Raw genomic sequence first — 72,089 nt, 5'->3', positions numbered from 1 at the left:
CTGAAATCCGGCAGTGTGATACCCCCCGCTGTGTTCTTTTTGCTTAGAATTGACTTGGCTATGCGGGCTCTCTTTTGATCCATATGAAGTTCATGGTGGTTTTTTCCAGTTCTGTGAAGAAAGTCAATGGTAGCTTGATGGGGATAGCGTTGATTCTGTAAATTACTTTGGGCAGTATAGCCATTTTCACGATATTAATTCTTCCTAACCATGAACATGGAATGTTTCTCCATCTGTTTGTGTCCTCTCTGATTTCGTTGAGCAGTGGTTTGTAGTTCTCCTTGAAGAGGTCCCTTACGTTCCTTGTGAGTTGTATTCCAAGGTATTTTATTCTTTGTGTAGCAATTGCGAATGGCAGTTCGCTCTTGATTTGGTTTTCTTTAAGTCTGTTATTGGTGTATAGGAATGCTTGTGGTTTTTGCACATTGATTCTATATCCTGAGACTTTGCTGAAGTTGTTTATCAGTTTCAGGAGTTTTTGGGCTGAGGCGATGGGGTCTTCTAGGTATACTATCATGTCGTCTGCAAATAGAGACAATTTGGCTTCCACCTTTCCTATTTGAATACCCTTTATTTCTTTTTCTTGCCTGATTGCTCTGGCTAGAACTGCCAGTACTATATTGAATAGGAGTGGTGAAAGAGGGCATCCTTGTCTAGTGCCGGATTTCAAAGGGAATTCTTCCAGATTTTGCCCATTCAGTATTATATTGGCTGTTGGTTTGCCATAAATAGCTTTTATTACTTGGAGATATGTTCCATCGATACCGAGTTTATTGAGGGTTTTTAGCATAAAGGGCTGTTGAATTTTGTCAAATGCCTTCTCTGCGTCAATTGAGATAATCATGTGGTTTTGGTTTTTGGTTCTGTTTATGTGGTGAATTACGTTGATAGACTTGCGTATGTTGAACCAGCCTTGAATCCCCGGGATGAATCCTACTTGATCATGATGAATAAGTTTTTTGATTTGCTGTTGCAATTGGCTTGCCAATATTTTATTGAAGATTTTTGCATCTATGTTCATCATGGATATTGGTCTGACGTTTTCTTTTCTTGTTGGCTCTATGCCGGGTTTTGGTATCAGGATGATGTTGGTCTCATAAAATGATTTGGGAAGGATTCCTTCTTTTTGAATTATTTGGAATAGTTTTAGAAGGAATAGTACCAGCTCCTCTTTGTGTGTCTGGTAGAATTCGGCTGTGTACCCATCTGGACCTGGGCATTTTTTGTGTGGTAGGCTCTTAATTGCTGCCTCAACTTCTGACCTTGTTATTAGTCTATTCACAGTTTCAGCTTCCTCCTGGTTTAGGCTTGGGAGGACACAGGAGTCTAGGAATTTATCCATTTCTTCCAAGTTTACTAGTTTATGTGCATAGAGTTGTCTGTAATATTTTCTGATGATGGTCTGAATTTCTGTGGAATCTGTGGTGATTTCCCCTTTATCATTTTTTATTGCAACTATTTGGTTGTTCTTTCTTTTCTTTTTCATCAATCTGGCTAGTGGTCTGTCTTTTTTGTTGATCTTCACAAAAAACCAGCTCTTGGAGTTATTGATTTTTTTAAGGGTTTTTCATGTCTCAATCTCCTTCAGTTCAGCTCTGATCTTAGTTATTTCTTGTCTTCTGTTGGGTTTTGAGTTTTTTTTATCTTGCTCCTCTAGCTCTTTCAATTTTTATGATAGGGTGTCAATTTTGGATCTCTCCATTCTCCTCATATGGGCACTTGTTGCTATATATTTTCCTCTAGAGACTGCTTTAAATTTGTCCCAGAGATTCTGGCATGTTGTGTCTTAGTTCTCATTGGTTTCGAAGAACTTCTTTATTTCTGCCTTCATTTCGTTGTTTATCCAGTTAACATTCAAGAGCCAGTTGTTCAGTTTCCATGAAGTTGTGTGGTTCTGGGTTGGTTTCTGTATTCTGAGTTCTAACTTGATTGCACTATGGTCTGAGAGGCTGTTTGTTATGATTTCAATTGTTTTGAATTTGCTGAGCATTGCTTTAGTTCCAATTATATGGTCAATTTTAGAGTAGGTGTGATGTGGTGCTGAGAAGAATGTATATTCTGTGGATTTGGGGTCGAGAGTTTTGTAAATGTCTATCAGGTTTGCTTGCTCCAGGTCTGAGTTCAAGCCCTGGATATCCTTGTTGATTTTCTGTCTGGTTTATCTGTCTAATATTGACAGTGGGGTGTTAAAGTCTCCCACGATTATTGTGTGGGAGTCTAAGTCTCTCTGCAAGTCATTAAGAACTTGCCTTATGTATCTGGGTGCTCCTGTATTGGGTCCATATATGTTTAGGATCGTTAGCTCTTCTTGTTGTATTGATCCTTATAGCATTATGTAATGGCCTTCTTTGTCTCTTTTGATCTTTGTTGCTTTAAAGTCTATTTTATCAGAGATGAGAATTGCAACTCCTGCTTTTTTTTGCTCTCCATTTGCTTGGTAAATCTTCCTCTATCCCTTTATTTTGAGCCTTTGTGTATCCTTGCATGTGAGATGGGTTTCCTGGATACAGCACACTGATGGGTTTTGGCTTTTTATCCAATTTGCCAGTCTGTGTCTTTTGATTGGTGCATTTAGCCCATTTACATTTAGGGTTAATATTGTTATGTGTGAATTTGATACTGCCATTTTCATGCTAGCTGGCTGTTTTGCCCGTTAGTTGTTGTAGATTCTTCATTATGTTGATGCTCTTTAGCATTTAGTGTGATTTTGGAATGGCTGGTACTGGTTGTTCCTCTCCATGTGTAGTGCCTCTTTCAGAAGCTCTTGTAAAGCAGGCCTGGTGGTGACAAAATCTCTGAATACTTGCTTGTTCACAAAGGATTTTATTTTTCCTTCACTTATGAAGCTCAGTTTGGTTGGATATGAAATTCTGGGTTGAAAGTTCTTTTCTTTAAGAATGTTGAATATTGGCCCCCACTCTCTTCTGGCTTGTAGTGTTTCTGCCGAGAGATCTGCTGTGAGTCTGATGGGCTTTCCTTTTTGGGTGACCCAACCTTTCTCTCTGGCTGTCCTTAGTATTTTCTCCTTTATTTCAACCTTGTTGAATCTGACGATTATGTACCTTGGGGTTGCTCTTCTTGCGGAATATCTTTGTGGTGTTCTCTGTATTTCCTGCAGTTGAGTGTTGGCCTGTCTTGCTAGGTGGGGGAAATTTTTCTGGATAATGTCCTGAAGAGTATTTTTCAGCTAAGATTCATTCTCTTCGTCACATTCTGGTACACCTATCAAACGTAGGTTAGGTCTCTTCACATAGTCCCCCATTTCTTGGAGACTTTGTTCATTCCTTTTTGCGCTTTTTGTTTCTGATCCTGGTTTCTCATTTCATTTCATTGAGTTGATATTCGACTTCAGATATTCTTTCTTCTGCTTGGTCAATTCGGCCATTGAAACTTGTGCATGCTTCGCGAAGTTCTCATATTGTGTTTTTCAGCTCCTTTAATTCATTCATATTTCTCTCTAAGTCATCCATTCTTATCATTTTTTTTTTCTTTTTTTATATCTTTTTTCAAGGTTCTTAGTTTCTTTGCACTGATTTAAAACATGTTCTTTTAGCTCACAAAAGTTTCTCATTATCCACCTTCTGAAGTCTAATTCCGTCATTTCGTCACAGTCATTCTCCGTCCAGCTTTGTTCCCTTGCTGGTGAGGAGGTTTGGTTCTTTCTAGGAGGTGAGGTGTTCTGGTTTCGGGTGTTTTCCTCCTTTTTGCACTGGTTTCTTCCCATCTTTGTGGATTTATCCACCTGACATCTGTGCAGTTGCTGACTTTTCGATTGGGTCTCTGAGTGGACACCCAAATTGTTGATGAAGTATTTTTTTTACTTGGTTTTTCTTTTACCAGTCTAGCCCCTTCGCTGTACGACTGCTGAGGTCCACTCCAGGCCCTGCTTGTCTGGGGTGCACGTATAGCAGCTGCAGAACGGTGAGCGATGCCACCAGTTTCTTTTTCTGCTATCTTTGTCCCAGGATGATGCCTGCCAAATGTCAGTCTTTTGTATATAGAGGGGTTAGGGAGCTGCTTCAGGAGACATTCTGTACTTTATAGGAGCTCAAGTGCTGAGCTGTGAGCTCTGTTGTTCATTCAGGGCTGTTAGGCTGCTATGTTTAATTCTGCTGCCACAGAACTCATAAAAAAAAACCTTTTTTTCTCAGATGTTTTGTCTGGAAAGGTTGGGGCTTTATTTTTGAATGTCCATTGCACTGTCCTGCCCAGCTAGGAGGCAGTCTACTCACTATTCGCCTGCCGAGGCTTCGCCCTGCTGGTGTGAGGTTCGCCCTGTCGCTGCAGGCTCTGCCTTTCTGCTGCGGTCTCTGCCCTGCTGCCACGGGCTACACCCTGCGGAGGAGTCTCTCTGTTGTAACGGGTTGCCTTGGCAATGGCAGGCTGCGTCAGCAATGGGTGTGTATCTCAGTAGGGGCGGTTTGCCTCATTAATAGTGGACGCCCCTCCACCACGGAGCTGCACTTTCAGGGACCGTCTCCACCGGGAGCGTTTGGAATCGCTGTTTTGTTGGTCCCACTGTGCTACCCCAAATGCTGTGTCCCTGCAATCCCCTGGGCTGGCCCACTGTCCAAGTCTCATTCAGTCTCAAGTTCAGCCCTCTCAAGTCACAGGTTGCCAGTTCAACAGGGCTCCCAGACAAGCACGCCCTGTGCGGAGCGCTGTGTAGGGCCGGCCGCTGCCACCCCAGCTGCCGCCACCCTGGCTGCCGGCTGCACCAGCCAAAACCTCTGCCTGGCGTCCCGTGTCTCCTTTATACCTGGGAATTTTTCTGTTCTGTGGGCAACAAAGATCAGTCTGGAAATGCGGCCCTGACTCACCTCTTTGTGCATTCACCGAGAGATTCAATCCTGGGTTGTTCTCACAGCGCCATCTTGAGTCCTCCCCCCGATGTTTGTTTTAATGTTAAACAACTCTTACATTCTTAGGATAAACCCCGCTTGGTCATAGTGAATTGTTTTTTTAATATGCTGCTAAATTCTGTTTGATACTATTTGCCAATAATTTTTGCATTAATAGTTACAAAGGATATTAGCCTGTAGTTTTCATTTCTTGTGATGTCTTTCTCTGCCTTTGGTACCAGCATAATTCTGATCTCATAGAATGATTTAGAAAGAGTTTCGACATTATCTGATTATTGGAAGAGTTTGTAAACAGATTGGCATTCGTTCTTTAAATATTTTATAGAATTCACTGTTGAAATCATCTGGTTGTGAAATTTTCTTAGTAGGAAAGTTTTGTTTTGTTTTTAATTACACATTCAGTTTCTTTATTTGTTAAAAGTCTACTCAAATTTTCCATTTCTTTTTGTCAGTTTTGTAATGTGTGTTTCCAGGAATTTGTCCATTTCATCATGGATGTCTAGTTTGTGATACACAATTTTCATAGTTTTTTCTTATAACTGTTTCTGTTTGTTTAAGGTTGGACATAATGTCACTTTCATGTCTGAGTTTACTGATTGAGTCTCTTTCCAGTATCGCTTTTTTTTGCAATTTTATTGACTTTTTTCAAAGAACTCACTTTTGGTTTTATTAATTCTGTTTTTTTATTCTACTTTTAAAATTTGTATTGCAATCTTTATATTCAATTTTTCTTATTAAATATGTACATAAATTAGGATAAGGAGACAAATATCCCATGTATAAGAATTCCAAACAGCTTATGTATATATCCTTATCTCAATAGGAGAAAGAAAATATTCCACTCTTTAAGTATGGACTTTGATAGTACTCTCGTCCAAAGACTGCAGTATGAAAAGATAGAGGAGAGAGTAACTCTATATTGGAGAAACTTGGTGAATTCAACTTCAAATCAAGGTCATCAATAGTCTGGACCCTTGATATGTTTCAATGAAAATGACATAAACTATAGACGTTAGTTAATGTTAATGCACCATAGTCTTGTAAGACAGTAATAATAGGGGATTGGGTGAAAGGGTACATAGTACTTTTTGTACTACCATTTCGCCTTTTCCCTAACTTTTAAAGTGTTTTAAAAATAAAGTCTATTTTTATTTACTGTTTATTTTTGTATGTATTCATTTTATTTTATTTTTAACTTTTATTTTAAATTCAGGGGTACAGGTACAGCTTTGTTACAAAGGTATACTTGTGTCATAGAGGTTCATTTTATAGATTTTTTTATCATCCAGGTATTAAGCCTGGTACCTGTTAGTTATTCTTACTGATCCTCTCCCTCCTCCCACCTTTCATCCTCCAAAAGACCACAGTGTGTATTTTTCACTTCTGCGTGTTCATGTGTTCTCATCATTTAGTTCCCACTTATAAGTGAGAACATTCGGTATTTGGATTTTTGTTCCTGCATTAGTTTGCTAAGGATAATGTCCTCCAGCTCCATTTATGTCCCAGTAAAGGACAGATCTTGTTCTTTTTCATGACTGCATAGTATTCTATGGAGTATATGACCACAAATAACATTTGATCCCACAATCCTATTACTGAGTCTATACTCAAAGGAATAAAAATCATTCTAATATAAAGACACATGCACACATGTATTCATTGCAATACTACTCACAATAGAAAAGGTATGGAATCAAGCTAAAGTCTCTTATTTAAAAAGCTACTTGTTAGATGTGAAGAACACTTTCATAATTTGTGAATATATGTTATTATTAACAATATTTTTATGATTATTATCTAATAGTGCCCATCATAGATAATATCCCAGTTAGCCTCCAGTATGTCCAAATTATTGAGCAAGCATTGTTTCAAATATTTGCTATAAATATACTTAGTGTAAAGAAGTCTTCTCATATCACTGCTCATTAGAGAAATGCAAATCAAAAATACATTGAAATACCATCTCACGCCAGTTAGAATCGTTATCATTAAAAAATCTGGAGACAACAGATGCTGGAGAGAATGTGGAGAAATAGGAACGCTTTTACACTGTTGGGAGTATAAATTAGTTCAACCATTGTGAAAGACAGTGTGGCGATTCCTCAAGGACCTAGAAATAGAAATTCCATTTGACTCAACAATCCCATTACTGGGTATATATCCAAAGGATTATAAATCGTTCTACTATAAGGACACATGCACACGAATGTTCATTGCAGCACAGTTTACAATAGCAAAGACCTAGAATCAACCCAAATGCCCATCGATGATAGACTGGACAGGGAAAATGTGGCACATATACACCATGGAATATTATGCAGCCATAAATAACGATGGGTTTATGTCCTTTGTAGGGACATGGATGAACATGGAAACCATAATTCTCAGCAAACTGACACAAGAACAGAAAAATCAAACACCATATGTTCTCACTCATAGGTGGGTGTTGAACAATGAGAACACATGGACACAGGGAGGGGAGCATCACACACTGAGGTCTGTTGGGGGGAAAAAGGGAAGGGACAGCGGGTGAGTTGGTGAGAGATAGCATGGGGAGTTAGGGAGAGAGAGCATGGGGAGAAATGCCAGATACAGGTGAAGGGGAGGAAGGCAGCAAATCACACTGCCATGTGTGTACCTATGCAACAATCTTGCATGTTATTCACATGTACCCCAAAACCTGAAATGCAATAAAAAAATGTATGGAATCCACTACTGGCTTTTTCAGTGGATGTGAGTTAACTGACTCCTCAAAGTATGAATGTGTATCTTCGTTGGGGTTCAATGGATTTCTCATAACCATTACGAAGGTATGGAACCAATAGAAAAATCTGAAGAAGCAGAGCTCATTGTATAACATTTTTATCTTGACCTATGTATTGCTAAGCATTAAAAAGTTGCCCCTGAGTTATATTCTTCATATTCCAGATTTTCTTTCTGGTGCTAAACATGTGTGCATTTATTTTATTGTAGTTTATGTTGATCCAAAAGCTTCTTTTCTGTCAGTATCCAGTGAAAACACCTATTTATTTTTTTGGAAAAGGCTGGAAATTTTTTATGGCGGGATGCCTCACAGTTCTTGGTGGTATATAGAATTATCTTTAGCGATGTAATACCAGAAATAAACACAAAATCTCAACTTGTAACTACTTATACTGTAAGAGATTAAAAATTTAAAATAAAAGCATGAGAAAATGATCTTTGTTACTTGCTAATTTTCATGGTTTCTAAGAAAATGCTTTAGTAATAAGCTTATTTCAAGAATTGTACTTTATAATATTTGCATATGGAATGATTTATAAAATATAACAACTTTTAAAAACAGTTTCTTCCATTAAATAATTGTTTTCATAACTTTAATAAATATTTTGCTTTCATTTTATTTACAATATTTATAGAGCCATTCATAAAAACAAGCCAAATTTGGCAACTAATTTTATTCAGAATACAATGATATCTTGCTACCTATTATACATTAAAATAAATTAGATATCTAAACTCTCCCCTTTAGACACGATTAGATGATCCACTAGTCTTATTCCAGTTCCTTAAAAATGAAGATACGGTGATGTCCTCCTACTGATATACTGATTTTAAAGTAAAGAAGAGAGAGCAGTAGGAATAAAAGGAGGCAGATAGAAATATTCAAAACTTGTACTCTACCATCAGGCTTCCTTTCCTTTCTAGAACCTAGAAGTAAAACTGAGCTGGTTCTTAATAATAAGATAAAATACAATCATTTTACAAATTAAATGTTTTTAGGTCATCCTAAATTTCAGTGTTTTAAACAGGCAACCAAAATACACGAATCAGCCATTATCCCCTATATTCCTGAACATTCCCATCCTTCATATGTTTAATATTTTCTGTCACATTACCTGATTTTTTTCCTATTTCTGGACCAACTTCACAGCTCATTTGCTTGCAATACAGCGAAATTGTCTTTCCTCTTGACATGTTCTGAATACATGGTTTTATGTTAGAGATTAAAACAATGGAGAACATATTTCTGTCTGCCCAATAAGCTAAATTATGGCAGAAAATCCTTATTTCTAAGCTTTCATAGACAGGCCAAACAACTTATCTTTTGCTTTCATTGAATCTATTTTACATATTGGAAAAATCTGTTGTGGATAAAGTAAAATCTCCTTTTCCTGCCCACCTCCTGTGTGCCTTCCTTCAACAGTTATCTTTCTTTTTTTGTTTTTTTCCTTTGAAAGCCTGGGGATTCCCTTTTGAAACTGTTTGTTCCACCAACAGTATACAAGACTAAAAAGAAATGTTTTATTTAACCGTTAGCCCACACTCATTTTATTTTCCTTTCACTGCAAATGCCTGTGTTCAAAGTCATAGGCAGCAAATATCTCTGCCTTCTTATGCCCATTGGCCTCCACCTCCCAGGCTAAAAAGATCCTCCTATCTCAGCCTCCTGGGTAGCTGGGACTACAGGCATGTGCCAATTTTTTTATTTTTTGTAGAGATGGGGTTTTGACATGGTACCCAGGCTGGTCTCAAATTCCTGAGACCCAGCATTCTGCCTGCCTTGGATTCCCAAAGTGCTGGGATTACAAGAGTGAATCACCACACCCAGCCTCTAGTAGGTATTTATGAAGTACCACCTGTGAACAGTCTTTGCCCTAGTATGAGGCATGGTGAAGAATAATATCATGGTAGCTATATTGTTTAAATTTTCAATGAGCATGCCTACCTGTCATTTAGAATATCTACTTACATATATTTAGTATAAATTTTTCTATTATTTAAAAATGACACAATAATATAAATAACAATATAAAATATACCTCCTCATCATTTTTCATTGTTCTCATCATCGGAGTATATTTTGTTTTCTGTTCTATGTTATATTTTAAACACCATATTTTGTTCTGATCAAATTGGGCTTTCCTCAAATCTTCATGTCCCTATATGTAGCACAGTATTTTAATACAATGATAAACACTAAAAATTAGTTATCAATTACTATGCCTTTTCATTATTATAGATCAATAGGTGAATTTTTTTATTATATAACTTGGTATACATTATATGTATTACATAACTGTGATATATCATTATCTCTCCATATATGTACATATGTATGTGTGTAGAACATATCATACATGTACATATGCCCTAAATTAAATGTGTATGTACACATGTGAACATACTTGTATGTGTGTGTATGTACTTATGTGTGTGTGTATGTGAAAAATACATAGACAGTACCTAAGGTAGAGTTAGTAGAGCAAAATAGGGCAAAATAAATTATTTATGACTTCATACTTCGAGTTTCTTTGCAAAGTCAATTAATTTATAGTGTCACTAGGAACATATGAGTAAACTCTTCTGTTAGCAATATAATTTTTAATTAAAAATTATTTTCTCATCTCACAGCTTTCTTGCTATTATTTTATTATGTGTGTCTTTAAACAGTCTAATTTTTTAGTGGTTCCATCATTCACTCTAATTATCATGGGTATACTTAAACAGTGATTGTTTCATTTTCTGAAAAACTTCTAATTTTTTCAATGCCAAAATATCAGAGTTCAAATTCCAAAGTATGTCTTTTAAAGCTCTTCATTATCTAGTTCAAATATGCTTGTTGAAATTCATATCTTGCTGCGTTTCCTTCAAACTTCCAACCTAGAGAAGACATGGCTGGCTCTTATTCCTACAACAACAGGCACTGATTCAACCTTGTCTGTTCCTTTTTCCAGTTTTCTCTACCTCCATGCCACACATTTCTCTCAGCAGACTGTAAATACATTTGCCTTTCCTACTTCATCTTGTTGGAAGAAAGCTATAATTTATAAAATGTGTTTCTCTTTTATTAGGTTATACTCTCCTTGTTGACAGTGACTAGATTTAACTTTTTTTTTTTTTTTTGCTGCAACATAATGGGTAACACCTGGTTCAAGAAAGATGTTGAACAAATATCCACCTCTGCTGCCATTTTAATCACTAGAAATATTTCCCTTAACATTTTTTTTGTTTTCTGAATTACTATAAAATTAAGGTGACCAACTAAGCTTTAAGAAGGCTTAACAAATGGTTCACTTTTATAAGTATTGAATACCTATTATTTGTCTCTATGCATGCATCATTTTATTTTATTAGTTTTTTACTTCAACATTTGTTTTTTCTTTTTTGGGGGGTGGGGGATGGAGTTTCACTCCTGTTACCCAGGCTGGAGTGCAATGGCATGATCTCGGCTCACTGCAACCTCTTCCTCCTGGTTTCAGACAATTCTCCTGCCTCAGCCTCCCAAGTAGCTGGGATTACAGGCGTGCACCTCCATGCCCAGCTAATTTTTTGTATTTTTAGTAGAGACGTGGTTTCACCATGTTGACCAGGATGGTCTCAATCTCTTGACCTCGTGATCCACCCGCCTCAGCCTCCAAAAGTGCTGGGATTACAGGTTTGAGCCACCTCATCAGCCTCAACATTTGTTTTAAGTTCAGGGTCACATGTGGAGGATGTGCAGGTTTGCTATTTCGGGAAATGAGTGTCATGGTGGTTTGCAGCACAAATCGTTCAGTTACCTAGACATTAAGCCCAGCATCCATTAGCTATTTTTCCTGAGGCTCTCCATCCCCACAACCCGGTCTCCAAAAGGCCCCAATGTGTATTGTTCCCCTTCATTCTCATCATTCAGATCTCACGCATAAGTGAGAACATTTCGTCTCAGTTCTAACTCCCCAAGCTTCTGGGATTTCAAACACTCCAGAGCTGTCTGAAAGCCACTGGTAGCCTGGGCTCCCTGGGGATGCCGAGTGGGAATAGACCTCCACTCTGTCAGCCACCATGAAGGCCGAGTAGAAACCCACTCCAAACTGGCCGATGCTCTTGCTGCTGGCCCCAGCCCGGTTCTGCAGAGCATCCAGGAAGGCCTTTGACCCCCATCCAGCTATCATCGCCAGGTTGGATGCCAGCTCTTCTGGTGTCATCCCGATGCCAGTGTCCTGGATGGTGATGGTGCCTTTCTTGGCATTGGTCTGCAAGTGGATTTCCATTACTTGCAGTGCTTGGCCGTCAGACACCAGTTTATGACGCAGTTTTTCCAAGGCATCGCTGGCATTGGAGATCAGCCCATATAAACACCTCCTTTTCTGAGCACAAGGACTGGGCAACGATGTCCAAAAGCTTCTTTGTCTCAGCCTGGAACTCATGTTTGGAAGTAGAACCCTCCAGACTCACTGTGCTGCTGCTGATCGAGTACAGGGGTTCCTCCCTGTCCCTGGCAGTCTGCATGCTGAATGGCTGTCCTGCCCGGAAGCTCCAGGCCAAGTTTCGCCTGGGGCAGAATGTGGTCCTCCGTGGACACAGAATTGGTTTTCATCCTGGGGCCGCCGCCAGGGCTGGGGCCCACAGCAGAGGCCTCAGTCAGCAGCCAGACACAGCAGTGCCGGCAGCTCACCATCTTGTCCTCCCAGAGTGCAGTGCACAGCCACGTGATGGGATGGGGCAGGGCCGAGCAGGACCAGGCCGTCCTCCAGCGCAGGGAGGTGAAATCATGGCCATTGCTGGGTTACCCGGACCAATCCATTTTTCTACTTTTAATACACTTCCACTGCTAGCTAACTACCCCATTGCTATTATCCTGTAACACTACTACTACCATACCACACTGCTACTACCTAACTACGTCTTTATTACCGTTTTACTGTACTTCCACTGCTAACTTACTACACTACTACCTTACTGTACTACTAGGATAGCTACGGTACTACCTACTGTAACCACTGTGTTATGCAAAATGTGTATTAGTTTTCCAAAGCTGCCATAACAAAATGCCACAGATTGAGACTTAAACAATAGAAGTTTATTTCCTCACAGTTCTGGGGGCTGCAAGCCTGAGATCAAGGAATAAGCAGGTTTGGTTTCATCCCCTGTCCTCTTGGCTTGATGGTGGTTGTCTTCCCACTGTGTCCTCACTTAGTCAGGATCCTCCAGAGAAATAGAACCATTAGGATGATCATATATACATAAAGAGATTTATTTTAAGGAATTGGCTCATGCAGTTGTGGAGGCTTGGCAAGTCGAGAATCTAACAGTGAAGGCCAGTAGCCTGGAGACTCAGGAAGAGTTGTATTTCGAGTCCAAGGGCAGTCTGTTGATGAACCAAGAAGAGTTAATATTGTGGATGAAATCCAAAGGCAGTTAGCTGTCAGAATTTCTTCTTGCTTGGGAAAAGTCAGCTCTTCGTTCTTTTTTTTTTTTTTTTTTTGAGACCGAGTCTCACTTTCTTGCCCAGGCTAATGTGCAGAGGGTAATCTCAGCTCCCTAAAACCTCCACCTCCTGGGTTCAAGCAAGTTTTCTGCTTCCACCTCCCAAGTAGCTTGGATTACAGGCATGCACCACCTTTGGGCTAACCTTTGGATTTTTAGTAGAGACAGGTATTCACCATGTTGGCCAGGCTGGCCTCAAACTCCTGAAGTCAGGTAATCCACCTGCCTAGGCCTCCCAAAGTGGTGGGATTAAAGGTGTGAGACAATGCGCTCAGCCAGAATTTTGTTCTATTCAGCCCTTCAACTGATTAAATGAGACCCACCAATGTTATGGAGGATAATATGCTTAACTCAAAATTTAACCATTTCAATGTAAATCTCATCTAAAAACGTCACAGAAACACCCAGATGAATATTTCACCAAATATCTGGGCACGATGGCTCAGCCAAATTGACAGATAAAATTAGTCATCACACATGGTCTTGACTGTACAACACATTCATCCTGGTGTCTCTCTGTGAGCCCAAATTTTCTCTTTTTATAAGGACACTAGTCAGATTGGATTGGGGCGACACTTTAACTTAGTTACATTTAAAGGCCTTTTCTCCAAATATGATCACATAATGAGGTACTGGGCATTAGAGCTTCAACATATGAATTTGGGGAGGAAATAATGAATCCATACACTGATTTCTACTACACTTTACTAGCACTACCATCTTGCTACTACCACCATTGCACTACTACTACTGTTACTACTACTCATCCTCTTTCTATTGCTAATACTTCCATAAAGTCCCTTCAAGTTGCAATTTCCTGTGTTTCTACAAAATAGATTGTATACAGTGGGCACCATGAAAAAAAAATCCTGATTCACCAATTTGCCATGGCATCATATTTGGTCTCCATCATCTCTATGACTAGAGGAACAATTTCCCTTTAGTTATCAATATCAGGAAATAAATGAACTGTTTGGAGCATGTCTTTTCTTAATCTTACCTGTAATTGTGCAAAGAGTCTGCTATTTTCTGGAAGTTTCCAAGGAAAAAGGTATAATTTATTTGGGCTGGGATCTGGGAATTTTTCTCTTAACGTAGAGGTAATTATTAATTATATTTTACCATATTGGTCAAATATGGTATTTTTGGTGTCACAATCTAAATCATTATCCATAGCTAAGCCTCCAAGTGTATGTGTTACTATGTGTTTGTACAAGTACAGTAGACCTGCTCCTGGAAGTCTTTCATGTAAGAAAGAAAATTCAAAAAGATTATTTAACACAACTAAGACTCTTTTTTCCATGGCTATCATTGTTTTCAAAACTGAAATGTAGCTGGATTTCCTTTCTGTTGCTATTGCCTTTAATAAGAATCTTTATACCACAAAGAAAAAGAACCAGACTGGAATATTTCAGAGCTAGATAAAAGCAAAGGACTGACAGCTTACAATGGCAAAGCAGTGAGGATGTGAATTCAGAAATTAAAATGCATTGATATTGCTTATAAATGTGCTAAGTCAATTCCAGAACCTAAGGTCCTGAGATATATGACTCTTGGCTGATGAAGGATTATGTAAGCATTCCAGTCAGGGTGTTGACATAAAACAAATAGCACTTCACAGAGAGTATAATTGAGTAGAGTAAAATTAAAACACCTTTTAAAATGTGTATGAAAGTATGAAAGAAACCAAGAAGGAGCGATAAAGCAGATACCAGGAAGAAAGCCATTAGCCTTGTTGGAGAAGGCAAGGGAGGGGTCAGTTACAAGAACTAGATGGAGAATGGAAGCTGAGAAGGGATTACCCCATGGGAACTGTTGGCTTCAACACAGGAATAAAGAGACTGCGGACATGTGGTTCTGGAGAGAAGAAATCCAGAGAAATAAGAAATTTCCTTCCTTACTTTACTTCCTCCCTGAAAATATCCTGAGAGTATTTTCCATTGGCATATGCTGACTTTCAAGTCCCCCAGTAACTTGCTGATAGATTCTAAATAGCTAAAGACACACACACACACACACACACACACGTATATGCATGCACATATATATACATCAAAATGTGTGCATGATCTAGATCCATATGTAAAATGGTATCATATTTGCATACAACCTACACACATCCTCCTATATACTATAAGTATTCTCTAAATTTATAATACATAACACTATGTAAATAGTTGTTACACTGAATGTTTCTTATTTGTATTATATTTATTGTATTTTGATTTTTTTAAATTTTTTAAAATTTTTTATTGGATTTCAGGTTTTGGGGTACATGAGCAGAGCATGCAAGACAGTTGCATAGGTACGCACATGGCAGTGTGCTTTGCTTTCCTTTTCCCGTTCACCCACGTTTGGCATTTCTCCCCAGGCTAACCATCCCCACCTCCCCCTGTCACTGGCCCTCCCCTTTCCCCCTCTATAGACCCCAGTGTTTACTACTCCCCTTTCTGTGTCCATGTGTTCTCATTTTTCATCACCCGCCTATGAGTGAGAATATGCAGTGTTTCAATTTCTGTTCTTGTGTCAGTTTGCTGAGGATGATGTTCTCCAGATTCATCCATGTCCCTACAAACGACACAAACTCATTTTTCTGATTGCTGCATAATATTCTATGGTGTATATGTGCCAAATTTTTCCAATCCAGTCTATTATCAATGGGCAGTTGGGTTGATTCCAGGTCTTTGTTATTGTAAACAGTGCTGCAATGAACATTCGTGTACACGTGTCCTTATAGTAGAACGATTTATACTCCTTTGGATATATACCCAGTAATGAGATTGCTGAGTCAAATGGAATTTCTATTTCTAAGGCCTTGAGGAATCACCAAACTGTCTTCCACAATGGTTGAACTAATTTACACTCCCACCAACAGTGTAAAAGTGTTCCTTTTTCTCCACATCCTCTCCAGCATCTGTTGTCTCCAGATTTTTTTTAAATTTTTTATTGGATTTTAGGTTTTGGGGTACATGAGCAGAGCATGCAAGACAGTTGCGTAGGTACGCACATGGCAGTGTGCTTTGCTTTGCTTCTCCCCTTCACCCACATTTGGCATTTCTCCCCAGGCTATCCCTTCCCACCTCCCCCTCCCACTGGCCCTCCCCTTTTCCCCACAATAGACCCCAGTGTTTAGTACTCCCCTTTCTGTGTCCATGTGTTCTCATTTTTCATCACCCACCTATGAGTGAGAATATGCGGTGTTTCATTTTCTGTTCTTGTGTCAGTTTGCAGAGGATGATGTTCTCCAGATTCATTCATGTCCCTACAAACGACACAAACTCATCATTTCTGATTGCTGCATAATATTCCATGGTGTATATGTCCCACAATATTCCAATCCAGTCTATTATCAGTGGGCATTTGGGTTGATTCCAGGTCTTTGCTATTGTAAACAGTGCTGCAATGAACATTCGTGTACTTGTGTCCTTACAGTAGAACAATTTATAGTCTTTTGGATACATACCCAGTAATGAGATTGCTGGGTCCAATGAAATTTCTATTTCTAAGGCCTTGAGGAATCGCCACACTGTCTCCAGATTTTTTAATGATCGCCATTCTAACTGGCGTGAGATGGTATCTCAATGTGGTTTTGATTTGCATCTCTCTGATGACCAGTGACGATGAGAATTTTTTCATATGATTGTTGCCTCATATATGTCTTCTTTCGTAAAGTGTCTGTTCATATCCTTTGCCCACTTTTGAATGGGCTTGTTTGTTTTCTTCCTGTAAATCTGTTTGAGTTCTTTGTAAATTCTGGATATCAGCCCTTTGTCAGATGGGTAAACTGCAAAAATTTTTTCCCATTCTGTTGGTTGCCAATTCACTCTATTGACTGTTTCTTTTGCCGTGCAGAAGCTGTGGAGTTTAATTAGGTCCCATTTGTCTATTTTGGCTTTTGTTGCCAATGCTTTTGGTGTTTTGTTCATGAAGTTCTTGCCTACTCCTATGTCCTGGATAGTTTTGCCTAGATTTCCTTCTAGGGTTTTTATGGTGCCAGGTCTTATGTTTAAGTCTTTAATCCATCTGGAGTTAATTTTAGTGTAAGGTGTCAGGAAGGGGTCCAGTTTCTGCTTTCTGCACATGGCTAGCCAGTTTTCCCAACACCATTTGTTAAACAGGGAATCCTTTCCCCCTTGCTTGTTTTTGTCAGGTTTATCAAAGATTGTATAGTTGTAGATATGTTGTGTTGCCTCTGGTGCCTCTGTTCTGTTCCATTGGTCTATATCTCTGTTTTGGTACCAGTACCATGCTGTTTTGATTACTGTAGACTTGTAGTATAGTTTGAAATCCAGTAGTGTGATGCCCCCCACTGTGTCCTTTTTCCTTAGAAGGGATTTGGCTATGCGGGCTCTCTTTTGGTTCCATATGAAGTTCATGGTGGTTTTTTCCAGTTCTGTGAAGAAAGTCAATGGTAGCTTGATGGGGATAGTGTTGATTCTATAAATTACTTTGGGCAGTATAGCCATTTTCACGATATTAATTTTTGCTAACCATGAACATGAAATGTTTCTCCATCTGTTTGTGTCCTCTCTGATTTCGTTGAGAAGTGGTTTGTAGTTTTCCTTGAAGAGGTCCCTTACGTTTCTTGTGAGTTGTATTCCAAGGTATTTTATTCTTTTTGTAGCAATTGTGAATGGCAGTTCGTTCTCGATTTGGCTTTCTTTAAGTCTGCTATTGGTGTAGACGAATGCTTGTGATTTTTGCACATTGATTTTTTATCCTGAGACTTTGCTGAAGTTGTTTATCAGTTTCAGGAGTTTTTGGGCTGAGGCAATGGGGTCTTCTAGGTATACTATCATGTCGTCTGCAAATAGAGACAATTTGGCTTCCACCTTTCCTATTTGAATACCCTTTATTTCTTTTTCTTGCCTGATTGCTCTGGCTAGAACTGCCAGTACTATATTGAATAAGAGTGGTGAGAGAGGGCATCCTTGTCTAGTGCCAGATTTCAAAGGGAATGCTTCCAGTTTTTGCCCATTCAGTATGATATTGGCTGTTGGTTTGTCATAAATAGCTTTTATTACTTTGAGATACTTTCCATCGATACCAACTTTATTGAGGGTTTTTAGCATAAAGGGCTGTTGAATTTTGTCAAATGCCTTCTCTGCGTCAATTGAGATAATCATGTGGTTTTTGTTTTTGGTTCTGTTTATGTGGTGAATTACGTTGATAGACTTGTGTATGTTGAACCAGCCTTGCATCCCCGGGATGAATCCTACTTGATCATGATGAATAAGTTTTTTGATTTGCTGTTGCAATCGGCTTGCCAATATTTTATTGAAGATTATTGCATCTATGTTAATCATGGATATTGGCCTGAAGTTTTCTTTTCTTGTTGAGTCTTTGCTGGGTTTTGGTATCAGAATGATGTTGGTCTCGTAAAATGATTTGGTAAGGCTTCCCTCTTTTTGGATTGTTTGAAATAGTTTTAGAAGGAATGGTACCAGCTCCTCTTTGTGTGTCTCGTAGAATTCGGCTGTGAACCCTTCTGGACCTGGGCTTTTTTTGAGTGGTAGGCTCTTAATTGCTGCCTCAACTTCTGACCTTGTTGTTGGTCTATTCATAGGAACAGCTTCCTCCTGGTTTAGGCTTGGGAGGACACGGGAGTCCAGGAATTTATCCATTTCTTCCAGGTTTACTAGTTTATGTGCATAGAGTTGTTTGTAATATTCTCTGATGATGGTTTGAATTTCTGTGGAATCTGTGGTGATTTCCCTTTTATCATTTTTTTGCATCTATTTGGTTGTTCTCTCTTTTCTTTTTAATCAATCTGGCTAGTGGTCTATTTTGTTGATCTTTACAAAAAACCAGCTTTTGGATTTATTGATTTTTTGGAGGGTTTTTCGTGTCTCAATCTCCTTCAGTTCAGCTCTGATCTTAGTTATTTCTTGTCTTCTGCTACTATAAAGTACAGACTGTCTCCTCAAGCAGCTCCCTGACCCCTCTATATCCAAAAGACTGACATTTGGCAGACATCATTCTGGGACAAAGATAGCAGAAAAAGAAACTGGTAGCATCCCTACTGTTCCGCAGCTGCTATAGGTGTACCCCAGACAAGCAGGGCCTGGAATGGACCTCTGCAGTCGTACAGCAAAGGGGCTAGACTGGTAGAAGAAAAACCAAGTAACAGAAATACTTCATCATCAACAATCTGCAAGTCCACCCAGAGACCCAATCGAAAAGTCAGCAACTACACAGACGACAGGTGGATAAATCCACAAAGATGGGAAGAAACCCTAACGCTTTGTCCTGGGCTGGCTCACTGTTCAAGTCCCATTCAGTCTCAAGTTCAGCCCTCTCAGGTGTCAGGTTGCCAGTTCAACAGGGCACCCGGAACAGTGCGCTTTTGTGCGGACCTCTGTGGAGCGCCTCTGCGCTCCAGCGTGGGCCGCAGCTGCACCGGCTGCTGGCTACACCAGTCAAGATCTCTGGCTGGCGTCCCGCATTTGTTTTATATCTGGGAATTTCCCCGTTCTGTGGGCAACAAAGGTTTGTCTGGAAATGCGTCCCTGACTCACCTACTCCGCGCATCCAGCGAGAGCCTCAATCCTGGGTTGTTCTCACAGCGCCATCTTGAGTCGTCCCCCAAATGTTCTCAGGTTCTTGACCAGTAAAAGAACATCGTGGTGTATGATTACATAAAAAATAAGAACAGATTGGTGTTCCTATGTATACAAAGTCACAGGATTTGTCAACTGATTAATTCAAGACTATTCTCTAACTCCACATAACTAGAGATAGAATTGGCTGTCTGCACAAAATTCCCACATTTGAACACTAAGGAACATCAAGAACATAGACTCCTTTGGCTAATACCAGCTGGTGAAGTCATTCCTATATGGACTTCAGATCATTAATAATTGTTAAGACATGATGCTGCTTTCTGCTCCCTCCTCTATATAAATAGATTTTGAAATTCAACTAATTTCATATATATGGCTGAAGAAAATGTAAATTTGTACTGTTTCACTCATAAATGAATATATAACGTAAGAGTGCAGAGGAACTTCAGTAGGCTAGGGAAGAGATTAAAAATCCACACATAAAAGTCTTATATTTTCACTGTTATCAGTCTTAACTGGGTTCTGCACCTAGAACCATGTTCAAAGATTATTCATAGTAACAGATAAACAATGTTCTTATAGATTTTAAAAATGCTGCTGTGTACACATTTATATATTTAATTAAGTTGGGAGTGGATAGACATAGGACTTGTTTTAGTGTTTAAAAATAGTTTGAAATAGATCTAGAATTATTCCTTTTAATAAAAAAGAAAAATAGTGCAGGTGAAAGTGGAGGTAGATGAAACAGCAAGAGACTGTCACAATTTATTCATACATTCACATAAATTCTATCCTGCTATGATGGCAAGCTTGTGAATTTTGTGAATACATACATAGATAAAACAGGCCCTGTTGGGCTCAAGAAGTGTATTCTCTCCAGAGGACTGGTCATTATCACATGGACACGTTTCTATGAACCACTAACAAAGAAAATAAATATGGACAGAGGCCCTGCAGTTTACCAAAAATATAATGGCTTTCTTAGAGAATTTTTCGAGGGTACCTATTAATTCAAAATTCTACAGAAGTCAGTCTTATTAACTGATGTAAACTGATCGAGGCAGGCCAGCTGCTGGACATTTGCCCAAGCACACTCCCACAGGACTCAGTATTTAATGAGTTTATTTCAAGTAACAATATATAATTAAAAGCATAAAATGAGACTTAAGCTTAGCTAAAAGGGTTTCTAATAAAATTGCAATTAATTTTTACAACATTCAATGGAGTTTAGCACTTTGAGGTTGAAGAAAAAAAAATTACAGAAAACACTCATGCTCAAATTATAAGAAGAGCAGATGGGTTTGTTATCCCAAAAGAAAGATATTTTGTCTCTTTTGTTGTTGTTTGTTTTAACATATTGATATTGGGTATTTTCAATACTCTAAGGTAATGAAAGATTCTTGACTACATTTCTAAAATGGAAGGCTCTTTTTCTTAACAATAGCATTGCCTTCTATACCAGGAATATAGAGTTAGTCCCATGTCAGATACATCAGGTGCCATTCTTAAAGGGTAAATGAAAGAGATGTAGGCTATGTATCCTCTCTGCCATGAGGATTTCAGCTGCGTGGTGTAGATCAGTCTAGTTATGAAAACTGACTATGATTCTTCCATTTGCCTAACATCTATATATTACCTCCCTCCCTCCCTCCCTCACTCCCTCCCTTCCTTCCTTCTTTCCTAACTTCCTACCTTCCTTCTTTTTTCCTTCTTTCCCTTTTCCTTCTATTCTTTCTTAAAATATTTTCTCTTTTTATAATATTACTTCTATTTTCTTTCATAAAAATATATACTCCTTTAAAATTCAGCATCTTTCTTCATCATATTGCCCTCAATGCTTTTCTTTAATTTTCTTTGCAAGTTCTTTTCTGATGAAAAAAAAGTTTCTACATTTTGTAGAAAACAACAAAACAAAAGAAACAAACAAGGTTTGATTCCTTTTGCTTTAATATTTTAAATTTTCTTAATATTTTAAAAAGCTTTAAAGTTTACTCACAATTTAAACTATTAAAATATTTTTACTTTTGTGTTTCTTTAATCATTTCTTTAAAAATATTTATTAAGTAATGTATTTATAAGAATCATCCCTCACAAGTTTTACTCTGCAAAGACTCCGTTCCTCCTTTGGGCCTCCCTCAGTTTCACCCTTACTTCTTGTTTTCTTCTATGCCCCCACTTCCATATGCCTTTGGCAGAAACAAGAAAATGTGCTATTTCATAAATTCTCAGAATATCAATCAGTCTTTGCTTCATGATATGTTTTTCATTACCATCTTTCCTTTTCTTCCAGCTCAGCAGATCTCATACTGCCCCACAGCTGTTCCTTTGGCTCTTCCTTCTGTCTCAAATGCCTGATGCCCAGGTATCTGCTTAGTCGACCTTCATTTGCCTCCTTAAGATTTTCAATGATCTCTTGCCACCTTAGTTAATGCTATCACGCCCACTCCCTCACTGGCTCCACATATTTTTTCTTTCAGAGCATTTGTCACTTTCTCACATGCTATGCAACTTCATCATGTATTATTATTTATTCTTTGTTTTCCCACTAGAATTATAAGCTGTACAAGAGCAGGGATCTTTGTCGTTGTGGTGAATAGGTGTATCCTAGGTACCCAGTTAGTGATGGAACCATATTAAGTTTGTTTACATATTTTCAAATAGATGCATGAACATATGATTTTTAAAAAATAATCAATATGTCATATGTCAGTTGAGTACAATCCACTACTAATGACTGGTTTATATTAGCTTCAATTTTATTTCAAAATCTGTAAGCTTCTTACAACCTCTTCACAGTCTCTCAAATATGGAAATTTATAAAAATGTACTTGGCAATTTTTTCAGAAGTGTATAATGATTGAAAATTTATAATATATTCCTTATGATTTTCTATATTTATAATAATTAGCATTTTAATTTAATTTTCTATATTTATAATAATTAGCATAGTAATTTCTATATTTATAATAATTAGCATTAGTATCTTTTATTCTTATTATTGTAAAAGCAATATTTTCTATTAGCAAGAAAGAGACAGATAACTATTCTGTAAGTAGGTGAAAATTATTCAACGAGATTATTAATTGAAACACCTTTCTTCTCTTGTACCTGTGTCACTTTTTAAAGGGTTACATAGTATCAGATCTGAAAAATTCTAACTTACTATAATTGAGTCAGTGAGCAAACTCACTTTTCACTATTTACTTATAACTGAAACGTTATTTTCAGAATTTATAGCCACACCCAAGCCATCAAGGTACACAGTATCTCTTATTTACTGGAAAAATGCCTAAGGTGAAAGAAAGCAGTCTGAATGCTGAACCTGAGAATTAAAATCTTTGAATTGACATTACATTATCTTCTGTAGAATAGGTAAATATTAAATGGTTAAATTTGAAATCATTAAAATATCATTATTTCAAATTTTTTAATGGCTACATTTACTAATGTAGCATTAGAAATATTGTTCCTTTTGGAAAGTAGATTGCAAAATCATTCATATGTTCATTAAATTATTTGGCAACTGTTATATGTCAGTAAAATGACAAAGAAATTATCAAAAAATGATTCTTGTACATTAGCAGTTTTTGTCTTTGCTAACATTAATATATAATAATCAGATACAGATTTACAAGAAAAAAAAACCCATCCAAAAGTGTGTGAATGATATAAACAGACAGTTTTCAAAAGAAGACATATATGAGGCCAATAAACATAAAAATGTTAATCATCACTGGTTATTAGAGAAAGGCAAATCAAAACCACTTTGAGATGTTACCTCACACCAGATAGAATGGCAATCATTAAAAAATCTGGAGACAACAGATTTTGAAGAGGATGTGGAGAAATAGAGTTACTTATGCACTGTTGGGAGTGTAAATTAGTGCAACCATTGTGAAAGACAGTATGGCAATCCCTCAAGGATCTATAAATAGATATTCCATTTGACCCAGCAATCCCATCACTGGGTATATATCCAAAGGATTTTAAATCATTCTACTATAAAAATACATGCACATCTATGTTCATTGCAGCACTGTTTACAATAGCAAAGACCTGGAACCAACCCAAAAGCCCATCAATGATAGACTGGACCAGGAAAATGTGGCACACATACACCATGGAATACTATGCAGCCATAAAAAATGATGAGTTTGTGTCCTTCATAGAGACATGGATGAATCTGGAAACCATCATTCTCAGCAAACTGACACAAGAACAGAAAATCAAACACTGTATGTTCTCACTCATAGGTGGGTCTTGAACAATGAGAACACAGGGACACAGGGAGGGGAGCATCACACACTGTGGTCTGTTGTGGGGGACTAGGGGAGGGACAGTGGGGGTAGGGAGGTTGGGGAGGGATAACATGAGTAGAAATGCCAGATATAGATGACAGGGTGATAGAGGCAGCAAACTACATTGCCATGTATGTCCATATGCAACAATCCTGCATGATCTCCACGAGTACCTCAGAACCTAAAGTACAATAAAAAAAGTTTTAGAACATTAAAAAATAACAATAAATAAATATTTCAAAAATCCTAAGTGAATTGTGAATACTTGTTTTTAATGTCTAGCTAATCTCATATAACTCTGATAAAACAGTGAAATAACTCACTTTAGGTCATTTTGCTAATATTACATGATATCCATGTTAGAAGGAAAATTGTTCATTATAATACATCAAGGCAAAGCCACAGGAATTATATGTTGCTTCTGGTGGTAATTTTTTTTTAAGCTTGTAATTGCATAAAATGTCAAAAAAGAAAATGCCTCTAAGTAAAATACAATACACATCAACTCAAAATTTACTAACAAACAAATGCTAACTTGATGTTTTCCTAATATGGTTAATAGGTTTGCTTAAGGGTACCGAAAGCAGAAATGGTATGAGATGTTGGCAGGAGGGCAGAAATTGTTGAAACATGTTTCCTCATAAAGGAGAACAGGAATGTTTTACTTACAAAAACATATGTATGAAAAGGAAAATCAGAAATCTGTTAACTGATATAGCAGAACCTTGATTATAAAGACCTGTACATGCTAAAGACTCTATTTGCCATGACAACAGAGTGAACATGCAAGGAAGAGAAGGAAAGTGAGGATGTCAAACACACTGGAAAAGGACTGGTGGACAAAAGGAATGAAGTAGTTTGGGAAAGGAAGTAAGCATAATAACAAATCAGGTGAAAAAAATGGAAGGGATGAAAAATGATAGTATTGGTAAATATGAAGAATGTTTTAAAGGGCAAGTAAGAAAGTAGAAAGCACACACACCAAAAAAGAGATCTTGGTAGAAAATGTTCTATTTCTTGTTATGTACAGTTTTAGATAAGAAATAGAAATGTCATAAGAAATTTGAGACGATAGAGTGGATCTGCAGCCATCAACTGAGGTACCCACACTCAAGTCTGATGTTTAATTATGTTTGTGTATCCAGTTATCTGAAGACAGAAAAGATCATCAACTGATTGGGGATTCTCTTTCTAGCCGGAGCACTTAAATACACCCATTTATATTTGTAAGAAGTTTTGACAAAATAAGGACTTTCTTTCCAATGAAATAAAGAAAAAAGACAACTTGAGAGATCCATGTTTTCTTGTTTGAGTGTAGGAAAGGAAGTGGTTTTGCTAGATGAGTCTAAGAGATCAAGTCCTGTGGGTCCATGTGGTTATTTTTGCCAAGGGCACATAGAAAAAGAATGTTGGCCAAATAGCAAATCCCTTGGTGAATGGTGTTGATAAACCAGGAAGTGTGTTGGTGTCAATTACAAAATAAAAGGAGTATAGTTAGTATCAATATTCAGAAATTTAAGGGTAATTCCATGGCCTAATGAAAAAAAAATCTTTGGGAGAAACCAACACAAAGCATGATTGTCTATGTTGTGCAGCATGTCATGTAGTGAACACCTGTACTAGCGAGAATGACAGGATTAAGGCAACTTCAGAGTGTCTTCAACTTCCCAAGTGACATTTCAAAGATCCCAGCTGATGTCACATGCCTGACTAGTTAATAGACATTAACCTGTGCTCAGTACATGAAATAATCTTGTTAAGAACATGCCCTGGTTCCAGAAAGAACAATTTTAGTTATAAAAACGGTTGTGTGGTATGCAGAATGTGGACTCATCTTGTGGACTCATCTCTAATAACATGGCCTAGGAATCTCACAATTTCATATTGAGAGACAGGCACACCTTAGAAAAGATTGTGAAATTGGTATTTGAAAGGAATTCTTCCCATACAGTGGACAATAAGATGTGCAGATTTGTTCCATGAGTCATCCTAGACTGCTTCATGTCTCTCATCCTCTAGAATTAATTGCTCATAATTGCACCATATAAATAGTTGAATCTTATCCCTCTTCTCCATGTCCACTTTATTTCTTCAATTGTCCTCTTGATGTCTCACCTAGACTATTGTAGTGGCTTCCAGGTTGATCTACCTCTGCATTTATATGCTCATAGCTTTGTATCTCAGTTTTGAATAAAAAAGTTTTATAGAAAGGAACAACAGAATGATGGAGCCTGACAGGGACATGGACAGAGGATGGCCAGTGAAGAGACACCATGTGCTTTGCAGTATAGTCATTTTAAACTACTGCCTCTCACTTTGGACCACTTTTCCCATCTCTGGATACAATTGCCATTTCTATTCTTTAGATTTCATAATAAAGTATAGAGAGAATGCCTACTTATAACTACCCTGGAGTAATTTCTTGGGGGAAAACAACCTGCAGATACTCACATTTTCAAAAGAGAAGCAGACTGTTTAAAGTTGTTTTTTTCTTAATTTGGGAGAAAAATACTTGAGATGTGCAACATGGTACACATAAAAACAGTACAATCTTATAAATAACAAATTTCATGTTCTTGCTTTCCTTTCTATATATTACCACTTGCTCTCTCAAACATGTTGGTATAGGAACAAATAAACAAAAAATAATAATAATAAATTAAAGAAGAAAAGATATATACATATATATGTGTGCGTGTCTGTGTTGTGTTTTTAGCTTTTGACATGTAATAATTCTCTTCAAAATATAAAAGGTTAAGATAATAATTAATTATTTACCTCATATTTTTTCTGTCTATTTCTTTTGATCTAATCTGGGTTTGGCTAATCTCATCTTGTTCCCTCATCATCTGCAGTCAGTTGGCAGGTCAGCTCAGGGAAGCTGGTTCACTCTCATTTCAGCAGGTTATATGACTGTCATCCAAGAGTAAAAGGAGAGACTGAACCATGTGTCACTCATAATCCAACAGACCATTTCAATCTGCTCATGCAGGAGCAATATTCCAAAGGCAGCAAGAGGTTTTCCAAATCTCTCCTTGCATCCTTGCTCTTGCCTCACTGGCTAAAGTCCAGAATCAATGTGAAAGGCACAACCCAAGGTGTGCATCTAGTTAAAGAGCATCAAATAATATGCTACAAAGGAATAAACTTAATAAATGTTGTGCAAAATAGAATAGAATAGAAAAAAAATACAATAGAAAAAAATTGCTTTGGTAAATTAAAGAAGGCCAAAATAAATGGAAACACATACTATATTCATGTTTTAGAAATCAGTGCTGTAAAATGTAATTTCTCTTTAAAGTAATCAGTGGAACTAGCACAATTCCAGTCCAAAACCCAGCAGATTTTTTTTAAAGAACTTGGAAAGTTTTCCTAAAATATGTGAAAATGAAAATTCAAAGGACCTAAAATTCTAAAGTTGTCTTGAAAAAGAACGCTTGGGTAGCCTAAATTACCTGACATCAATAATTATTATAAACCAATTCTAGTCAAGGTAATACAGTATTAGCATAAGGAATTAAAAATGGATCAATAGAATTAAATAGGAAATACAGAAATAGAGCCACACTTAGAGGGACACATAATATTTGACAAAGGTTTCAAAGAAGCACAGAAGGAAAATAAAAAATTTTTCAGCAAATATTTTGTGACAGCTGGATATCCATATGGAATACAATTGACCTGGAACTCTACCTCATTCTATACACAAAAAGTAGGCCATATACCTAAACTTAAAAGCTAAAGCCAAAAGGACCTTAGAAGAAAACTAGTGTAGTAGGTTTTTGCCATAATTTCAAGTAGGCAACATCTTCTCATTCATAGACACCCTTAAAAATGTATAAGAAAGCCACATTCTGGGAGAAAGTGTATGCACAACACAGTCTAAAAACATCCCCAATTGGGCAAAAATTTCAACTAATGTTTTATCAAAATATGTAAATGACTAATAAGCACTTTAAAATGCTCATGCTCTACACCATTAGTCATAAAAGAAATGCAATTTTAAACCATACCAAGCTACAAATTCCTCAGAAAAACTAAAATTAAAAATACTAAATGTACAAAGATTGGCAAGGGTGTGGAACAACTAGAACTCTCATCCACTGTTAGTGAGGATTCCACAGAATATAGAAGTTAATTATCGTATGTGTATAAATGATCTTCAACATACAGAATTCATTTAAGGTTAAGAATTCTTCAACTTCCACTTAACATTCCATTATCATTTTTCTTTTTATGTACTAACTGTTCATTTCTGATTTATTGCACAAAGCTTTAGTCTCAGCACCACTAGTTGCCTTGATGTGTATACACACAAAACAGATCTTTATTAACTCTTTAGAAACTTTCAGTGATACTGAAAATAGAAAAACCTCTAATTTTGCTTATTTAATTATGCATTTTCTGTGTACTAAACTTGCTGCCGAAGACAACATTCTATTTTATGTCACCTAAACTGCATGTCATCCAAGTAAATTACTGGTAAATTCTTTATTGCAAAGGCATTTTAGCAGTTTATTTGTAATTTAATGGCATTCTGTATTCCTATTATGCAATTTAAGTACTTACGAAGCTTCCTCATGAAACTCAAAATTTATTATATGAAACATTTTTATTTCACCAACATTTACATTAGTCCTTCCCACAATTATATCATTTACAACAAAAGTGAGCTTCTTTAAAGACATAGATAAAATCGGTATGTATATATTTATACCTTCAAGTGGTAAACACGCAAATAGCTGACATAAGTATGGAAGAAAAGCTCTGCAAACATTTATTGAATACATGAATGTATGTAAAATCCGTATTTATACTAGTATTTTATTTTAAATTTATCTTACTTTCTATAGATTCAATGGCCCATTGCATTTAAGACTGGCTAGTTCTAAGATATTTGTGACTACTAAAAAATAAAAATATAGTTTGAAATAACTAGATATGATCATGTATATATTATATCCAAAACTGAGCCAACATTTAACATAGTAAAAATAATAATTTATTACCTTTAATACCTTTGAATAGCCAATTTAGATTGAGAATAGCAGTTGTGAAAAAATATCTTGAGACTCTTGAAGATGGTGGAGTAGGAGCAGCTCGGAATTGCAGCTCTCAGTGAAGGCTCAGAGGGTGAGTTCAAGCCACATTTTCAGACAGATCTTTGTTGCCCACAGAACAGGGGTATTCCCAGGTGGAGGAGAGACATGGAGCACCCCCATGGCTGTTTTGGCTGGCACTGCCTTTGCGGCCGGCACAGCAGTGCAGCAGCACTCTGCACAAGGCGCACTGGTCTGGATGCCCTGTTAAACCGGCAATCTGAGATTTGGGAGGGCAGATTAGCATATCGATCTGATTGAATGGGACTTGGACAGTGACCCAGACCAGGAGTTTCCCAGGAGGCAATATTTGAGCCAGCGCAGTGGGTCACTGCACAGGAAATCACATGGATCGTGGTCCCCAATCAGCGGGCAACTGAAATACCTGGGAGAGAGTCAACCTTTCAACTTAGGAAAGGGAAAAAGAGGGGCTCTAAGGTGGCGAGCCAGGTGACCAGGCTCGGCAAGTCCCACCCCCACAGAAACAAGCAGCGTGGCGATTCCATATGCCCAGGGCTGAGAATTTCACTGTGGATGCAACTGAGCCCAGGACGGCGCAACTCGGTGGGGGAGGGGCGTCCCCCATTGCCGAGGCAATCCACCCCTACAAAAGTATACTCCCATTGTTGTGGCATCCTGCTGTTGCCGAGGCAACCCACCATAACAGAGAGACTCTGCCAATACAGAGGCAACAGAGTGGAGCACACGACAGCAGGGTGGAGCCCTCAGCAACAGGGCAAAGCCCAAGGCAACAGAGCAGAGCCCACCACAGTAGGGTGGAGCCAATGCCAACAGGGTGGAGCCTCGGCAGAAAAATAGTGACTAGACTACCCCCAAGCTGGGCAGGAAAGTGCAATGGATACTCATAAAGAAAGCCCTAATGCCCCGAGACAGAGCATCTGAAAAAAAAAAAAGTTTTAAGAGTTCTGCTGCAGCAGACTTAAAAGTATCTGCTGAACAGTTCTCAATTAACAACGGACCTCACAGCTCAGCACTCAAGCTCCTATAAAGTACAGACCATCTCCTCAAGCAGCTCCCTGATCCATGAACATCCAAAGAGTCACCTCAAAAAGGACTGATCAGACTGACATTTGGTGTGCATCATTCTGGGACAAAGATAGCAGAAGAAGAAACTGGTAGCATCCCTCACTGATCTGCAGCTGCTACTGGTGAACACCAGACAAGCAGGGCATGGAGTTGTAGAGCAGAGAAGTTAGACTGTTAGAAGGAAAACTAAGCAACAGAAATACTTCACCATCAACAATCAGGGCGTCCACTCAGAGAACCAACCGAAAAGTCAGCAACTACTCAGACCACCAGAGGATAAACCCACAAAGATGGGAAGAAACCAGCGCAAAAAAAAGAAAAACACCCAAAACCAAAACACCTCACCTCCTACAAAGGAACAAAACTCATCGCCAGCAATGGAACAAAGCTGGATGGAGAATGAGGGTGATGAAATGATGGAATCAGATTTCAGAAGGTGGATAATGAGAAACGTCTGTAAGCTAAAAGAACATGTTCTAAATCAATGAAAAGAAACTAAGAACCTTGAAAAAACATCTGAGAAAATGATAACAAGAATGGACAACTTAGAGAGGAATATAAATGAATTAAAGGAGCTGAAAAACACAACATGAGAACTTCGTGAAGCAGGCACAAGCTTCAACAGCCAAATTGACCAAACAGAAGAAAGAATATCAGAAGTCGAAGATCAACTCAATGAAATAAAAAGAGAAACCAAGATTAGAGAAAAAAGCGCAAAAAGGAATGAACAAAGTCTCCAAGAAATGTGGGATTATGTGAAGAGACTTAACCTACGTTTGATAGGTGTACCAGAATGTGATGAAAAGAATGAATTCAAGCTGGAAAATACTCTTGAGGATATTCTCCAGGAAAATGTTCCCAACCTAGCAAGCCTGGCCAATACTCAAATGCAGGAAATACAGAGAACACCACAAAGATATTCCACAAGAAGAGCAACCCCAAGGCACATAATCATCAGATTCAACATGGTTGAAATAAAGGAGAGAATACTAAGGGCAACCAAAGAAAAAGGTCGGGTAACCCACAAAGGGAAGCCCATCAGACTCACAGCAGATCTCTTGGCAGAAACTCTACAAGCCAGAAGAGAGTGGGGGCCAATATTCAACATCCTTAAAGAAAAGAACTTTCTACCCAGAATTTCATATCCAGCCAAACTGAGATTCATAAGTGAAGGAAAAATAAAATCCTTTATGAACAAGCAAGTACTCAGAGATTTTTTCACCACCAGGCCTGCTCTACAAAAGCTCCTGAAAGAGGCACTACACATAGAAAGGAACAACCAGTGCCAGCCATTTCAAAAACATACCAAATGCTAAAGAGCATCAAAAAAAAAATAATCATCTGCACCAACTAACAGGAAAAACAGCCAGCTAGCATCAAAATGGCCGTATCAAATTCACACATGACAATATTAACCCTAAATGTAAATGGGCTAAATGCACCAATCAAAAGACACAGACTGGCAAATTGCATAAAAAGCCAAAACCCATCAGTGTGCTGTACCCAGGAAACCCATCTCACACGCAAGGACACACAAAGGCTCAAAATAAAGGGATCGAGAAAGATTTACCACGCAAATGAAGAGCAAAAAAAAAAGCAGGAGTTGCAATTCTCATCTCTGATAAAATAGACTTTAAGGCAACAATGATCAAAAGAGACAAAGAAGGTCATTACATAATGGTAAAAGGATTGACACAACAAGAAGAGCTAATGATCCTCAATATAATGATCCTGGACCCAATGCAGGAGCACAAAGATATAAAAGGCAAGTTCTTAACAATCTACAAAGAGACTTAGACTCCCACACAATAATAATGGGAGACTTTAACACTCCACTGTCAATATTAAAGAGATCAACCAGACAGAAAATTAACAAGGGATTCCAAGACTTGAACTCAGACCTGGAACAAGCAGACCTGATAGACATTTACAGAACTCTCCACCCCAAATCCACAGAATATACATACTTCTCAGCACCACATCACACCTACTCTAAAATTGACCACATAATTGGAAGTAAAGCACTCCTCAGCAAATGCAAAACAACTGATATAATAACAAACAGTCTCTCAGACCACAGTGCAATCAAGTTAGAACCAAGAATTCAGAAACTAACTCAGAACCACACAGCTTCATGGAAACTGAACAACTGGCTCCTGAATGTTGAATGGATAAAGAATGAAATGAAGGCAGAAATAAAGAAGTTCTTCGAAACCAACGAGAATGAAGACAAAACATACCAGAATCTCTGGGACTCATTTAAAGCAGTCTGTAGAGGAAAATATATAACAATAAGTGCCCAAATGAGAAGAGTGGAAAGATCCAAAGTTGACACACTATCATCAAAATTAAAAAAGCTAGAGGAGCAAGATTTAAAAAAACTCAAAACCTATGAAAAAACCAATAACAAGGTCAGAAGTCGAGGCAGCAATTAAGAGCCTACCACACAAAAAAGAAGCCGAGGTCGAGATGGGTTCACAGTTGAATTCTACCAAACACACAAAGAGGAGCTGGTACCATTCCTTCTGAAAATATTCCAAAAAATCCAAAAAGAGTGAATCCTTCCTGAATAATTTTATGAGACCAACATCATCCTGATACCAAAACCCGGCAGAGACCCAACAAGAAAAAAAACTTCAGGCCAATATCCATGATGAACATAGATGCAAAAATCTTCAATAAAATACTGGCAAGCCGATTGCAACAGCACATCAAAAAGTTTATCCATTATGATCAAGTAGGATTCATCCCAGGGATGCAAGGCTGGTTCGACATACACAAGTCTATAAACTTAATTCACTACATAAACGGAACCAAAAACAAAAATCAGATGATTATCTCAATTGACGCAGAGAAGGCCTTTGACAAAATTCTACAGCCCTTTAAACTAAAAACCCTCAATAAACTCGGTATTGATAAAACACATCTCAAAGTAATAAAACCTATTTATGACAAACCAACAGCAAATATCGTACTTAATGAGCAAACACTGGAAGCATTCCCTTTGAAACCTGGCACTAGACAAGGATGCCTTCTCTCACCACTCCTATTCAATATAGTTTTGAAAGTTCTAGCCAGAACAATCAGGCAAGAAAAAGAAATAAAGCGTATTCAAATAGAAAAGGAGGAAGCCAAATTGTCTGTATTTGCAGACGATATGATAGTATACCTAGAAGACCCCATCGCCTCAGCCCAAAAACTCCTGAAACTGATAAGCAACTTCAGTAAAGTCTCAGGATACAAAATCAATGTGCAAAAATCACAAGCATTTCTATACACCAATAACAGACTAAAAGAGAGCCAAATCAAGAAGGAACTGCCATTCACAATTGCTACAAAAAAAAATAAAATACCTAGGAATACAACTTACAAGGAACGTAGGAGATCTCTTCAAAGAAAACTACAAACCACTGCTCAACGAAATCAGAGAGTACATAAACAGATGGAGAAACATTTTATGTTCATGGTTAGGAAGAATCAATATCTTAAAAATGGCTATACTGACCAAAGTAATTTACAGATTCAATACTATCCCCATCAAGCTACCATTGACTTTCTTCACAGAACTGGAAAAAACCACCATGAACTTCATATGGAACCAAAAGAGAGCCCGCATATCCAAGTCAATTCTAAGCAAAAAGAACACAGCAGGAGGCATCACACTACCGGACTTCAAACTATACTACAAGTCTACAGTAATCAAAACAGCATGGTACTGGTACCAAAACAGAGATATAGACCAATGGAACAAAACAGAGGCACCGGAGGCAACACAACATACATACAACTATACAATCTTTGATAAACCTGACAAAATCAAGCAATGGGGAAAGGACTCCCTGTTTCATAAATGGTGTTGGGATAACTGGCTAACCATATGCAGAAAGCAGAAACTGGACCCCTTCCTGACACCTTACACTAAAATTAACTCCAGATGGATTAAAGACTTAAATATAAGACCTGGCACCATAAAAACCCTAGAGGAAAATCTAGGCAAAACTATCCAGGACATAGGAGTAGGCAAGGACTTCATGAACAAAACACCAAAAGCATTGGCAACAAAAGCCAAAATAGACAAATGGGACCTAATCAAACTCCACAGCTTCTGCATGGCAAAAGAAAAAGTCACTAGAGTGAATCGTCAACCAACAGAATGGGAAAAAATTTTTGCAGTTTACCCATCTGACAAAGGGCTGATATCCAGAATTTACAAAGAACTCAAACAGATTTACAGGAAAAAAAAAAACAAGCCCATTCAAAAATGGGCAAAGGACATGAACAGATACTTTTCAAAAGAAGACATACATGAGGCCAACAAACATATGAAAAAATGCTCATCGTCACTGGTCATCAGAGAGATGCAAATCAAAACCACATTGAGATACCATCTCACGCCAGTTAGAATGGCGATCATTAAAAAATCTGAAGACAACAGATGCTGGAGAGGATGTGGAGAAATAGGAACACTTTTACACTGCTGGTGTGAGTGTAAATTAATTCAACCATTGTGGAAGACAGTGTGGCGATTCCTCAAGGCCTTAGAAATAGAAATTCCATTTGACCCAGCAATCCCATTACTGGGAATATATCCAAAGGACTATAAATCATTCTACTATAAAAACACATGCACACGAATGTTCATTGCAGCACTGTTTACAATAGCAAAGACCTGGAACCAACCCAAATGCCCATCCACGATAGACTGGATTGGGAAAATGTGGCACATATACACTATGGAATATTATGCAGCGATCAAAAAGGATGAGTTTGTGTCCTTTGTAGGGGCATGCATAAATTTGGAGAACATCGTTCTCAGCAAACTGACACAAGAACAGAAAATGAAATACCGCATATTCTCGCTCATAGGCGGGTGATGAAAAAAGAGAACACATGGACACAGGGAAGGGAGTACTACACACTGGGGTCTACTGGGGGGAATAGGGGAGGGATGGCGGGAAGGGGGAAGAGGGGAGGGATAGCCCAGGAAGAAATGCCAAATGTGGATGAAGGGGAAGACGGCAGCAAAATACACTGCCATGTGTGTACCTTTGCAACTATCTTGCATGATCTGCACATGTACCTTAAAACCTAAAATGCAATTAAAAAAAGAAAAAAATATCTTGAGTTGATCAATTTGATTTTTTTCCTGAGATAATGTTTTTTGTCTAGTTTTATTAGATAGTTTGTTTTTATATTATTAGAAAAAAATATATTTTCTTTTATTATTTCTTTTTTTAATTGCATTTTAGGTTTTGGGGTACATTTGAAGAACATGCAAGATAGTTGCATAGGTACACACATGGCAACGTAATTTGCTGCCTTCCTCACCTTCACCTATATCCGGCAATTCTTCCCATGCTATCTCTCCCCAATTCCCAATATTTGTTATATGCTTATCCTGACTGAGAAACCATGACTGCTGAATACTCAGAAAGTAGATAATTATAAATACAATACCTATACTGAAAGAATCAGTGATCTAGTTAGAAAGATACGTAAACAATGATTCTAACAAAAGGCTGTATGTAGCATCTGACTGATATATATCTGTGTTAGGTATAATTCTAATAGCATCACCCTTGACCCTCATAAGATTTTCTATTTTAATTCACAGGGCTGTGAAAAAGATGAGACAGAACTATCTAATTATGTACAGTTACATGGAAGGGCATTTTGCATGTGCTGTTAAAGTGACTAATCTGGTGCCTTTTTTTTTTTTATTGGATTATAGGTTTTGGGGTACATGAGCAGAGCATGCAAGACAATTGCGTAGGTACACACATGGCAGTGTGCTTTGCTTTTCTTCTCCCCTTCACCCACATTTGACATTTCTCCCCAGGTTATCCCTCCCCACCTCCCCCTTCCACTGGCACTCCCCTTTTCCCCCCAATAGACCCCAGTGTTTAGTACTCCCCTTTCTGTGTCCATGTGTTCTCATTTTTCGTCACCCACCTATGAGTGAGAATATGCGGTGTTTCATTTTCTGTTCTTGTGTCAGTTTGCTGAGGATGATGTTCTCCAGATTCATCCATGTCCCTACAAACGACACGAACTCATCATTTCTGATTGCTGCATAATATTCCATGGTGTATATGTGCCACATTTTTCCAATCCAGTCTATTATCAATGGGCATTTGGGTTGATTCCAGGTCTTTGCTATTGTAAACAGTGCTGCAATGAACATTCGTGTGCATGTGTCCTTATAGTAGAACTATTTATAGTCTTTCGGATATATACCCAGTAATGAAATTGCTGGGTCAAATGGAATTTCTATTTCTAAGGCCTTGAGGAATCGCCACACTGTCTTCCACAATGGTTGAACTAATTTACACTCCCACCAACAGTGTAAAAGTGTTCCTTTTTCTCCACATCCTCTCCAGCATCTGTTGTCTCCAGATTTTTTTAATGATTGTCATTCTAACTGGCGTGAGATGGTATCTCAATGTGGTTTTGATTTGCATCTCTCTGATGACCAGTGACGATGAGCATTTTTTCATATGATTGTTGGCCTCATATATGTCTTCTTTCGTAAAGTATCTGTTCATATCCTTTGCCCACTTTTGAATGGGCTTGTTTGTTTTTTTCCTGTAAATCTGCTTGAGTTCTTTGTAAATTCTGGATATCAGCCCTTAATCTGGTGCCTTTGAATTAATCAAAAGGGATCTTATCTGGTAGGTTACAAGATGCTTGCTTCCGTGAGGAGTATCTAAATAACACAAACCATTTCACAACTAGCTTAAAGCAAGGATTAAGAAAAGTGAGTGTTGTCATTTTAAGCCAGTTAATATGGTTTAGAGATTATCAGTGATAAGTGAAGCTATACAGAGACTAAACATATTTTTTCTGAATTTCTATAGAACATTATATTAATTTGATTTACTTTTTCTGGGCTCTGATGTCTTCATCTACAATTTGCAAGAGACTGCAAAATGTAAAATTAAAATGTCCAAGCATATAATATTTTTATATTGCTACCAGTAGTTCATACAACAAAATTTAATGAAATAAACATAAAGCATTTATTACTTTTAATTAGTCTACAAGTCATCTAAGGAAATCTTTAGGCCTTGACTGGGCTTGCTTATTTGTCTGTGTGCAACTGTAGGTGCACATCTAAGCTGTCTACCATTGGGTTCTGTCACATATTTTGCTATAGTTTATTAGAGAGTCTCATCTAGAAAAACCGACCTGCACTTCAAGATGGCTTTGTATCCTGCAAGCTATGTCTGTATCTTCAAAAAGGTAAGCCTTATAAATGACAGAACATCACTATCTCTATGTTCTATTGAAAGAAAGAAGTCACAAAGTTGGCTCAAATTAAAGCGTTTAGAAAACTTAGTTTGCCATTTGGTAGCGGCCAAAGCCCAACTGCAAAGATTGTGAGTGCAGAAAGACATAACAATTTGGGTCACAATTAATCCACAATAGTATCTGTTTTCACTTTTTAAGTAAATTCCTGAATGGTGATCATAAAAACAAAATGCTCTCTGGATAAAGCAGGTAATGGGTGATATGAAATAATCTAAACAATAGAGACGTATGGTGGCAAAATGGTAGGTAGATGGCTATGCAAATTATACTTTCAAAATATAATTCTGAAAGTAGTGTTCTTGCTAAAGAAACACCTTTGAAAGAAAATTTGAGCCTTTGTTTATAGTATTTCATAAGAATTAAAGGTAATTTTCATCATAGAATATTACTTTGAACCATATAATTTGCTAATATTCATATTTAATAGTTTAGTATTTAATATTTTAGTCTACAACACAATAAATTATACAGAGTAATAATTTATTTTATTTTTTGCCACTGCAAATTTTACCCGTCCCTCAACCTGCTCACCATTGTTTAGTTTTAGTATGCATTGTGAAATAATCATTCAAGTATAACATTTTTAATTTACTTATTTTGAGGATTGTATTATTCCATTTTCACACTGCTATAAAAAACTACCTGAGACTGGGTAATTCATAAAGAAGACAGGTTATTTGACTCATAGTTCTTCATAACTAGGAAAGCCTCAGGAAACTTACAATTATGGCAGAAGGGTGAAGGAGAAGCGAGCACCTTCTTCACAAGGTGGCAGGAGAGAGAGTGAGAGTGAAGGAGGAAATGACACACACTTCTAAGCCATCATATCTAGTGAGAACTCACTCATTAATATGAAAACAGCAAGGAAAAAATCTGCCCCATGATTGAATCACATTCCATAGGGCCCCTCCTACAATTTGACAAAAGATTTAGGTGGGGACACAAATCCAGAGTATAACAAGGATCAATTGTAATCCGATCAAAATAACATGTATATACATGCATTATTCTTTTCAATTTTATTTTTCTACTTCCTGAAAAAAATTCCATTTTTATTGTTCTACTATTAACTGGATTGAATTAGAATAGCAAAGCAGAATGTTTAGGATACTTAAAAGTGATATAAATGTTTAGAATATTTTTTCTGAAAGCAGTCACATAATGCTTGATAATTACACAAATTTAAAAGAAGTTATATGGTCAATAGCAGACTTTTGGATTTTTTAATAGGAATTTAGCAGAAAAGATTGTTGCTATGTCTTTCAATATACAGAATATACTACAGTTTGAATGTGTTCCCCAAAGAACATGTATGGGAAACTAAATTTCCAGGTGCAAGTGATGAGATCATAAGGGTTCTACCCTCATAAATGAATTGACATTGTTATTGCAGTAATAAGTACTTTAGCATGAGAGTGTGTCTGTCACAAATGTAATTTACCGCCTCTCTGACTCTCTTGTGCTCTCTTGCCCTTCCACCTTCTACTATGAGATGATACAGCAGGAAGACATTTGCAAGATGGGGGTTCTTTGATCTTAGACTTCCTACTCTCTAGAACTGTAAGGAATAAATTTATTTTCTTTATAAATTACCCAATAGCATGGATTCTGGTATAGCAACACAAAATGGACTAAGACAAAAGTTGCATAATCTAACATTAACAGATGGCCCACCAGATATTCTATGTAACAAAGTGTATAGTAGCTCCACACAATGTAACATGGGCCATGTGACATATAAAGTAAATAGTAGCCCTGTGTTTACATGTTCCAAAGCCATCTGATTTATCTTCAAAACTCTAAAGATCTAAATTACTGAACTCTTGTTTGAAACAAAAACAAAATTTTGGCCTTAACGGTTAGTAGACTATAGTGAGACCTGGAGCAAAGTATTTCCTTCAGTGCAAACATATATCTTTTTTTAATAAATTATTTCTCTTCACTGTGTATGTACTTCATTTTATTAATTTTATAAGTACTATGTGTTTATTTAAGAAATTTCTTCTTGCAAGTCTGAAACTCAGCTATTGCAAATCTTTAGTGATTACTCAATTCACAACTAAAGATTTTTTATAATGCCTATATATTCACATATAAAGATTATTGACTTAGAGCAATGTCATTATTTAAAATATTGCTGCGAGTACTTCAATACAACTTTGATTCTTTATAATATCATTTTGACTAGAAAATGTATGAAATATAGTTACCTAAACCCCTTAAAATGGTATATAATTATGATTTACCTCCACATTTCTAGGAACTCAGTTTATTTTGGAAGGTTGAGAAATATCCCAATTTTCTATGCTTTCATTTGGCAATTTTTCCAGTACTTTGGAGAAACTATTTGGGTACACTAGAAAAACAGTAATACATTTTTCTTAAGTTTTTTTTCTACATCAGGCTAAGGATTACTTCCCATTTTTATGATGGAAAATGAATCAGAATAGAAATCAAATGTGTCATCATAATAAATTTAATATTTTTACTAAACTACTTATTTAGTATATAGCTTACATTTTTTTTCTACAAAACATTCTTTGACTTATCTGGACCTGCACAATGTTGCTAATAAGTGATCACAGTATGTGTTATTCCAGTGCCTCTTCCACCTGTTTGAAGATATTGTTTTCTGATAGGGTATATACTTCAATAATGTGCAAATACCGAAAGCTGTAATTGTAACCAAGGAAGGTTAATATTAGGATATAATAATGTAAGGCAAATACCATACACCTTAGCATAGTTGTTAATTACTTGTTATCTTAAGCATGCATAAAATTGCTATAGAATCACAAAATTATAGAATATTGAGAGAGACCTGATATCTGTCTGCCATTAATATTATCTATACTATCCAGTAACTTAGAAACTGAAGACAAGAGACGAGAAGGAACCTGTCAAATGTGTTAAAGATTAGAACATGAGTGTCATCTAAGTCTGCGACTCTATTTTTCACAAAATCATTAAGAATTTTGATGATTGAGGGGGGTTTTCAAGATGGCGCAGTAAGAACAACTCGGGATCGCAGCTCTCAGCAAAAGCTCAGACGGTGAGTTAAAGCCTCATTTCCAGACGAATCTTTGTTTCCCACAGAACGGGGAAAGTCCCAGGTGTAGGAAAGACACAGGATGCAAGCGCAGCCGGTTCGGCTGTTGCGGCCACTTCGGCCGGGTGCCACAAAGTAGGCACTCCCCAACAATCCACACAAAACACATGGCCCAGGTGCCCTGCTAAACTGGCAATCTGAGATTTGGGAGGGCAGATTAGCATATCCATCTGATTGAACGGGACTGGGACAGTGAGTCACACCAGGAGATTCCTGGAAAGTGGCATTTGAGCCAGGGCAGTGGCTAGCTGCACGGGAAATCACACAGATCCCGATGCTCTAACAGCGGGTGACCGAAACACCTGGGTGAGGGCCATCCGTTCAACTTAAAAAAAAAAAAAAAGAAAGGCGCTCTGAGGCAGGGAGCCAAGCGAGTTGGCTCAGAGAGTTTCACCCCCACAGGGACAAACCAAACGGCAACTCGAAACGCTCCGGGTTTAGATTTTTACTGCGAGCACAGCTGAACTGAGGATGGTGCAGCTCGGTGGGGAAGGGGCATTCGCCATTACCGAGGATATCCGACCCTACGGAGGTACACTCCCATTGCTGATGTACCCTGCCGTTGCTGAGGCAACATGCCATAACCGAGAGACTTTGCTGCAGGGTGGAGCTGGTGGCAGTAGGGCGGAGCCTGCCACGGAGCCCGTGGCTGCAGGGCAGAGCCTGCAGCAACAGGGCCCACATCACATCAGCAGGGCGGAGCCTCGGCAAACAAACAGTGACTAGACTGCCTCCTAGCTGGGCAGGATAGTGCCACAGACACTCATGAAAAAAAAAAAGCCCCAACCCCCCCAAGACAGAGCATCTGAGGAAAAAAAAGGCGTCCTAAGAGTTGTGCTGCAGCAGAATTAAACTCAGCTGCCTAACAGCCCTGAATGAACAACGGAGCTCAGAGCTCAGGACTTGAGCTCCTATAAAGTACAGACTGTCTCCTCAAGCAGCTTCCTGACCCCTGTATAACCAGAGTCACCTCAAAAAGGACTGATAAGACTGACATTAGGCGGGCACCATTCTGGGACAAAGATAGGAGAAAAAAACTGGTAGCATCCCTCACAGTTCTGCAGCTGCTATAGGCATACCCAAGACAAGCAGGGCCTGGAGTGGACCTCAGCAGTCGTACAGCAGAGGGGCTACACTGGTAGAAGACAAACAAAGTAACAGAAAGACCTCACCATCAACAATCTGGGCATCCACTCAGAGACCCAATCTAAAAGTCAGCAACTACGCAGACGACAGGTGGTGGATAAATCCACAACGATGGGAAGAAACCAGCGCAAAAAGGAGGAAAACACCCGAAACCAGAAGACCTCACCTCCAAGAATAAACCAAAACTCCTCACCAGCAAGGGAACAAAGCTGGACGGAGAATGACTGTGACAAAATAACGGAATCAGACTTCAGAAGGTGGGTAATGAGAAACTTCTGTGAGCTAAAAGAACATGTTATAAATCAATGCAAAGAAACTGAGAACCTTGAAAAAAGATTCGAGGAAATGATAACAAGAATGGATAACTTAGAGAGGAATATGAATGAATTGAAGGAGCTAAAAAACACAATACAAGAACTTCGAGAAGCATGCACAAGTTTCAACAGCCGAATTGACCAAGCAGAAGAAAGAATATCTGAAGTCGAAGATCAACTCAATGAAATAAAACGAGAAACCAAGATTAGAGAAAAAAGTGTAAAAAGGAATGAACAACATCTCCAAGAAATGTGGGACTATGTGAAGAGACCTCACCTACGTTTCATAGGTGTACCAGAAGGGAACGAGGAGAATGAATCCAAGCTGGAAAATACTCTTCAGGATATTATCCAGGAAAATTTCCCCCACCTAGCAAGGCAGGCCAACTCCCAAATGCAGGAAATACAGAGAACACCACAAAGATATTCCACAAGAAGAGCAACCCCAAGGCACATAATCGTCAGATTCAACAGGATTGAAATAAAGGAGAAAATATTAAAAGCAGCCAGAGAAAAAGGTCAGGTCACCTGCAAAGGGAAGGTCATCAGACTCACAGCAGATCTCTCGGCAGAAACTCTACAAGCCAGAAGAGAGTGGGGGCCAATATTCAACATCCTTAAAGAAAAGAACTTTCAACCCAGAATTTCATATCCAGCCAAACTGAGCTTCAGAAGTGAAGGAAAAATAAAATCCTTTGTGAACAAGCAAGTACTTAGAGATTTTGTCACCACCAGGCCTGTTTTACAAGAGCTCCTGAAAGAGGCACGACACATAGAAAGGAACAACCACTACCAGCCATTCCAAAATCACACTAAATGCTAAAGAGCATCAACATAATGAAGAATCTACAATAACTAACGAACAAAAAAATCCAGCTAGCATCAAAATGGCAGGATCAAAGTCACACATAACAATATTAAACCTAAATATAAATGGACTAAATGCACCAATCAAAAGACACAGACTGGCAAACTGGATAAAAAACAAAACCCATCAGTGTGCGGTATCCAGGAAACCCATCTCACATGCAAGGATACAAAAAGGCTCAAAATAAACGGATGAAGAAACATTTACCAAGCAAATGGAGAGCCACAGAAAAGCAGGAGTTGCAATTCTCATCTCTGATATAATAGACTTTAAAGCAACAAAGATCAAAAGAGACAAAGTACGTCATTACATAATGGTAAAAGGACCAATACAACAAGAAAAGCTAACAATCCTAAACATATATTGACCCAATACAGGAGAACCCAGATACATAAGGCAAGTTCTCAATGACCTACAAAGAGACTTACACTCCCACACAATAATAGTGGGAGACTTTAACACACCACTGTCAATATTAGACAGATCAACCAGACAGCAAATAAGCAAGGATATTCAGGGCTTGAACTCAGACCTGGAACAAGCAAACCTGATAGACATTTACAGAACTCTCCACCCCAAATCCACAGAATATACATTCATCTCAGCACCACATCACACTTACTCTAAAATTGACCACATAATTGGAACAAAAGCACTCCTCAGTAAATGCAAAACAATTGAAATCATAACAAACAGTCTCTCAGACCATAGTGCAATCAAGTTAGATCTCAGAATTCAAAAACCAACTCAGAACCGCACAGCTTCATGAAAACTGAACAACTGGCTATTGAATGTTGACTGGGTAAACAATGAAATGAAGACAGAAATAAAGAAGTTCCTCAAAACCAATGAGAACGAAGACACAACATGCCAGAATCTCTGGGACACATTTAAAGCAGTCTCAGAGAAAAATACATAGCAATAAGTACCCATATGAGGAGAATGGAGAGATCCAAATTGACACCCTATCGTCAAAATTGAGAGAGCTAGAGGAGCAAGATTAAAAAAAAAACTCAAAACCCAGCAGAAGACAAGAAATAACTAAGATCAGAGCAGAACTGAAGGAGATAGAGACACGAAAAACCCTTCAAAAATTCAATAAATCCAAGAGCTAGTTTTTTGAAGAGATCAACAAAATAGACAAACCACTAGCCACATGGATAAGAAAGAAAAAAGAGAATAAACAAATAGACTCAATAAAAAATGATTAAGGGGAAATCACCACAGATTCCACAAAAATTCAAACCATCATCACAAAATATTACAAACAACTCTATGCACATAAACTAGTAAACCTGGAAGAAATGGATAAATTCCTGGACTCCTGTGTCCTCCCAAGCCTAAACCAGGAGGAAGCTGAAACTATGAATAGACCAAAAACAAGGTCAGAAGTCGAGGCAGCAATTAAGAGCCTACCACACAAAAAAATCCCATATCCAGATGGGTTCACAGCCGAATTCTACCAGACACACAAGGAGGAGCTTGTACCATTCCTTCTGAAACTATTCCAAATAATCGAAAAAGAGGGAATCCTTCCCAAATCATTTTATGAGTCCAAAGTCATCCTGATACCAAAACCCAACAGAGACCCAACAGGGAAAGAAAACTTCAGGCCAATATCCATGATGAACATAGATGCAAAAATCTTCAATAAAATATTGGCAAGCTGATTGCAACAGCAAATCAAAAAACTTATCCATCATGATCACGTAGGATTCATCCCGGGGATGCAAGGCTGGTTCAACATACGCAACTCTATAAGCATAATTCACCACATAAACAGAACCAAAAACAAAAACCACATGATTATCTCAATTGATGCAGAGAAGGCATTCGACAAAATTCAACAGCGCTTTATGCTAAAAACCCTCAATAAACTCTGTATCGATGGAACGTATCTCAAAGTAATAAAATCTATTTACGACAAATCAACAGCTAATATCATACTGAATGGGCAAAAACTGGAAGCATTCCCTTTGAAATCCGGCACTAGACAAGGATGCCCTCTCTCACCACTCCTATTCAATATAGTACTGGAAGTTCTAGCCAGAGCAATCAGGCAAGAAAAAGAAATAAAGCGTATTCAAATAGGAAAGGAGAAAGCCAAATTGTCTCTATTTGCAGACGACATGATAGTATACCTAGAAGACCCCATTGCCTCAGCCCGAAAACTCCTGAAACTGATAAATAACTTCAGCAAAGTCTCAGGATATAAAATCAATGTGCAACAAGCCCATTCAAAAGTGGGCAAAGGATATGAACAGACACTTTACGAAAGAAGACATATATGAGGCCAACAATCATATGAAAAAATGCTCATCGTCACTGGTCATCAGAGAGATGCAAATCAAAACCACATTGAGATACCATCTCATGCCAGTTAGAATGGCGATCATTAAAAAATCTGGAGACTGAATGAACAACAGAGTGCACAGCTCAGCAATTAAACCCCTATAAAGTACAAACTGTCTCCTCAAGCAGCTCCCTAACCCCTCTATATCCAAAAGACTGACATTAGGCAGGCATCATCCTGGGACAAAGAGAGCAGAAAAAGAAACTGGTAGCATCCCTCGCTGTGCCACAGCTACTAGAGGTGCACCCCAGACAAGCAGGGTCTGGAGCGGACCTCAGCAGTTGTACAGCAAAGGGGCTAGACTGGTAGAAGGAAAACCAAGCAACAGAAATACTTCATCATCAACATTCTGCGTGTCCACTCAGAGACCGAAATGAAAAGTCAGCAACTACGCAGACGACCAGCGGACAAATCCACAAAGATGGGAAGAAACCAGAGCAAAAAGAAGAAAAACACCAGAAACCAGAACACCTCGCCTCCTAGAAAGGACCAAAACTCCTCACCAGCAAGGGAGCAGAGCTGGACAGAGAATGACTGTGACGAAATGATGGAATAAGACTTCAGAAGATGGATAATGAGAAACTTTTGTGAGCTAAAAGATCATGAATTAAATCAATGCAAAGAAACTAAGAACCTTGAAAAAAGATTTGAAAAAAAGATTCGAGGAAATGATAACAAGAATGGATACCTTAGAGAGGAATATGAATGAATTAAAAGAGCTGAAAAACACAATACGAGAACTTCGCGAAGCAAACACAAGTTTCAATAGCCGAATTGACCAACCAGAAGAAAGAATATCTGAAATCGAAGACCAACTCAATGAAATAAAACGAGAAACCAAGATCAGAGAAAAAAGCGCAAAAAGGAATGAACAAAGTCTCCAAGAAATGTGGGACTATGTGAAAAGACCTAACCTACATGTGATAGGTGTACCAGAAGGGGACGAAGAGAATGAATCCAAGATGGAAAATACTCTTCAGGACATCATCCAGAAAAATTTCCCCCACCTAGCAAGACAAGCCAACACTCAATTGCAGGAAATACAGAGAACACCACAAAGATATTCCGCAAGAAGAGCAACCCCAAGGCACATAATCGTCAGATTCAACAGGGTTGAAATAAAGGAGAGAATACTAAGGGCAGCCAGAGAGAAAGGTCGGGTCACCCACAAAGGGAAGCCCATCAGACTCACAGCAGATCTCTCGGCAGAAACACTACAAGCCAGAAGAGAGTGGGGGCCAATATTCAACATTCTTAAAGAAAAGAACTTTCAACCCAGAATTTCATATCCAGCCAAACTGAGCTTCAGAAGTGAAGGAAGAATGAAATCCTTTGCGAACAAGCAAGTACTCAGAGATTTTGTCACCACCAGGCCTGCTTTACAAGAGCTCCTAAAAGAGGGACTACACATAGAAAGGATCAACCAGTACCAGCCATTCCAAAATCACACTGAATGCTAAAGAGCTTCAACATAATGAAGAATCTACAACAACTAACAGGCAAAACAGCCACTTAGCATCAAAATGGCAGTATCAAATTCACACATAACAATATTAACCCTAAATGTAAATGGACTAAATGCACCAATCAAAAGACACAGACTGGCAAATTGGATAAAAATCCAAAACCCATCAGTGTGCTGTATCCAGGAAACCCATCTCACATGCAAGGATACACAAAGGCTCAAAATAAAGGGATGGAGGAAGATTTACCAAGCTAATGGAAAGCAAAAAAAAGCAGGAGTTGCAATTCTCATCTCTGATAAAATAGACTTTAAAGCAACAAAGATCAAAAGAGACAAAAAAGGCCATTACATAATGGTAAAAGGATCGATACAACATGAAGAGCTAACGATCCTAAACATATATGGACCCAACACAGGAGCACCCAGATACATAAGGCAAGTTCTTAATGACTTACAAAAGGACTTAGACTCCCACACAATAATAGTGGAAGACTTTAACACTCCACTGTCAATACTAGACAGATCAACCAGACAGAAAATCAACAAGGATACCCAGGGCTTGAACTCAGACCTGGAGCAAGCAAACCTGGTGGACATTTACAGAACTCTCCACCCCAAATCCACAGAATACACATTCTTCTCGGCACCACATCACACCTACTCTAAAATTGACCACATAATTGGAAGTAAAGCACTGCTCAACAAATGCAAAACAACTGAAATCATAACAAACAGCCTCTCAGACCATAGTGCAATCAAGTTAGAACTCAGAATTCAGAAACCGACCCAGAACCGCACAGCTTCATGGAAACTCAACAACTGGCTCTTGAATGTTGACTGGGTAAACAACGAAATGAAGGCAGAAATAAAGAAGTTCTTCGAAACCAATGAGAACGAAGACACAAGGTGCCAAAACTTCTGGGACACATTTAAAGCACTCTATAGAGGAAAGTATATAGCAATAAGTGCCCATATGAGGAGAATGGAGAGATCCAAAAGTGACACCCTATCATCAAAATTGAAAGAGCTAGAGGAGCAAGATCAAAAAAACTCAAAACCCAGCAGAAGACAAGAAATTACTAAGATCAGAGCTGAGCTGAAGGAGATTGAGACACGAAAAACCCTTCAAAAAATCAATAAATCCAAGAGCTGGTTTTTTGAAAAGATCAACAAAATAGACAGACCACTAGCCAGATTGATGAAAAAGAAAAGAGAGAACAACCAAATAGATGCAATAAAAAATGATAAAGGGGAAATCACCACAGATTCCACAGAAATTCAAACCATCATCAGAGAATATTACAAACAACTATATGCGCATAAACTAATAAACCAGGAAGAAATGGATAAATTCCTGGACTCCTGTGTCCTCCCAAGCCTAAACCAGGAGGAAGCTGAAACTATGAATAGACCAATAACAGGGTCTGAAGTCGAGGCAGCAATTAAGAGCCTACCACAAAAAGAAGCCCAGGTCCAGACGGGTTCACAGTCGAATTCTAACAGACACACAAGGAGGAGCTGGTACCATTCCTTCTGAAACTATTTCAAACAATCCAAAAAGAGGGAATCCTTCACAAATCATTTTATGAGACCAACATCATCCTGATACCAAAACCCGGCAGAGACCCAACGAGAAAAGAAAACTTCAGGCCAATATCCATGATGAAAATAGATGCAAAAATCTTCAATAAAATATTGGCAAGCCGATTGCAACAGCAAATCAAAAAACTTATTCATCATGATCAAGTAGGATTCATTCCGGGGATGCAAGGCTGGTTCAACATACGCAAGTCTATCAACGTAATTCACCACATAAACAGAACCAAAAACAAAAACCACATGATTATCTCAATTGACGCAGAGAAGGCATTTGACAAAATTCAACAGCCCTTTATGCTAAAAACCCTCAATAAACTCGGTATCGATGGAACGTATCTCAAAGTAATAAAAGCTATTTATGACCAACCAACAGCCAATCTCATACTGAATGGGCAAAAACTGGAAGCGTTCCCTTTGAAATCTGGCACTAGACAAGGATGCCCTCTCTCACCACTCCTATTCAATATAGTACTGGAAGTTCTAGCCAGAGCAATCAGGCAAGAAAAAGAAATAAAGGGTATTCAAATAGGAAAGGTGGAAGCCAAATTGTCTCTATTTGCAGACGACATGATAGTATACCTAGAAGACCCCATCACTTCAGCCCAAAAACTCCTGAAACTGATAAACAACTTCAGCAAAGTCTCAGGATATAAAATCAATGTGCAAAAATCACAAGCATTCTTCTACACCAATAACAGACTTAAAGAAAGCCAAATCAAGAGCGAACTGCCATTCGCAATTGCTACAAAAAGAATAAGATACCTTGGAATACAACTCACAAGGAACGTAAGGGACCTCTTCAAGGAGAACTACAAACCACTGCTCAACGAAATCAGAGAGGACACAAACAGATGGAGAAACATTCCATGTTCATGGTTAGGAAGAATTAATACCGTGAAAATGGCTATACTGCCCAAAGTAATTTACAGAATCAACGCTATCCCCATCAAGCTACCATTGACTTTCTTCACAGAACTGGAATAAACCACCATGAACTTCATATGTAACCAAAAGAGAGCCCGCATAGCCAAGTCAATTCTAAGCAAAAAGAACACAGCGGGGGGCATCACACTACCGGATTTCAAACTATACTACAAGGCTACAGTAATCAAAACAGCATGGTACTGGTACCAAAACAGAGATATAGACCAATGGAACAAAACAGAGGCACCGGAGGCAACACAACATACATACAACTATACAATCTTTGATAAACCTGACAAAATCAAGCAATGGGGCAAGGATTCCATGTTTGACAAATGGTGTTGGGAAAACTGGCTAGCCATGTGCAGAAAGCAGAAACTGGACCCCTTCCTGACACCTTACACTAAAATTAACTCCAGATGGATTAAAGACTTAAACATAAGACCTGGCACCATAAAAACCCTAGAAGGAAATCTAGGCAAAACTATCCAGGACATAGGAGTAGGCAAGGACTTCATGAACAAAACACCAAAAGCATTGGCAACAAAAGCCAAAATAGACAAATGGGACCTAATGAAACTCCACAGCTTCTGCACGGCAAAAGAAACAGTCACTAGAGTGGATCGGCAACCAACAGAATGGGAAAAAATTTTTGCAGTCTACCCATCTGACAAAGGGCTGATATCCAGAATTTACAAAGAACTCAAACAGATTTACAGGAAAAAAACAAACAAGCCCATTCAAAAGTGAGCAAAGGATATGAACAGATACTTTACGAAAGAAGACATATATGAGGCCAACAATCATATGAAAAAATGTTCATCGTCACTGGTCATCAGAGAGATGCAAATCAAAACCACATTGAGATACCATCTCACGCCAGTTAGAATGGCGATCATTAAAAAGTCTGGAGACAACAGATGCTGGAGAGGGTGTGGAGAAAAAGGAACACTTTTACCCTGTTGGTGGGAGTGTAAATTAGTTCAACCATTGTGGAAGACAGTGTGGTGATTTCTCAAGGCCCTAGAAATAGAAATTCCATTTGACCCAGCAATCCCATTACTGGGTATATATCCAAAAGACTATAAATCGTTCTACTATAAGGACACATGTACACGAATGTTCATTGCAGCACTGTTTACAATAGCAAAGACCTGTAATCAACCCAAATGTTCATTGATGATAGACTGGATTGGGAAAATGTGGCACATATACACCATGGAATATTATGCAGCAATCAGAAATGATGAGTTTGTGTCGTTTGTAGGGACATGGATGAATCTGGAGAACATCGTTCTTAGCAAACTGACACAAGAACAGAAAATGAAACACCGCATATTCTCACTCATAGGAGGGTGATGAAAAATGAGAACACATGGACACAGGGAGGGGAGTACTGAACACTGGGGTCTATTGGGGGAAAAAGGGGAGGGCCAGCGGGGGGGGATCTTGGGAGGGATAGCCTGGGGAGAAATGCCAAATTTGGGTGAAGGGGAGAAAGGAAGCAAAACACATTGCCATGTGTGTAGCTATGCAACTGTCTTGCACGTTCTGCACGTGTTCCCCAAAACCTAAAATGCAATAAAAAAAATAATTAAAAAAAAGAATTTTGATAATTCTAAATATTTAATACTTAATTTTCTTCTGTAAAACAGAGGTAAAATATTGTCACAGGACCTCTAGAAATTTCATCAGTTATTGTACAATGTGTTGTATAAAATATGAGCTCAATGATAGTGTTGATAATGTTCAGCATTATAAGCAATTATGTTGCTTGCAATATAATTATGTATATGTTTTATATAATATGCTTATGTTATTTATAATATAATTGCTTACAATGCTGTACATTATCAATAATCTCATTGATTATTTATATATATTTATGTTCATGTATATTAATACATAATTTATGTTTTGTTTTGAGTTATTCAGACCTAGACACTTTGTGGTCTCCTAGAATATGCAACCTGCTACTGTGAATTCTGTCCCAAGAAAGGACACAACTGACAGATCCTTACTGTCAATTTTTTGGTGGTTGCCTAGTATAATTCACGGATAGGATTTACATATACATGATGAACATGTGGGAGATGTCAGAATATGCAAAATTCTGGGTTTTATTGTATGCACTATGCATGAAAATAATTTGATTTACTATTTGGCACATCATGAAATCATTATAGTTTTCAACATTATGTTCTCCCCTGTAGTGCCCATTTTATAGATGTTTATCTATAATATACTGAAGATTGTATTTTTTCATAAAAGCATACTTTGTGATAAATGCTGTCTTGTATTCAGGCCAAGAAGTAAACTTTTATTATTTCTTTATTACCTAGAATCAAAAACTTTTAAAATGTTTTTCTCTAAAGTGTCTCTGTGATTTTCAAAGCTGGAGTCTACAATAACTGTTTTTGCTTTCTTGAGAACGCTGTCAAGTTAAACAATTTAAGTAACACACATAGAGCAGGTTTTGTTTGCATGTAATTTCGACTTTTTTTCTTTTTACAATTTTTTGCTGAAGAAAGCAAATATTTCACTAGTGTTGTCTAATACATACATAACACTGACTATATGACGTATACAGCAAAGAAATATTGAGTACATCATTCTTATTTTTAAGATTCTATCATGTTCAGTTCAGTTGTGGAAGCAACCATCTCACTGATTTTATACATAGCCATCAATGCTTATAAAAAGAAGTCCTAATATTTCTAGATAAAGACTAAGCAGTCACAAAACCCATTGTTACTAATTATTATAACTGCTTTCTCTACAGTCCACCCTGGAAATTAAGGACTACTAATAAAGTACTGAAGCCTGGAAGACAATCATAGCAGAAATATGAGAAAAATCCAGAATATTACAATAGGACCAGATGGAGAAGGGGGAAGGGGGGAAGAGACAGAGAGAAAGGGGGAGAGAACGAGAGAGAGAGAGAGGAAGGAGGGAGAGAGAGAGAGAGAGAGTCAGTTTAATCTGGGAAGGTGTTACACGAATGTCTTCCAAAACCAGAGGAAAACCTTGCTATGCTGGAAGTTCCAGAAATTCATAACTCCATTGTGTATTCTAAGACCTGATATCCTAGGGAACTGCTAGCCATGTGATTCACTTGACTCTCTGATATGAAATTCAATTTATCACTCTGATTTATTAAAATGAGGGGAAAATATTAAGCAAGCTTAGGTGAGATTTGGATGACATCCATGGCGGCTATATATTATATTCAGTACAGCCTTTCAACCAAAAATGTCAACCACCAACAGCTGCTATTATCAGGCGACACACACATAAACACACTTAAACCATTCTAACCTGTATCAGTATCACTAGATTTAGGAAAATGGACACCTTGAAAAACATAAGAGGATCTGGTATAAAATTAAGGGAAAATCAAAAGAAATCATATATTGAAAGATAGTAATTTGTCACATTTACAATATATTACGAGTTTCAAATTTGGAGAACTTAAAGAATGAAGAGAATTCCATTTAAAAATGGAATAAATTTTTCATAATATAAAGAAAGAAAGGGGTCTTTCTTTTCTAGAGATCCAGTGTTGATAAGCAGTGCAAATAAAACGATAACATTTTGATACATCCTGGTTAAATTTTGAACAGCAATAATAAACATGAAATGTTAAAAGCTTCCCTGATTAAATCTAGGACTGTGAGATATAAATTTCAAAACAACTTTCTTTTCGATGGCACTTAAAGCCGTAGGTCTCACTGAGATCATACAGAGCTATTGTAGAGAAGGAGAGAAGAATAGGGTCTGTGTTTAAGCTCTGGAAACCCCAAAATTCAGAAGTTAAAGACTAAAACTACAAAATAAAAATCATATTTAAAAAGTTATCCAAGAAAACTGATAATGTAGAAAGTAAAACAAAAAGTTTATATTTAGTAGATCATATAAATATAATACATAGATTCATAATAAATACATAATTAAAGGGTAACCTATACGCCTATGTCTAAATGAGTTAAATATCTGCAGGTGCATACACTGAATTATGGTGCAAAGGGAACTAGTGTTGAGGAAATAATGCCTGTAAAATGATTGACTTTTTTCAGTTTCCCTTTTTATGAACCTCTTATTTTTAAGTAGTTTAGAAATTATTTAATTTCTTTATTTCCCCTAATTATAGTTTATTTGTCTGTTGTTAAGCTATGTTCACTAGAATTTCCAGAATCACACTTAATAAAATTTGTGATATTGATAAGCCTAACATTATTTCCAGTGGCTCCCTTATAGGTATTTTGCAATAGATAGGGATTTATGTATGTTCTATAAACTTCTCTACCATCCTCAGCCTATGCTGTTGATAGATTGGGGCCATGGGAATATGTCTCCTAGATGAAGAATATAACTCTGAAACATTTCACCTCGAAACAGAAGTAGTTAAAGGCCAATTGCTCACCCAGGTGCAGTGGCTCATGCCTATAATCCCAGCATTTTGGGAGGTAAAGGCAAATCGGTCACAAGGTCAGGAGTTTGAGACCAGCCTGGTGAACATGGTAAAACCCTGTCTCTACTACAAATACAACAATTAGCTGCGCATGGTGGTGCAGGCCTGTAGTCCCAGCTATGCGGGGATTACAGTAGAATTACAGACAGAGGTGAATTTCTTGAATTCAGGTTGCAGAACTTGCAGTGAGCAGAGATCAAGCCACTGCACTCCAGCCCGGGTGAAAGAGCAATACTCCATCTGGGGGGTGGGAAAAGAAAAAAAAACGCCAATGGCTTTGCCATCCCTCTTTCTCTGCTACTGAAACCTTACAACTTGTGTTTTGGAATGGCAGCACCACATCAAAAACTGGTGGTCTATGAGTGACCATTTGGAAGAGTGATTCAAAACGGATAACAAAGCATGCTTCAACTTTATATGGTCTACAAGAGATACATGAAAATATGTAGATACAAACAGGTTGAACATAAACAAATTGAATATATACTATATTCATTTCCTATTGCTGTGTAACAAATTCCTACACACTTAGCATTTTGTACAGTGCATTTGTTATTTCACAGTTTTTGTGGGTCAGAAATTTAGGTACAGCTTAGATACATTTTCTGTTTTCTGTTTAAGGCTGTACCTATGCACTGTGTCATTCAGGAATGGGCTCTCATGCTAAGGCTCAACAAGAAAAGAATCTGCTGGTCCACTAGAATGATTGTTGGTAGCTTCTATTTTTTGTAATTGGCAGGTTATTTTCCAAAGCCAGGAAAAATAAAAAAGACAGAGATTCTAGCAAGATGAGTGCTATATATATAAATGAAATATGTATGATAATACATACCCCATTACTTTTTTTTGTATTCTATTGGTTAGAAGCAAGTGAACTGTTTTGTCTACATCTAAAAGAAAAATCTTCCACAAAATTACAGATACTTAGAACTTGGCTACCACAAAACTATAATGTGAAATCTCTAAGTACAAGAGGACTGGAGTGGCTATGCCAAAATCAGATAAAATAGACTTTCAGACAAAAAGCACGATGAGGGATTAAAAGAGATGTAGTATAATGAAACCACAGTGAATTTCTCAAGTCACATAAACTCATGTGTGTATGCATCTAATGATCAGACTTCTAAATAGATAAAGCAAAATTTGACAAACTTAAAGAGCTAATAATTTTAATACATCTCTAATCAATTACTACAACTTGAAAGCAAGAAAGTCATAGAAAATATGAATAACATTATTTATATATAAAGTCAATAACATTGACTTTAACAATTTCATAACAAAATCAGTGAATTGATAGATACTATGAATAACATTATCAATAATATCAAATTAATTGATATTTATAGAACACTACACAAAATAATTATAGAGAATACATTATTTTAAAGTGCACGTTGTACATTTACCAAAAGAGATTATATGGTGGGCCACAAAACAAGTCTTAATAAAGTTTAAATGAATGACAAGTACAGTGTATTTATTATGGAATTTATTCTTGTGACCTTTCCAAAAAATGTACATGTTGAAACTCTATCCCTTAATGTGATGATATTAGGAGGTAGGGTCTTTGAGAGGTAGTTAGGTTTAGGTAAAATTAAGAAGGTCAAGCCCACATAAATGGGATTAGTGTCCTCAGAGTTCCTACAGAGCTTGTTTTCTCTCTTTACCATGAGATGACACAGCGAGAACACTGCTGTCAGTGATCTAGGAAACAGGCCCTCATCAGTCAGTGAATCTGCCAGTGCTTTGATCCTCTGCTTCTCAGCCTCCAGAACTGTGAGAAATAAATGTTTATTGTTTCAGGAACTCAGTCTATGATAATGTTATTGCAACCCAAGCTGACTAACACTGTATTGCATACTGACAAAATTAAATGTATTAAAAATAATTAACAATGAAATATCTATGCAAACCCCAAATATTTAAAAATAAACACCTAAAAATAATATGTATTAATGAAAAAAATCACAAAATTATATTTGGAAAACATGAATCTAATGATAATAAAAGGATATTAAATTGCATTACAGTTATTGTGGAATTCAGTTAAAGTAGTACTTTAAATGAAACTTGTAGCATGAAATTCCTATATAAGTAAGACAGAAATTTCCAAAAATTTCAGATAGACAAAATGATCAGGGAACTAGAAAGGCAAAGCAAATTGTCTCCAAAATGACTATGAGAAAAGAATTTGAAAAGAGCAAAATCAGTGCTATAGAGAATAAATATAAATGAAGTAAATTAACAAAGTTAAATTTGATTTTTGAGAAGACAAAAAAATTGATGGACCCTGAATATAACAATCAAGAAAAAAAAAGAAAATATTACCAATACTAAAAATAAAATACTTTTTATTACTTTTTATCACAGATCATATAGATGTTAAGCAGATAATAAGACTGCATTAGGAACAATTTTATGCCGAAAAGTTGAACAACTTGTTTTATATGAAATGCATAGATTCCTTGAAAAAAATAAAACTCATCACAAGTGACATATGATGAAACATAAAATGTAACTAGCCCCATATCTCTCAAAAATTGAATTATCAACAAATTTTCTTTAAAAAAATTCTCAACCCAAATAGCTTAGGGCTGAATACTATCATATATTAAGAAAAGAAACAGTACTAATGTTTCACAAAGACATTCAGAACATAAAAAAGGAAATAATACTTCCTAACTATTTTCATAGGGCCAGTATAGGCATAAAAATAAAACCTGTTGAAAACAAGCAAGCAAACAAACAAACAAATACCCCTCATAAATATAGATGCAAATAAGCTTTCAAAAATATTAACTGACTGTATTAAGCAATAAAGAAAATAATACTAGAATGATGTATATTCTTTTAGAGCTAAACGATGAGAACATATGACGTATGGAGGGGAACAGCACACACTGGGGCTTTTCATTGGGTGGAGGAAGGGAAGAGGAAGAAGATCAAGAATAATAACTAATGGGCACTATACTTAATACCTGGGTGACAAAATAATCTGTACAACAAACACCCATGCCACACATTTACCTATGTAACAAACCAGCACGTATACCCCTGAGCTTAAAAGTTAAAAAAGAAAAAGAAAATAATGCTATACAATAAGCAATTAAACATTATCCTAGCAATGAAAGGTTAGTTTACATTTGAGAAATCAAACAAAGGAGTTAAGAATATTAATAGAGTAAATGATAAAATTGTGATCATTTCAAAATATAGCAATTTTTTAATTTAACATGAAGCTAAGAATATAAAGAAAATTCCTGAAAATGATAAAGAACATCTATGAAAATAAAAGCATTGAAAACTAATATCATGCTTAGTGGTGAAAAACTGAATGTTTTCCAAATATGATAGATCAAAGATGTTCCAAGTTTGAACATCTTAAAAAATCCTAAAAATCTCCACAGAGCATACTCAGATGAGACTTTCATTTTGAGGTAATGGTATGATATAGCAAGAAAACAAGAGTACAAAAAACATAATATTGTGCATCTGAGAGCTACCGAGGTGCAAGTCCACAGGGTGGGTCTTATTTGTATATGGGCACAGAAAGTTGTCTCTCTAGGTTGAACCCCCAAGATTTGGCTGAAGACCTTAGTTAGTGAGAGTTCTCCTCTGTCCTTCTGGTTATATAGCCGTATACGTCTGTATAACCAGTTATGTCAGGTGAAAGCCATTAAAAATAAAACTGGCTGGCCCTGGTGTTACCAGAAGTATTTTAAAATTTAACTGCATATCATAACTTTCATAGCCCTCAACTTGGTCAACAGTTAAAACCAGACATACATGTGTTCCCAGAGATATGGTTATATCTCTTCCAGTCCAGCTTCAAAATAATAGTATCCTCCATATCTAGAAGGTATGTCCATTCATACCACATCTGTGTCACATTAAAAGATCCTAGTCATAATGAATCAAGGAAGAAAAGTAAAAGGCATGCAATTTACAAAGAAAGAAAAGTCCCTTCCTTACAGATGGAAGATTTAATGGTAGATTCCTTACTAGTAGTTTAATAGTAGATTCCTTACTATTCCTATGTATATAGATTCCTGTAACTTGTCTCTATGTACAAATTGCTGTTCTTATGTATACAGCTGACTGTATACCTAGGAATCGTAAGAAATCTACCATTAAACTACAAGAAATAGCAAGTGAATTAAGCAAGGCCAATAGATACAAGCTAATATACAAAAATCAATTGTGTTTCTCTATAATAAAAGCAACAATTAGACAATTAAAATGTAAAGAGAGTGGATATTGGAGAAGACTCAAGATGGCGCTGTGAGAACAACCCAGGATTGAAGATCTCGGTGAATTCACGGAGAGGGTGAGTCAGGGCCGCATTTCGAGACGGATCTTTGTTGCCCACAGCACAGGGAAATTCCCAGGTATAAAAAAGACGCAGGACGCCAGGCAGAGGTTTTGGCTGGTGCAGCTGGCAGCCGGTGTGGCAGTGGCCCACGCTGTAGTATAGTGCAGTGGCGCTACACAGTGCTCTGCACGAAGCGCACTGATTTGGGTGCCCTGTTGAACCGGCAACATGAGACTTGAGAGGGCTGAACTTGAGACTGAACAAGACTTGGACAGTGAGCCAACCCAGGAGATTCCAGGGACACAGCGTTTGGTAGCGCAGTGGGACAAACAAAACGACGATTCCAAATGCTCCCGGTGAAGAGCGTCCCTGAGGCCACAGCTCAGTGGGGGAGGGGCGTCCACCATTACCGCAGCAAACCGCCCCTACTGAGGTACACTCCCATTGCTGATGCAGCCTGCAGTTGCTGAGGCAACCCGCTACAACAGAGAGAGTCCACCACAGGGTGGACCCCGTGGCAGCAGGGTGGAGACCGCAGCAGAAGGGCAGAGCCTGCAGCAACAGGGCAAACCTCACACCAGCAAAGCGGAGCCTCAGCAGGAAAATAGTGACTAGACTGCCTCCTAGCTGGGCAAAACAGGACAATGGACACTCAAAAATAAAGGCCCAACCCCCCCCAGACAGAGCATCTCAGAAAGAAAGCGTTCTTTTATGAGTTCTGTTGCAGCAGAATTAAACATAGCAGCCTAACAACCCTGAATGAACAACAGAGCTCACAGCTCAGCAATTGAGCTCCTATAAAGTACAGACTGTCTCCTCAAGCAGCACCCTGACCCCTCTATATCCAAAAGACTGACATTTGGCAGGCATCTTTCTGGGACAAAGATAGCAGAAAAAGAAACTGGTAGCATCCCTCGCTGTTCTGCAGCTGCTATAGGTGCACCCCAGACAAGCAGAACCTGGAGTAGACCTCAGCAGTCATACAGTGAAGGGGCTAGACTGGTAGAAGGAAAACTAAGTAACAGAAATACTTCATCATCAATAATCTGGGTGTCCACTCAGAGACCCAATCAAAAAGTCAGCAACTACACAGACAACAGGTGGATAAATCCACAGAGATGAGAAGAAACCAGCGCAAAAAGGAGAAAAACGCCCAAAACCAGAACACCTCGCCTCCAAGAAAGCACCAAACCTCCTCACCAGCAAGGGAACAAAGCTGGACGGAGAATGACTGTGACGAAATGGCTAAATTAGACTTCAGAAGGTGGATAATGAGAAACTTTTGTGAGTTAAAAGAACATGTTTCAAATGAATGCAAACAAATAAGAACCTTGAAAAAAGATATAAAAAAATATTCGAGAAAATGATGACAAGAATGGATAACATAGAGAGAAATATGATGAATTAAAGGAGCTGAAAAACACAATACGAGAACTTCGTGAAGCATGCACAAGTTTCAATAGCCGAATTGACCGAGCAAAAGAAACAATATCAGAAGTCGACGATCAACTCAATGAAATAAAAAGAGAAACCAACATCAGAGAAAAAAGCGCAAAAAAGAATGAACAAAGTCTCCAAGAAATGTGGGACTATGTGAAGAGACGTAACCTATGTTTGATAGGTGTACCAGAATGTGACGAAGAGAATGAATCCAAGCTGGAAAATACTCTTAAGGACATTATCCAGAAAAATTTCCCCCACCTAGCAAGACACGCCAATACTCAAATGCAGGAAATACAGAGAACACCACAAAGATATTCCACAAGGAGAGCAACCCCAAGGCAAATAATCGTCAGAATCAACAAGGTTTAAATAAAGGAGAAAAATACTAACGGCTGCCAGAGAGAAAGGTCGGGTCACCCAAAAAGGGAAGCCCATCAGACTCACAGTAGATCTCTCAGCAGAAACTCTACAAGCCAGAAGAGAGTGGGGGCCAATATTCAACATCCTTAAATAAAAGAACTTTCAACCCAGAATTTCATATCCAGCCAAACTGAGCTTCAGAAGTGAAGGAAAAATAAAATCCTTTGCGAACCAGCAAGTACTCAGAGATTTTGTCACCACCAGGCCTGATTTACAAGAGCTCCTGAAAGAGGCACTACACATAGAAAAAGAACAACCAGTACCAGCCATTCCAAAATCACACTAAATGCTAAAGAGCATCAACATAATGAAGAATCTACAACAACTAACGGGCAAAACAGCCAGCTAGCATCAAAAAGGCAGTATCAAATTCACAAATAACAATATTAACCCTAAATGTAAATGGACTAAATGCACCAATCAGAAGACACAGACTGGCAAATTGGATAAAAATTGAAAACCCATCAGTGTGCTGTATCCAGGAAACCCATCTCACATGCAAGAATACACAAAGGCTCAAAATAAAGGAATGGAATAAGATTTGCCAAGCAAACAGAGAGCAAAAAAAAAAGCAGAAGTTGTATTTCTCATTTCTCATAAAATCGACTTTAAAGCAAGGAAGAACAAAAAAAGAGACAAAGGACATTACATAATGGTAAAAGGATCGATACAACATGAAGAGCTAACGATCTTAAACATATATGAACCGGATACAGGAGCACCCAGATACATAAGGCAAGTTCTTAATGACTTACAAAGAGATTTAGACTCCCACACAACAATAGTAAAAGACTTTAACACTCACTGTCAATATTAGACAGATCAACCAGACAGAAAATTAACATGGACATCCAGGGCTTGAACTCAGACCTGAAAAAAGCAAACCTGATAGACATTTACAGAAGTCTCCACCCGAAATTTACAGAATATACATTCTTCTCAGCACTACACCACACCTACTCTAAAATTGATCACATAATTGGAAGTAAAGCACTGCTCATCAAATGCCAAACAACTGAAATCATAACAAACAGCTTCTCAGACCATCGTGCAATCAAGTTAGAACTCTGAATTCAGAACCCAACCCAGAACTGCACAGCTTCATGGAAACTGAACAACTGGCCCTTGAATGTTGACTGGATAAATAATGAAATGAAGGCAGAAATAAAGAAGTTCTTCAAAACCAATGAGAATCATGACACAACATGCCAGAAACTCTGGGATACATTTAAAGCAGTCTCTAGAGGAAAGTATATAGCAATAAGTGCCCATATGAGGAGAATAGAGAGATCCAAAATTGACACCCTATCGTCAAAATTGAAAGAGCTAAAGGAGCAAGATCAAGAAAACTCAAAACCCAGCAGAAGACAAGAAATAACTAAGATCAGAGCTGAACTGGAGGAGATCGAGACATAAAACACCCCTCAAAATATCAATAAATCCAAGAGCTGGTTTTTTGAAAAGATCAACAAAATAGACAGACCACTAGCCAGATTGATTAAAAAGAAAAGAGAGAACAACCAAATAGACGCAATAAAAAATGATAAAGGGGAAATCACCACAGATTCCACAGAAATTCAAACCATCATCAGAGAATATTACAAACAACTCTATGCACATAAACTAGTAAACATGGAAGAAATGGATAAATTCCTGGATTCCTGTGTCCTCCCAAGCCTAAGCCGGGAGGAAGCTGAAACTATGAATAGACCAATAACAAGGTCAGAAGTCGAGGCAGCAATTAAGAGCCTACCACACAAAAAAAGCCCAGGTCCAGACGGGTTCACAGCCTAATTCTACCAGACACACAAAGAGGAGCTGGTACCATTCCTTCTGAAACTATTCCAAATAATCCAAAAAGAGGGAATTCTTCCCAAATCATTTTATGCGACAAATATCATCCTGATACCAAAACCCGGCAGAGATCCAACAAGAAAAGAAAACTTCAGGCCAATATCCATGATGAACATAGATGCAAAAATCTTCAATAAAATATTGGCACATCGATTGCAACAGCAAATCAAAAAACTTATTCATCATGATCAAGTAGGATTCATCCTGGGGATGCAAGGCTGGTTCAACATACGCAAGTCTATCAACGTAATTCACCACATAAACAGAACCAAAAACAAAAGCCACATGATTATCTCAATTGACGCAGAGAAGGCATTTGACAAAATTCAACAGCCCTTTATGCTAAAAACCCTCAATAAACTCGGTATCGATGGAACATATCTCAAAGTAATAAAAGCTATTTATGACAAACCAACAGCCAATATCATACTGAATGGGCAAAAACTGGAAGCATTCCCTTTGAAATCTGGCACTAGACAACGATGCCCTCTGTCACCACTCCTATTCAATATAGTACTGGAAATTCTAGCCAGAGCAATCAGGCAAGAAAAAGAAATAAAGGGTATTCAAATAGAAAAGGTGGAAGCCGAATTGTCTCTATTTGCAGACGACAGGATAGTATACCTAGAAGACCCCATCGCCTCAGCCCAAAAACTTCTGAAACTGATAAGCAACTTCAGCAAAGTCTCAGGATATAAAATCAATGTGCAAAAATCACAAGCCTTCCTCTACACCAATAACAGACTTAAAGAAAGCCAAATCAAGAACGAACTGCCATTCGCAATTGCTACAAAAAGAATAAAATACCTTGGAATACAACTCACAAGGAACGTAAGGGACCTCTTCAAGGGAAACTACAAACCACTGCTCAACGAAATCAGAGGACACAAACAGATGGAGAAACATTCCATGTTCATGGTTAGGAAGAATTAATATCGTGAAAATGGCTATACTGCCCAAAGTAATTTACAGAATCAACGCTATCCCCATCAAGCTACCATTGACTTTCTTCACAGAACTGGAAAAAACCACCATGAACTTCATATGGAACCAAAAGAAAGCCCGCATAGCCAAGTCAATTCTAAGCAAAAGGAACACATTGGGGGGCATCACACTACCGGATTTTTTTTGGACCTGGGCTTTTTTTTGCGTGGTAGGCTCTTAATTGCTGCCTCAACTTCAGACCTTGTTATTGGTCTATTCATAGTTTTGGCTTCCTCCTGGTTTAGGCTTGGAAGGACACAAGCGTCCAGGAATTTATCCATTTCTTCCAGGTTTACTAGTTTATGCGCATAGAGTTGTTTGTAATATTCTCTGATGACGGTTTGAATTTCTGTGGAATCTGTGGTGATTTCCCCTTTATCGTTTTTTATTGCATCTACTTGGTTATTCTCTCTTTTCTTTTTCATCAGTCTGGCTAGTGGTTTGTCTATTTTGTTGATCTTTTCAAAAAACCAGTTCTTAGATTTATTGATTTTTGAAGAGTTTTTCGTGTCTCTATCTCCTTCAGTTCTGCTCTGATCTTAGTTATTTCTTGTCTTCTGCTAGGTTTTGAGTTTTTTTGATCTTGCTCCTGTAGCTCTTTCAGTTTTGATGATAGGGCATCAATTTTGGATCTCTCCACTCTTCTCATATGGGCACTTATTGCTACATATTTTCCTCTACAGACTGCTTTAAATGTGTCCCAGAGATTCTGGTATGTTGTGTCTTCATTCTCGTTGGTTTCAAAGAACTTCTTTATTTCTGCCTTCATTTCATTGTTTATCCAGTCAACATTCAAGAGCCAGTTGTTCAGTTTCCATGAAGCTGTGTGGTTTAGAGTTAGCTTCTGAATTCTTAGTTCTAACTTGATTGCACTATGGTCTGAGAGACTGTTTATTATGTCAGTTGTTTTGCATTTGCTGAGGAGTGCTTTACTTCCAATTATGTGGTCAATTTTAGAGTAGGTGTGATGTGGTGCTGAGAAGAATGTATATTCTGTGAATTTGGAACGGAGACTTCTGTAAATCTCTATCAGGTTTGCTCGTTCCAGGTCTGAGTTCAAGTCCTGGATATCCTTGTTAATTTCCTGTCTGGTTGATCTGTCTAATATTGATAGTGAAGTGTTAAATTCTCCCACGATTATTGTGTGGGGGTCTAAGTCTCTTTGTAAGTCATTAAGAACTTGCCTTATATATCTGGGTGCTCCTGTATTGGGTCCATATATATTTAGGATTATTAGCTCTGTTTGTTGTATCAATCCTTTTACCATTATGTAATGGCCTTCTTTGTCTCTTTTGATCTTTGTTGCTTTAAAGTCTATTTTATCAGAGATGAGAATTGCAACTCCTGCTTTTTTTTGCTCTCCATTTGCTTGGTAAATCTTCCTCCATCCCTTTATTTTGAGCTTTTGTGTATCCTGGCATGTGAGATGGGTTTCCTGGTTACAGCACACTAATGGGTTTTAGATTTTTATCCAATTTGCCAGTCTGTGTCTTTTGATTGGTGCATTTAGCCCATTTACATTTAGGGTTAATATTGTTATGTATGAATTTGATACTGCCTTTTTGATGCTAGCTGGCTGTTTTGCTTATTAGTTGATGCAGATTTTTCATTTTGTTGATGCTCTTTAGCATTTGTTATGTTTTTGGAATGGCTGGTACTTGTTGTTCCTTTTTATTTGTAGTGCCTCTTTTGGGAGCTCTTGTAAAGCAGGCCTGGTAGTGACAAAATCTCTGAGTACTTGCCTGTTTGTAAAGGATTTTATTTTTTCTTCACTTATGAAGCTCAGTTTGGCTGAATATGAAATTCTGGGTTGAAAGTTCTTTTTTTTTAAGGATGTTGAATATTGGCCCTTACTCTCTTGTGGCTTGTAAGGTTTCTGCCGAGAGATCTACTGTGAGTCTGATGGGCTTTCCTTTGTGGGTCTCCTGACCTTTCTCTCTGACTGCACTTAGCATTTTCTCCTTCATTTCAACCCTGGTGAATCTGACGATTATGTGCCTTGGGGTTGCTCTTCTTGCGGAATATCTTTGTGGTGTTCTCTGTATTTCCTGGTCTTGAATATTGGCCTGCCTTGCCAGGTTAGGGAAATTTTCCTGGATAATATCCTGAAGAGTATTTTCCAGCTTGGGTTCATTCTCTTTGTCACATTCAGGTACACCTATCAAACGTAGGTTAGGTCTCTTCACATAGTCCCACATTTCTTGGAGATGTTGTTCATTCCTTTTTGCACTTCTTTTTCTAATCTTGGCCTCTCATTTTATTTCACTGAGTTGATCTTCGACTTCTGATATCCTTTCTTCTGCTTGGTCAATTCGGTTGTTGAAACTTGTGCATGCTTTGTGAATTTCTCGTGTTGTGTTTTTCAGCTCCTTCAATTCACTCATATTCCTCTCTAAGTTGTCCATTCTTGTTATCATTTTCTCAAATCTTTTTTCAAGGTTCTTAGTTTGTTTGCATTGATTTAGAACATGTTCTTTTAGCTCACGGAAGATTCTCATTACCCACCTTCTGAAGTCTGATTCTGTCATTTCATCACACTCATTCTCTGTCCAGCTTTGTTCCCTTGCTGTTGAGGAGTTGTGGTTCCTTGTAGGAGGTGAGGTGTTTTGGTTTTTGGTGTTTTCCTCCTTTTTGCACTGGTTTCTTCCCATCTTTATGGATGTATTTACCTGTCATCTGAGTAGTTGCTGATTTTCCAATTGGGTCTCTAAGTGGACATCCAGATTGTTGATGATGATGTATTTCTGTTTCTTAGTTTTGCTTCTAACAGTCTAGCCCTTCTGCTGTAGGACTGCTAAGGTTCACTCCTGGCTCTGTTTTCCTGGGTAACTCCTGTAGCAGTTGCGTAACTGTGAGGGTTGCTACCAGATTCTTCTTCTGCTATCTTTGTCCTGAATGATGCCAGCCAAATGTCAGTCTGATCAGTCCTTTGTGAGATGACTTTTTGGATATACATGGGTCAGGGAGCTGCTTGAGGAGAGTCTGTACTTTATAGGAGCTCAAGTGGTGAGCTGTGAGCTCCATTGTTCATTCAGGGCTGCTAGGCAGGTACGTTTAAGTCTGCTCCAGCAGAACTCATAAAGCCCCTTTTTTTCCTCAGATGCTCTGTCCCATGGAGTTAGGGCTTTATTTATGAGTATCCATTGCACTGTCCTGCCCAGCGAGGAGGCAGTCTACTCACTGCCTGTCTATAGTGGCTATGCTGAGCTGCTGTGGGCTCCGCCCTGTTGCCATGGGTTCTGCCCTGTTGCTGTGGGCTCCACCCTGCTGCCATGGGCTCTGCCCTTCTGTTGTGGGCTCTTCCCTGCTGCCGTGTGTAATTCCCTGTAGTCATGTTTATATGGGTGTGGTTAGAACTGCCATGGTGATGGTGGCCCCGCCTCAGTAGTGGCGGACTCTCTCTGTTATGGTGGGTTGCCTTGGCAATGGCAGGCTGTGTCAGCAATGGCAGAGTACCTTTGTAGGGGTCGAGTGCCTCAGTAATGGCGGACGCCCCTCCCCCACCGAGCTGCACTGTCCTGGGTTCAGCTGTGCTTGCCATGAAACTCTCAACCCCAAGCATTTCCAATTGCTGTTTTGTTTGTTTTTGTGGGTAGGACCTGCTAAGCCTGAGCCTGATCACCTGGCTCCCTGCCTCAGAGCTCTTGTTTTTTTTTAAAGTTGAACAGTTGACTCTCTCCCAGGTGTTCCAGTCGCCTGCTGAAAGGGCACTGGGATCTGTGTGATTTCCCGTGCAGCGACCCATTGTGCCTGCTCAAACAATGTTGCTGCCTGGGAATCTCCTGGCCTGGCTTTCTGTTTAAGTCCCATTTAATCAGATAAATGTGCTAATCTGCCTTCCAAAATCTCCAATTGCCAGTTTAACCAAACCAGTGTATTTCGTATGGAATGCTGCTGTGCTGCAGCCCTGGCCCAAACACCTGTGCCGGCCCAAACAGCTGTGCCAGCCCAATCTGCCACGCTGGCGGCCCATGGGGCTCCTACACCTGGGAATCTCCTGGTCTGTGGGCAATAAAGATTCATCTGGAAATGCGGCATTCACTCACCCTCTGCGATTTCACTGGGAGCTGCAATCCTGAGTTGGTCCTACAGCACCATCCTCCTCGCTCACAAATATGTTTTTAACAAAAGGAAGAGGAAATACTCATGATGTAGAGGGTAAATACTGACACAAGATCTTACATTCAAGAAGAAAATATGTACATTATGTACAATGAAGTATCATAAAAATATGTACAATTAAGTATCATGAATTTCCAAGTGATATTTCCAAATAAAAGTAGACAGAAGTAGGTAGAATCAGCAAAACTTTATAGCTGATCACATGTAGGTGTGACAAGGTAAAAAATAAGGATGACATTAACTACTTACTGTTACTCAAGTAAATAAATAGAGATACCATATATTAAGATGGAAAATGTGTTCGTTAGTTTGGGCTGCTATAACAAACTACCATAGCCTGGGTGGCTTAAACAACAAATATTTATTGCTTGCAGTAGACTGATTTCATCTTGATACCCCTGGTCAATCACTCCAGACAACACTGTAACTCCCTTCTTAACCTGTTGACTTAAAGGTAGGAGGAGTCCAAAGTGTCCAGGTGGCAATTTTAACTTCCAGTTTAATTAAATCATTGTTGTTTCCTGATGGGAGCATTTCTCCCTCTGTAACTAAGACCTCCAGACCAGCAGAATGTAATGTCATGGGAACAGGAAGCAAAAATTTTGCTAGTGGATCATGAGGGGTGATAGTGAATGATGCACTTCCACTTCCACCTTATGATTTCTGGAACCATGAATCCTGTCTATGGGAGAAAAGGTGCCATACATTGGACACAGATTCAGAGCATACACGGCCCTCTGTAAAACCTTGCCCCAGCCCTACAAACTATTGCCACCTAATTGGCATCGTAATTGTGACTTCAAAAGGCCATTTCACCATTCTATAAATCCAGATGCTTCAGAATGATGAGGAACATGGTAAGACCAGTGAATTCCATAGGCATGAGCCTACTATTGCACTTCTTTAGCTGTAAAGTGAGTGCCTTGGTCAGAGGCAATGCTGCATGGAATACCAGGATGGTGGATAAGGCATTCCATGAGTTCACAGGTGGTATTCTTGGCGGAATCATTGCATACAAAATAAGCAAACCCATATCTGGAGTAAGAGTCTATTCTAGTAAGGATAAATCTTTGCCCTTTCCATGACGTAATAAGTTCAATGTAATCAACCTTTCTCCAAGTAGCTGGCTGATCACCCTGAGGAATGATGCCACATTGAGGGCTCAGTGTTGGTCTCTGCTGCTGACAAATTGGGCACTCAGTAGTGGCTATAATGAGGTCAGCTTTGGTGAATGGAAGTCCATATTGCTAAGCCCATGTGTAACCGCCATTTCTGCCACCATGGCCGTTTTGTTAATGGGTCCATTGGGCAATGACCGGAATGGCTGGGGAAAAGAGACTGAGTGGTGTCCAGAGAACTGGTCATGCTATCGACATGATTATTAAAATCTTCCTCTACCGAGGTCACCCATTGGTGAGCACTCACATGTGATACAAATATATTCACAGTTTTTGACCACTCAGAGAGGTCCATCCACATAACTCTTCCCCAAATTTCTTTGCCACTAATTTTTCAATCATGCTTCTTCCAAATTCCTGGCCATCTCTCTAAAGCATTGGCTACAGCCTATGAATTAGTATATAATTTCACATCTGGCCATTTTTCCTTCCATGCAAAATGTACAACTGGGTGCACTACTCAAAGTTACCCACTGGGAAAATTTCCCTTCACAGCTGTCCTTCAGGGATTTTCTAGGAAGCGGCTGCAGTGCTGCAGCTGTCCACATCCAGGTGGTGCTTACATATCATGCAAAACTGTCTGTGAACCAGGCCCTAGCCTTCTGTTCTTTTTTCAGCTGATTATAGGGAACGTCCCATGAGGCCAATGGTGCAGGATGGGGTAGGAGTGGAAACCATGGGCATTTGAGCTACTTTCTCATGTAACTTACTCATGCCTTCAGGACTTGCTCAAGTCTGATCACGTACATACTACTTCCATTTGATGATGGAATGCTCCCATGCACAACACATTTTATGGCTAGATGGGTCAGAAAGTACCTAGTTCATGATAGGCATTTCAGGTCACATGGTGACTTGATGATCCATAGTCATATGTTCAGTTTCCTCCAAAGTCCAATAACAGGCCAAAAGCTGTCTCTCAAAAGCAGAAGATGGCAGGGTCTTGCTCCAAAACCCTAGAGGCTTCCAATGTGATTCACCTATGGGGGCCTGTTAAAGGCTCCAGACAGCATCTGCCTCTGATACCTCAGCACCTTCGGATTTCCTGGGTCACATAGCCCAAGTGGCAGAGCAACTTGCATAGCAGCCTGGAACTCTTGTAGATCCTTCTCCAGTTCTGGACCCCACTCAAAACTGGCAGCCTTTCTGGTCACTTGATAAGTGGTCTGAAGTAACACACCCAAATGAGGAATGTGTTATGTCCAAAACCCAAATAGACCCACTATGCACTGTACCTCTTCCTTGGTTGTAGGAGTGGCCAAATGCAGCAACTTGTTCTTCACCTTGGAAGAAATATCTTTGCAGATCCCCACACCACTGGACCCCTAGAAATTTTACTGATGTAGTAGGTCCCTGAATTTTAGTCAGATTTATTTCCCATCTGCTGGCATGCAAATGTCTCCCGAAAGTCCAGCATGTTTGCTACTTCTTGCTCACTGGATCCAATCAGCATAATGTTATCAATGTAATGGACCACTGTGATATCTTGTGAAAGTGAAAGGAAATCAAGATCTCTTTGAACAAGATTATGACACAAAGCAGGAGAGCTTATATAACCCTTAGTTAGGACAGTAAAGGGATATTGCTGCCCTTTTCAGCTGAAGGCAAATTGTTCCTGGTGGGTTTTATGGACAGGGATGGAGACAAAGGCATTTGCCAAATCAATGGCTGCATATCCAGTACCAGGAGATGTGTTAATTTGCTCAAGCAATGAAACTACATCTGGTACAGCAGCTGCAATTGGAAGCACCACTTGGTTAAGCTTACGATAATCCACTATCATTCTCCAAGATCCATCTATCATCTGCACAGACCATATTGGGGATGTGGTGAGAATCACCACCCCTGCATCTTTCAAGTCTTTGATGGTGGCACCAATCTCTGTAATTGCTCCAATAATGCAATATTTGTTTTAATTTACTATTTTTCTAGGTATAGGTAACTTTAATGGCTTCCATTTGTCCTTTCCCAGCATAATTAGCCCTCACCCTACCAGTCAGAGAGCCAATTTGGGATTTCTGCCAGCTGTTAAGTATGTCTGTGCCAATTATGCATTCTGGCACTGGGGAAATGACCACAGGATGAGTCCAAAGGCACACTGGATCCACTGTAAGTCATACCTGAGCTAAAACTTTATTAATTACCTGACTTCCACGAACACCTACCTTAACTGGAGGATCACAATGACATTTTGGGTCCCCTGGAATCAATGTCAGTTCAGGGCCAGTGTACAGTAGTCCCCAAAATGTCTGATTACTTCCCTTTCCCTAGTGCACAGTTACCCTGGTAGAAGGCTGGAGGTCTCCTTGGGGAAGATTTGGAGAAAAATTAACAGCATAAATTGTCAGGAGTGTAGTGGGGCCCTTCTCAAGGGGATCCAACCTTTCCTCCATCCAAGGGATTCTGGGTTTGTAAACTCGCTCAAGTTTGGAAATTGATTGAGGGGCTGTGATTCTCCATTTTTATAATTCAAATTAGTCTTTTGTCTACTAGATCTGAAAGTTTTCTGTTTATATGAAATAATAGGAATACAGTAGCCTTCCTATCAATTTTACTTCTAGGAATAGTGTAATTAGCTGATGCCAGAGTTGTACACGAGTCAGACTATTCTGATTGCTGCTTTGCCTCTGCTATTCATTACAATAGCTATGCCCAACTTGCCTTTGATGGTTGAGTGACACCACTTGGCCCCTGATACCTTGGGATCCAATTATTCCTATTGCCTTTAAATTTTTTAGTTCATTTACTGCGGTTCCCACTGTTAGATCTGACATACAGGGAAAAGCAATTACAGGGTTCTTCCAAGATCCAAGTGCTGCCTTCACACATCCATTTCACAAAGCATTGGTCAAGGGTATATCTTCTAGACCCTCCCAGCTGGGATGGGCAAGTCTAAAGTGACTAATCCACTCCACCATTCCAATCTCCCTAAGCCTTTGGATCCTTTCCCCTACATTAAACCAAGGAAAATCAGTCATTTCCAGCTCGCTCACAGTGGGCCATCTTTTAATCCATATTTCAGCTAGCCAATAAAATCAACTATTAGAACCTTTTTTAACTCCCAAGCTACACTACCGAAGATGGGAAAGCTGTTTCTTCTGGCAAAAAATTCACCAGAGTTTATAAGCTCAGTGTCCTCAGTTCATCAGGGTCCTCCCGCAAGTCCTCATTCCAAGTTGCAGGGTCCCATTCTTTCCCAATGCCCTCACTTTAATAGTAGACATCTGGTGATGCTGTCTATGGATTTTTGATTCCAGATCAGCACTCTTATTTTCCACAATTTTAGCTCTTTCTCTACAGAAGATAAGATTCACACTCAGGGCAATCTTAGCAGATTTGAGGCTCAGTATCTGCTTCTGAAGCTGGGAGTTAGAATCCCTGAGTTCATCATTTTCTTTCTTCACTTCACCCAGTAAACTTAGGAGCAACCAATCAACTTCATTATGTTCCTTAGATCTCCACATACACTCAAAGGCAATATGTATAGAATCACTAAACTCTCACAAGCAGTAAATCAGTACTGTCAAATGCATTTATTTTGCATAACTCCCTAAACATTTCATGGCAATGACTATCAGTGTTTGCCATGCTATTAGAAGTAGAGACCTTAGCATTTTGGATCTAATCATATTAAGCAGTCAACTCCAGAAACCCCAAAACCATGAAAGAACAACGTCCTTAATATTCTGTTCCTTGAGAATCATTCCTGGTACCAAAATCTGTATTAGTCAGAGTTCTCTAGAGGAACAGAATAATATAGATATATGTAAAGGGATGTTTACTAAGGAGTGTTAAACTCACATGATCACAAGGTCCACAATAGGCCATCTGCAAGCTGAGGAGTAAGGAAGCCAGTCCAAGTCCCAAAGCTAAAGAACTGGAAGTCTGATGTTTGAAGGCATGAAGCAACCAGCAGAAAAGAAAGATGTAGGCTGGGAGACTATGCTAGTCTAGTTTTTTTAGGTTCTTCACCCTGATTTTTTCCTAGCTGTGCTGGCAGCTGATTGGATTGTGCCCACTCAGATTAAGGGTGGGTCTTGCCTGTCCCAGCCCACTGACTCCAATGTTAATATGTTTTTATCAACACCCTCACAGACACATCCATGATCAACGCT

The sequence above is a fragment of the Callithrix jacchus genome, chromosome 13 (genome assembly GCF_049354715.1).
Source record: "Callithrix jacchus isolate 240 chromosome 13, calJac240_pri, whole genome shotgun sequence".
Taxonomy (NCBI): domain Eukaryota; kingdom Metazoa; phylum Chordata; class Mammalia; order Primates; family Cebidae; genus Callithrix; species Callithrix jacchus.
Note: the sequence above shows the minus strand (reverse complement) of the source record.